A 67768-nucleotide genomic window follows, 5' to 3' on the forward strand; every position below is an offset into this window, starting at 1 on the left:
TGGGTATTGAATTCTTTGCACCTTCGCGGTAATGTTTTGGGCGTCCACGAGGTGTGCGGGAGCGCATCTCTTTACCTCTTCTCTTCCGGCTCTCGCGTCCGCCCACTTCGGACACAGTATCATCCACACAAAAGCATTGGTGCTCTAAAGCACTTCCGCCTGCTCTCCCCAAGTGTCGGCCACACACACAAATACACGCGTGCTCTCCTGGTACGCCTTCGTATTCATCTATGTAGAGCCTTTTTTGTGATGCAGTTTCTACTGCTCTGTTCGCTTCATCTTGAGGCTGTCCCACGCCGAGGCGAGGCACATTTCATACTTAGTAAAAGATAGCGCAACAAGCTTTCGTGCGATAGAAGCGAAAGACTCGCGAGGACTGGGGGACGGGTTACGTGAACGTGCCGTCCCCGTGGTGCCCTTGACAGTGTGCGCTGGCACAGTGTCCTTAGCTGGTGCGGACAGGCTTCTGAGGGTGCTGACAGCGGCTTCGCCATCTGATATGTTTGCATCGCTGGTGATCTCTTGCGTCGCGCTATATCCTCTTCTCTCTCGCTCACTCTTCGTTTCTGCGCTACCGCACATCCTCTTCGGCAGTTCTTTATCAAATCCTTTAGGAAACGGGGCCGTTGGCGTCATACCGTCGCCCCCTCCCCCCTTCTTTCTTCCCGTGCGCGGATCACTTCGCCTCATACACACTAGCAGTCCCATCGATTGTATGCCCGCCTTCTTTGTCGGCACCGCTTCGTATACCGCTTCTCTTCGGACCCAAACACCTTTTTCTTTGTTGTCGCTCTTTTCTATGACCCCTCTGACACGCTGATTGCGCTGCACTGCTGCTGCCGTGAAGGATCGCCTCTCCTCGGCCCTTTCATTTATTTTCCGTTTCCTCTCTCTTCGTGTTGAGAGGGAGAGAGAACACCATGTTGGATTTCACGCTGACGATCGACGCACGTCGCACCCGAGGCTCTTCACTTGCGGGAGGCACGCCCGCAGGCAATGGTGTGGTTGGCAACTGCGGCTCTACCCGCGGCTTCTACGCGATGGCGCCCAGTACTCATGCCTCTAAGGCTTCTTGTTCCGACTCCGCTACGCCCGCTACATCTTCACCCTCCTCGTTGACGCTGGAAGGCGGCGCAGCCTTCGCACGCTCAAGCTCGGCACAATACCCTCGCTGTGCGTTGCGATGTTTGACAGCCAGCAACCTCTTGGCTAGCACCGGGCAAGCTATGAAGACGGTGCCAATTGCTGGTCTCGCTTCCGGAGCGTCACCGTCGTTTTCTTTACGGGGCGTCGGTTGCATCCCTCGACTGACCAAGGCGGTGCCATCGCGAAGAACGCCGCCAGCGCGCGGCTCGTCCGCTTCCTCACTATCGCACGCTGCCATCACCTCAACTCGCCCACAACTGAACAACTACCTTTCCGGACAACCCACAGCGTCGCTCTGTAGCACCTTCACACACGGGCGCCTGTGGCGTGCTGTACGGTGTGCTTCAGCGCCCCATGAACGCACCGCGGCGGCTCTCTCCGCGTCCGGCGATCGGCCCTCAGCTTCTCGCTCCAGAGGCGGCCCAACGGCGGACAGAGGCAGGGAAGTGGCGGCCGCGTTTGCGGGGTGTGCCGCACGGGGGGAAGGGCCGCCGGAAGGAGCGCGCAGCCTCGCCCCGGCGGCGCCCTTCTGTGCCTCCGCGGCGACGACCAACGCCACCAACGCCGCCACCGCCCCTGTCACCTCTGTGCGCCCTGCTCTGCCCCTGCACCTTCCCTCGCACCGGGGCGAAGAGCTATACGAGCGCACCCAAGCGCACGCAACTGCCGATGTGGACAAGTCAGCAGCGACACACTCTCGCCTCACTACGTTCGCGCGACGATCTGCTAGTGCTGCTCAGAGGGCAGCACGACATTGCCCACCACCGGCGAGCATGAGGCGGTCCTCAACGATGATCCGACCCATGCTACTTACCAAAGACACCTCCCGCGCGCACCTCGGCGTTGCCTCTGGCATCGCATTGAGTGCTTGCGTTGCGGGCGCTACGAGGGCACGGGGCTCTTTTTCATTGCCTTCAAGCATGTCCCCTGATGGCCTCCTCGACGTCACTGGGGAAAGTAGCAGTGAGGCGGGTGCGAGTCCAGCGGTGGCCACCGCTTCGTCTCCTTATTATTCCCGACCTTCTCCACCCCAACCGCCACCGCGGCCAGCGCGGCATCGTCGCTCTCGCCGGACGTCCCTCATCTCCATGAATAGCAACTCGCCCACCTCCGTTTTGCGTCACGAGCAGGACTGCTCCCTGGATCAGGAGGCCGCCTCGGCACTGAACTTCTTCAGTGCCATGCCAGACCTGTCGGCTGCCGCGAAAGAGGTGGAGGAAGGGCCGTGCTCCAGCTCTCGTGACGAGGACCTCACAATGGGCGCTACCGCCTCTCTACTGGACGAGGCAGGGAACACCACATTTGCGGTGCAGTCCAGCAGCTCAGAAGCGGCCGCCACTGCGACGTGGGAGGCAAGACGGAGAGGCAGCGGTGGCAGTGCCGCAGGCTCACGCTCGCACGATCGTACACATTACGCGGTCCCATTGCTGAGCCAGCTCACTAACGAAGCTGCCGCCCGCGCAGCGGGCAGCTCCGGAGTGGTGCTGCGACTCAGGGAGCGCGGCAACGCGCATTTCCTGCGCGAAGAGTTCGAGCTCGCCATCGCGAACTATACAGAGGCAATACGGCTTGCCCCAGGCTACGAAGCGCTGTGGAGCAATCGGGCGTGTGCGTTCTTGCTTAGCTTTCGCTACCTTCCTGCGGTGGTAGACTGCCTTTACGTGCTCTATCTCAGACCCGGGCACGCCAAGGCGTGCTGGCGGGCCGCCAAGGCGTACGCGGCCTCGTACCGGATGCTGGAAGCAAAGAAGTATTATCAACTGGCCCAGCAGGCGTGCGACAGGCATTGCATGTGGCAAAGGCCCCCCTCGGTCGGTGACGAAACGGCCTTCCCAACCACGACGTGCGCTGGCAGAGACGGTGGCGAGGGCCCCAGCGCTTTCCTCGCGCGCAGCGCTGCGGACCGCACTGCTGACGGTGGTGCCGAGGTCTTCAGCCAGGACGGCAGCCGCGCTGGTAATGTGCAAAGAGACCGACAAGTTATGGCGTTCGAGGCGGCAGCACTGGAGGTGATGGAGATCTACTGGCAGCATCTGCGCCATGAACGATGGGCAGACGCGTTGGCCGCCATGGACAAGGTATTGAACTCTGTCAGCTACCAAGGCCCGACAGCCGTCTCCTGGCAGGCACTCCGGCTCGAGGCGCTGCTGCACCTCCGGCCAAAGGAGGCGCTGGCCGAGGCGGAGGCTCTGTACCGCGCCTACCCTGGTTCTCTGGAGCTCTACCCGGTTCTGGCCAAGGCCATCTTCTACGACATGCACGACGCCGCCGCCACCAGGCGGTGCCTCGCCCTTTTGGACGAGGCGGCAGAGAAGCGCCGCATGCAGAATCGCCTGCTAAAGGTGAACGTGCACTACTGTGCGATACAGCTGCGTGAACGGCTGCCCGATGACACCGGCGAAGCAGCAGCTCTACAGATGGAGGCGTGGGCCAAGCAGAACTACCTCCGGGAGGACAGCCGCACCGCGGAACTGCGCCACACCATCGAAAAGTTTGCGAGGCACCGCGATGCCGGAAATGCGGCGTATGAGGTCGGTGACTGGCAAGCCGCGGCTTCCGCCTACACGCGCTGCCTCGAGACAGACCGCCTGAACTCCGCACTGCTAGCGGCGGTGTACTGCAATCGTACAGCGGTGTACATGCAAGCTGGACGCTGGCTGGACGCTCTCAGCGACGCAGACCTTGCCGTGTCCCTCAGTCCGCAGTACGCTACAGCGTACGCCAGACGCGGGCGAGTGCGACTATACCTCCTGGCACAGGAGTATGGGGAGCAGCGCACCTTGCTCGGGAGTCGGCACACAGCGCAGTGGACGGCAGCCATGAAGCAACGGCTGCAAGGCTACGCCGACACCTCCGTCACCGACCTGATGCGCGCTGTCGAGTTGTCTCCAACGATGGAGCACAAGGCACAGCTGCAGCAGGCGCTGACTCAGCGCCAGGCTATTCAGGCCTCTCTGAAGTCCGCCAGCGAGATACCGAAGGCCTCCATGCCCTTTTCGAGCGCCACCTCTTCGAAAGAGAGAAGGCATCACGGCGAGGGCGGGCATCCGTCGTCTTCGTCCGCAGATGAGGGGCGTGCTGGGCCCGCCGCCATACACGAGGTCACGGAGCAGTTGAAGTTACTGGGGCTGAGCATCGTTGCGTCTTCGGCACCTGGAGAATTCGGACGGCTTCCCGAGCCGAAGTTGATAGCCAAAGCATACCGAGAGGCAGCGCTTCGCTGGCACCCGGACAAGTGGGTGACGGCCACCCCGAACGAGCGGCAGCAGGCGGAGCAGCATTTCAAGTCGATATGCGTAGCGTATCAAGCGTTGCGAGAGCGCAGCGGTGCGGTATTTTGAGAGGGGCCGCAGCGGAAGTGGCATGATTGCCTCAGCGCCCGCCGAGGATGCACGCCGCGGGCACACAGGCAGCCGTGCAGGGATAGAGAGAGACGCCACCATGCCTCTCAGGACTCTCGTCGGCTCGCCATCCTTCTCTCTCTCTTGCTCTCTTCTCAGGGCAGTTCTTGGGAGAAGAGTAAAGCGGCTGGCGCTCTGTGTGCGTGTATGTCGACCCCTTTTCGTCCTCTTGAGGGGCTCTCGTCTCTTTTACTGATCCGTTTTTTTTCCGTTTCGTTCGCTTGCTTCACTTTGCGCTGTGGCTGCTGTCGCCTCAGCGCTGCTTTTCCATGTATGCATGCGCCGTGATCTCTGCGCGCTGCAAGCGGCTCTTGTCTGCCATTTTTTGTCTTTGATTCAGGTATGGTCTCTACGCATCGACGTGACTGTCAGTTTCTTTTTCCGGCACAGTTCAACTCCTGAGCAGAATGACCAAACGCACAAGCGCTTCTGCGCCGTACAACACCTCCCCCCTCTCTTACCGCCGTGGCACCCCCCCCTCCCCAACACACACACAAACTTTCTCCTCCCATTCCTGTGTCTTGCGGAATTCTGCTTCACTTTTACTCGGTATGGGAGAGACCCCTGCTGTCTCAGTGGGATACGGCGGTTGTCTCTCTGCAGGTGTGTTCTCTTGCGAGTAGAATAGATGTGTTCGTCGCTCTTTCTATCCTCTGGACCTTCCCCCTCTTCCCCCTCCGATCCTTGGAGGCTTCGTGACCCGCTGGCTACCTTTTCGCTCTGATTCAGCGTTGAATGCAGGCGTGTGCGCCTGTGGGGGTGGCAGTACTTGTTTGTGTATAGATGGCATAGCAAGCGGTGTAGAACAAGAAACGTGCAGCGGCTACCTGCAGCCGTCCCCCTTCCTCCCTCCCCCTCACCGCGCCGTAATTCACTTTTGACTTGTGCTCGATATGTTCTCCCTCGTGTTTATGTCCTGATCGTCCTCTCTGATGTAGCGCTCTGTTCCATGCGGGGGGGGGGGATGGCGCAGGCCGTTGTTAGTGGGCCATGGCAGTATACTCCACATTTGTCAGTCCTGTGGCCAGCGGTGAAGAAGAGGACCATCTAACAAAAAAAGACGGAGTGAGGTGCAGAGAGGCGCGCGATTCACGCACCTTTCGGTGCACCACTTCCGTCTTGTGCTGCTGGTGACGCTGGTGGCAGTGCTGCTGCCTCTTTCCTCAGCTGCCCACGCGACGTCTTTTTCAAGGCGCCGTGGGCGATTCACACCCGCTCTTCCGTCTTCCCTGAAGCTTCTGCGATGAGGGGATTTCCCAACGGTCGCCATGAATGGACTGTGTGATTCAGCGCTGCTTCTTCTCCTGGTCCATCTTCGTCACCTTCTTTATGCCTCTTTGCCATGAGGAAAGCACTCGACTGCGATTGTTTTTCACCTGCACAGCAGCGCACGCATAGAGCAGCTTATCACAGGCCCTTCTTCTCTAGCCACGCGCCCCGGTCTATTTTTTTTTCCTTGTGAAGAGTTAGTGTTCATATAAATCGTGTAGGGCTCACTATGTCGACACACAGCAACACCTTTAGCACATACATTGATCACCTCATTCTCCTCTTGGCGGCACGCTTCCATGCGCCGCTCGACGTATCTGCCGAGAGCCTGCTTGCGAGCGGCGTGAACGCGTCAGAGCAGTGGCAAAGCTCATGGGAGCTGGTTGCTCGCACAGTCCAGCAAGCGCTTGGTTCTCCGCAGACGGAACAGGAGCGCCGCCTTCTGCGCCAGTTAGATGTGCACCTATTCTCGGCATCGGTGTGCAGGGAGAGGGCGCGCTACATGCAGTGGAAGCTGCAGGAGAACCAGCGTCGTTGCGGTGACAAGCAGCAGCTGTCTCTATCCCCTGCGGTGCCATCAGAAGGGCCAACAAACGTGATCGCCGATGCGGCTGTGAGTGACTCAGTTGGCGGCCAGCCCTATGATGTTACGCGCAGATCTCTTCACGATGAGGTTCGCTCTCTGTACGCGCTGGTGCGCCAGTCACTGCCCACAACTCTGGGGGACTCCGAGAGTGAGGAGGAGGGGGATGCCCAGACGACTTCGGCGCAGTCGGCAGCGCTGGGAACTGGGCCATCGCCATTTGCACGTGTGCGAGAGGTCTTCGTGCGCACCTCGGCAGAGCAGGAGCGCGATGAACAGGTCGCTCGTGCGCGGGATGAGTTCCTGAGTGAGGTGCAAGCGCTGCAGTCTGCGTACTACGATAAGTATCGCCGTTGGATGGATGTGCCGGCGAGCATCTTGGACCCTCCCCCCGCGGCAAGCAAGGAGGTTGTGAGCGCGACCGGCGCCCTCGCTGCGCCTGAGCGCACGGCACGGGCACGCGACGTAGACAGTGAGGGGGTCGCTTCACGGGAGGTCCTTGGGGCGGCAGCTTCACAGCCGCTTCGTCTCAGGGCACAGGCGAATCGCACCAACGGCAGCGCCGCCGCTGATGGCTCAGCGAGGTCGGAAGCCCTCGCCTCCTTGTTTCAGCAGGTACAGCTGCGGCGCCCTTTACGCCCTTCCGCCATGCCGGATGATGTGCTGGAGAAGATGTACCGCGCACGCGCCGACTCGGAGGGAGGGCCAGAGAGCCGAAGCCGCACTAGTGGCTGGCGCAGTTCGGCTCTTTCGGCCTCCACCTCCACGACCTCATCGCTCGCCCGCGCTCCTGCTGACACGATAGTGTCAGAGGCGGCGGCCGCAGCGCCGTCTCTATCACAGCCCTCCTCTTTACCGGCCGCTGCTCGTAAGGAGACGGCGCCGCCAGCAAGCCGCCGCGGCCGCTGGCAGATAGTCGAGTACGACGAGGACGATGATGATAGCACGTAAGGAGGGCGCCATTGACGAGCTGCTGGTTGGCCTTCAGCGTCGTTGTCTGGCCGACGTCGGTGCGTGCATCGCTGTGGGAAGCGTGTGAAGCGGTGCTTCGGTGGCTCCGAATAGATATACACCTATCGAGCGCCAGACGCGTGAGCTTCGTCATCTGCACCTGGCAGTTTCACGTGGGCGCGCGTCTTTGGTTTAGTCTACGAAGGTGCATGATGTCGGGGGTGGCTGCGGGCTTTCGCGGACGTGGGTGTGGTGTGCCCACGCATTTCTACTCCCCATGTCGGTGCACCCTCTCTCCCTTACGCACGTCGCTCAGATGATGCAGTGGGCGTGTCTTCCCATCTTCCCCCTGCGAGCCTTCATTGCTTTCCGCGTCTCTTTCCCTGTCGCCTGAGGATGCGTTTTTTTGTGTGTGTCTCCTTTGCAGTTGCCTTTTTCTCTCCTACAGGAGCATGCACCATAGGATACGCGGATGCGGCAGCGACGTGTAGGCTGTCGTCGGGTCCTTATTCTGCTTGTCTGGCTATGCGAGGGCATGTGCTGATGCATGAGATACCGACCTGATGTGTGCCTGGCGGTTGCAGAGAGTGAGCTCAGCCCCTCTCCTGAGCGGTACAGAAGAACATTGTAGAGGCGAAAAGGAGGGCAGGCACGGCCGTCTTTTTTTTGCTTGTCGCAGGCGAGGCGCGCCGTACCCGCGGCAGAGGTGCAAAGAGAAGAATATATATATTATATGTTATTTATGTAATGAGCTGTGGAATATGCATCCTCAAAGGCGCGCCCACATTGAAAGCGGCACGTGCTGATGAGTGTCTGACGAGCGGCCTAGGCATTTTCAACAGCGACCCATACACTAGAGAACGAGAAGAGCTCGATCGAAGGACGCCCTCGATAGCTCTCACATGCTCTCTTTGTTTCTTCTTTTCCACACCGCATGGGCAGCGTCTTTGTGCGTGTGCGCCTGGACATGACTCGCGGCGTAGCGCAGCCGTGTTGCTATCGACTATCCCACGCACCATGGAAGCACCTCGTGCGTGAGCACATCCGTGCGACGGCAGCGTGAGCGGACAGACGCACACGCACGCGCGCCCCATAAAAGCAAAACATTCAATCACTGATGAGCACTTGAAGACGAGTCAATGCGTTCGCCTTCTCTCTCCCACTTCTTTTTTCCTCTTGTAGCCTACGAATGCGTCTAGTCAACAGACGAACACACGCGCCTTCTCGCTCCCTCTCGCATACTCTATGTGCATCGGCTCCACAGCATGGGCACGACGACATGCACCCTTTCCTTTTTGTGTGCGTTGTCCACTTTCTCGCCTTCGATTGATTCTCGCCGCTTTGGCAAATAATAAGAGGACAGGAGAGGGGCTAGGGAGCGAAGACCGACAAAACTGCGAAGTTTTAACCGCTACCACATTGCTCATTTTTTTCCCCATCGAACTGAGACTCCCAAAGAGTAGGGAGTACGAGGGAACCGGGTGAGGTGTCAGATCGACTGCCCTTAGCTCCTCCCTCTTCTCTCTTGCCTGCCACTCCGCTTTCTCGCACGGGGCCGCCGCCCCTCCTCTTCCTGTCTATCCTCCCCCCCGGAGAAACCCGCACCCGCACGCTAACAGCATAAAGAAGCACATACATTCCCATAGAGAGAGTCGAGGCGGCGCACACCCATACACGCGCACACTGCCATACACAGCTGTATCCAAGGAATCTCTCATCTACGGCCGCCCCTTTTGCCCTCCCCCCGCCCCCACCTCGTACAGACTTTTATCTTTGGCCTCACTCGCGTTGGTGTAGTTCCTAACCAACTCAAATCATGAATCGCCCAGGCGTGCAGTACTGGGTGCCCTCTGGCTCAGTTCAGAGGCAGCCGCCCACACATTCTCCGCCAGTTTCACCGCCAGCATCGCGCACCTCCACGAGTGACTACTACGAGGTGTGCGGCGTTAGCCTCCCTCTTCTGAAGTCGACGTTGCCTCCAACGCCACTGCAGGCGCCGCCGCCGCCGCCTCCGCCATCGCCACTGCAGTTCACCTCGGGGGGCCGCGCCAGTGACGGCGGGGATGTGAGCGACTCCAAGGACAGCGTGCAGCGTCAGCGAGAACGGCAGCAACGAGCAGATGAAATCGCGCACCTCGAAGCTACTTTAGCACAGGAACGAGCCGACTGCGCGCAAATACTGGACAGTTTGCAAGCGTCGCTGCAGCGCGAGCGTTTGCTGCGCACCTCGGCGGAGCAGGGACGACAGTCTGCTCAGGACGAGGGCAAGCAGCTGCGCGCTGCAATTCGGGCATTCTTAGCGCATCCACCGAGCGATGACAACCCCGAATCCTGGCGAACAACGGCACCCATCTCACTTTACGAGGAGGCGCGGCGTCTGCTGATGCAGTGCAAGAAGACGTTTGCGGAGTTGAAGGCGCTTCAGAGTCGCGCTGCCGACCCCGCTGGCCTCGAGCTACTTTGCCGCTATGACATTCCTCTACTGGGCGAGATACCACCTGCGTGGCCTCCCGGGACGCCGAAATCCATCGATCACGAGGAACTGGGGCGCTCTCTTGCTGGTGGGAGTGTCAACCGTGGCGCTCGCCCCACTTCTTGCGCACCGGAGGAGGCAGCTGCTGGAACTGCGCAAGCTCCGGTGGAAGGGACACCGGCCGGGCTTGAGATATCCGCTCTAACTACTCTCTCGCGTGGGACACCGTGCAGCGCGAGTTCGGCAACACAGGAGCACAGTGTGCTTCCAATCGCTTGCAAGGCTCCACAGAGTTCGTGCGAGAAATGCGATCCGCACCCAGTCAATGCATCTTCGAACGACGCAGGCACGGCTGACGTCGGAGGAGAAATGCTCAGCACAGACGGTCGGCGGCGTCCACGGTCCCTACTCCTCAGCCCGCCGTCGCCGTCACCGCCGCCGAACACCGGCGACGCCGTGCAGGTGTGGAAGGGACCCATGCAGGAGCTCACCGAGCCGACGGCCCACGCCACTGCGATGGCGCGGCGCCTCGACGCAGGCGATTACGCGCGGCTCATTGAGTCAGAGGCGGAGGGCATGATTCGTGACGCAGATTGCCATCATCGGCATGTGGCAGAAGCGATAGCAGCGCTAGCGGCGAGCCGAGGACTTCGCACCGCATCTGAAGTGGCAGCGCTGTGCCGTCGCTGTGGGCTGCAGTACATCGACGCCGAGTTTCTACCCGTGTCGGAGACGCTCGGACTTGACAGTGGTGGCAGATGTCATGGGGAGGATCCGCGTCGCAGCACTTCCTTTGCTGTGCAATGGCGGCTCCGCGACGCCGTGGTGCCGCCTGACAGGAAATCGGAGCTGCTTACAAGCGTTGGCATTGACCCGAGGTCGCTGCGCTGTGGCCGACTGGGCGACGCTGGTGTCGTTGCCGCGTTGGCTGCACTCGCTGAGGCCGCAGGTGCCGTGGCGAGCATGTTTTCCAGCACGACAAGTGAGGACGAAGACAACGGCCTCTACACAGTCTGGCTGTGCGTTCGCGGCTGGTGGACGCGCGTCACCGTCGACGCGTATCTGCCATGCGTCCTCGAGCCAAACAGGCCTGTGATGCTGTACGGGTGCAGCAGCAACACCACCTACGACCTTTGGGGCCCGATTTGCGAGAAAGCGCTAGCCAAAGTTCTCTGTGGCTACCACTCACTCAGCAGCCTCACGGCGGATGCAGCGATCGGCTACTTTACAGGGGGGCCAGTCGAGTGCTGGGACTGGTGGCACCGGCGCAGCGGTGCGGCACTAGAAGAGATGAAGGCGACACTTGACTCAAGCACACGCGGCGTCGGAGTGGTGCTACTCTCCACCTTTGCAGCAGCGGCCTTGCGTGAGAGATCCCACAGGTCGCGGACCGCAGCTGGCGCGCATGCGATGTACCAGCGGCTCGGGCTTCGACCTGGCACGGCTTACCGCGTGCTGGCTGTGGCTGATAATGCAGAAGGTGAGCCGATGCTGCTCCTGCGAAACTGGACGCAGCAACACGAGCAGCAGTTAGACGGTCAGGAGTGTGACGTCTTTGATCTCGATTCTGCAGGCGGTGATGACGGTCGCAACGTGTCGCCGCGGCGTGAACGCAGCGACAGCAGTGTTGCCTCGAAGGGGCGGCTGGCGAAGCCGCCGCTGCAGTCAAGAACTGCTGCAAGCCACGATGACTCGTGCGTGTGGCTGAGCTATGCAAAGGAGGTGCTGCCCCACTTCGACGACTGCCATGTGTGCTTTGACTGCCGTCGGTACCACGACCTTCGTATTCCCATTGTATTCGCCGGCTCTCGGCCAGCAATTCCAGCGCAGGTGGTTCGTGTCCGCGTCCAGGAAGGCTCCGTGCGACTCACGCAGGGGGTAACTCGTCCCCCTACGCGACTATGGATCGGGTTACATCAGCCGGCCTCCTGCGCCGCCCCTGACGGCGCTCGCTCCGCTGCCTCTCTGTGGGGGCTGAAGGTGACCCTGGTGGGCCAAGAGGAGGCCCCGGTACCCTTTGGGAGAAGTGCCGGCCGCGTGCATCCAGCGCGCTGGTCGTACCTCTTGTCTGAGTCCTTCTTGGGCGAGCCGAAGGAGCTGCCAGCGGTGTGGATGTACTTGGAATTAGACGCGACCGCTGACAGTGTGCCTGACCTTGTCACCAATTTCAGCGATGAGAACGCTGCTGCAGGATGCACGACGATAGATTTCTTCGTTGTGCCCCAAATGGAACGAGTCGTCAGGACGGACCGGGCGTACGCCGACGAGGGTCAGGACGGACTCGGTTCTCTGGGATTCGGCGCGCCCTCTCGACAGGATCGTCGCGGTGGAGAAGAGCCTCAGCGCAGCTATCAAAGCGAGAACGCTGCGCCTTGTGCCGACCAGGGCGGATGCGCTAGTGATGTGGAGAGTGTGCCGTGGACCCAACGCGGCATTCACCATCCCGCTAGTGCGGCCGCGAACCTACCCGGTAGCACCACGACCGCCGTCGTGGCGGTTTTAGCAGAGCACAGGGACTCCGTCGTGGTGGATGTCGTGGACGCACCGGAGGAGCTACGCGCTGCCGTGTATCACAACGTGTTGGATCACATCGATTTTTCTGATTGCACACCAGCAGGGACATGTCAACTCAGCCACGCTTCCCAACAGTCGCAGTCGAGCGCAGCGCCGATACCGCGACAGACGCGCTGCCAGCTGAATGGCCGCTGTATGCCGACGTTTTCGTGGTGATGGTCGCACAGAGGCAGGACGGCTAGCTTTAGAGCGCGGCAGTCAAGAGCGCCTGGGAGCATGGGAGCTCCTCATGATCATCCGCCTTGTTTCCTGCCCCACTTTATGCGGCCCATCGGTGTCCACTGCGTCAGATGGTGCCCAATTTGCTACGTTCTGGGCTGCGTGCCGTTCCTTCCACCTTACCCCAGCCCCTTTACCCCCCCTCCCCCAAAAGAAAGATAGAACCGCACCGGCGGTGGTGTCAACGTCGGTGTCGGCGACGGCCAACGCGGAAGAACTCATGCAGAGTTTGTCCGTGTGCGGGACTGTGTCTGCCTCTGTTTCGAGGCGTGCTCTTATGCTATTCTCACCCGCGCTTCACGGCGCGCCTTTGCTCTGCTGCGTGTGTACCCCCTTCACTGCACCTCTCCCGGATGTTTCAACGCTATCTCTGTCGACCGTCTTCTTGCCCCCTCTCCTCATCGGTACTCATTACCGGAGACGACATTACTTCCATACGCTGCTCTCCCGCCACTCCACGATGGGTGCGTGCAGGCACACACGGTAGGGTGAGTGCTTGAATCATGGTGAACGAGCTCCTTGACCTCGGTGATTAAGATGGAGCGGCGCAACGCATCTCTCTTCGCAGCCCTGATCAGAGCATCGCGCAGCCTCTCCCTCGCCGCTGAAGCGGAATGGCTCATCGCACGTCTCAGCGAACGTTCTGTGCAGGTCGGGGCGCAGCACGGCACGTTTCAGCGGGGGCAAAGGTTCCTCACGCACACGGATGACATATTTGCGGGAGCGGAGGAGTGTATGTGTGTGGCTGACCAACTCTGTGGACGTCTTCCTCTCGACTATCAAATGACCTCACCCAAATTCACCTCATCGTGGGGCGAGTGCTCATCTCCTTACTCCCTCTGCTCTTTCGACGTGCATGGCGCTCTTCGTGTGCTCACTTGGGGCTGGGCACACAAACATGCACACACACAGATATATATATATATGTGCACATGGCTGTGTGTGTGTGTGAGGCGCTGTAGGCGGATGCGCATGCGCCGGTTCTCCCTTATCCCTCCTCCCCCCTTCCCCACGATTGCTGCGGTGCGCAATCGCGGCTCATTATGCGCGTTGTCTTCTTGGATCGCATATCTTCGCCCATTCGCACCTGCTCATGAAAAGGGGGGAGGGCCGTTCTCTTTCTATCTCTGTGTCTGTGCCTCAGCACGGCAAGCCTCAACGCATGGTGGAGGCGGTGTGTGTGTGTGTATGTGTGTGTGTGTGCACATTTCGCTCTCGTGCTGTCAATTCTCCAGCCAGCAGAGGGGTACGGAAATGAAAACAAAGGGAGGGGGAATGTGCTGAGGAGTTGCCGGTATGTGTGTGCATACGTTGCTGGGGGTGTCTGTATTTTATCGTGGCGGCTGTGCCGTCGACGCGGTGCTCGGACCTCACCCTTCCCGCACTCCGCTCTACTGTTGCCGTCCTCGGCATCGGCGCATTGGCGGGCTGTATGGGAATGGTTCTTGGCCCGTGGGCATCGTGCCGTCCGCTCCCTCGTTAGGGGGGTATCCCCTCGCTCCTCTTGCAAAGATGACAGCCGGAAAGCGGTGCTGCGTCGGTAAAAGGGAAGGGGATCTTCCTTGTCGGCGCAGAGGAGGACATGGAGTCGGATGCGTTTCGAAACTGACAAGGACAATCCGTTTGTGCAGAAGAACTTCGATGGCGCACGGGGCAGTGACGTTTCGTTGCCTCACATCGATGAGGAGGCGACGCGGAAACAATTGATAACAAAAAAGTCATGGAAGTGCTGCCATTCACCTGTAACGCAGCCGTGCGCCCTTCGCTGTGAGGGGGGATTTCAGTCCCCCTCACCACAACTCGCTCGAATCGTCGTGTGGCGCCGAACAGTGCCCGCAAAGGTCTTCTGTTCATTTGTTTGCCGCTTCCGCTTCTCGATGTTGCCTGCATCTCTTTTTTTTTCTCACTTGCACATGCCCACCCCCTTCCTCTTCCCTGCGTGACTTTCCCATGTGCTTTCTCACAGACACGGGGCGTGCAGTCGTCTTGATTTCCTTGAGAATCTTCGTGCCGGTATCGCATCACGGACGCCCCCACGAAGCTTTTCTGTTGGGGCCCCGCCACCCACCAACGCGCACGTTACCTTCGAGAGACATTCAAGCGAAGTTTGGGAACTTTGCGCAGCTGTCCCTTCGGTCGAACTCCTCCTCAGCTCCTTTCTTTGCCTTTTACGCAACTCATTTCTTCTCAACTCGCGTCTGTGCTCGTAAAGCCGGTGCGAGTGTTGGCGCAGGGGTGTGAGATCTCCATTCTCTAGTCGCGCGCCTCCGTAGAGGACACCCTTCCCTCCTCCCTCATTTTCTTCCCTAGATGCACTTATAGACAGATACACTAGACACGTACACACACACACACTTACACACATGCTTCTGGGGCTTGGTGAACCTGCTCACCAGTACGTACGTACACCACCCGCATAGTATCTTAACCACTCCCGTGACGGTCGCACATTGCGTGAGTACTTCTGTGCCTGTCCTCGCGACGCAGCAGCCCCGTCGCCGAATGGAACAGAACGAGCCGCGACCACTTCTGCGCTTTGCTCGCCAGTGGACCTTGACGTCTCGTTCCATTAGCAATGCCGGCGCGACTACGCTTGACTATCCCTCACGACACGCGGAGTCGCCCTCTCCACTTGGCCGATCTTGGGCACCGGTGACGCCATCCCCCAACAGGGCCCGGAGGCGGCCACCGATGAAGGAAGGCATCGGGTCAGGCTCAACGTCCTCCTTGCCACTCTCAGAGCTATCGGTGCTCACTTTGCAGGGCGCCGCGCGCCACGCCGATGCCTCGCTAAAGCCAACTTCGCGCCCAGCGTCGGCAGGCGCATCTGGAAAGAGTGTCGCAGAGGAAAGCGCACAGGCGGTGCTGTCGGCGAGTGATGCGGATCGTACGCTGTTCTGGCGCTGCCAAGCACAGCGTTTCGAGGCGGCGTGCACCGCGTTGGAGCAGGAACTCAGTGCCGTGTACCGCTTCCTCGCCAAGGATGCTGCCGGCATCCATCGCGCGCTGGCAGCCAGTAGCCACAGGTCTTTGGTGGCGGTCGGAAGCGCCTGTCCTACCTATGAGGCCGTGGTGCAGGAGCGCAACGTGGCGAGGCTGGAGGTGGCGCGAGAAAGGGAAAAGAATTACCTTCTGCGCCACCGCCTCAGGGAGGTGGAGGCGGAAGTGCAGCAGTTGCAGAAGGCGCATGACCATTACACGGGCAATCAGGTGGCGAGCGCTGCATTAAAGCGGGGGCCGCCACTCCGTAATTCTGCGCCCAGCTGGGCGGCAGACCCCTCCCGGTACCGGCGCTCTGAAAGTCGCCCGCGTTCAAGCTCTCGTTCGTCGGCGCAATTCAACCGCTACGCGCGGCGCTCCCCAGCGCACTCATCTCATCGCCGCACCACGCGACAGTCCACATTACCGTCTGCGCGGCGGGAGGAGTCATTGCGACCTGTGCCGGTGGCGCTCTCTCCGTTCTCTGCCCGATCGAGGGGCAAATACAGAGGGAGATGGGCGTCGCCAGCGTCAGTGTCGCCCTTGGCGCATTGCGGCACTGCCCCCCGGGCCCTCACTGCTTCCGCGGAGGCCTCGGCGCCTTGCGAAAGCCGTCGAGCTCATAGCGCGCACACGCCCCTCCAACCGAGCCGACAGGCTCCACATGACTACGAAGCGGAGGCGCGCGACCTGCTCACATCGCTTCTAGGTACACGCTCCTTCCCTTCGGGCCAGCTGCAGCGGGTCCTGTGTGGGAACGGCACTACTGGACTACATGGCCCAAGAACAGGGGACAAAGAAGGTCCTCATAGTCCGCACCGGCGCGTGCTTCAGAGTGGCCTCCTCAGCGCAGGTGCTGCCCTTGGCGAAGAAGGGGAAGGCGACCGTCGCTTGGCGCATGACAAGGCAAGGAGATCAGCAGATGCGCGTCTGGCCATTCGTGATGACCTCTTGCTTTGGCCCACCCCGTCTCAGCGAATGAGCGGTGCAGGTAACGATGCCTCTACAAGGGACCCCTCCATAGGCGCCACTCACTCGCGCTGTGAGATGCCGTTGGTGACGCGGGCAACACGAAGCTCCGTTAGTGCGGCTCGTGAAGCACTCGCTGTCAAGGGTACACCTAGCGGGCTTGCTGAAGAGGGGGAGTGGATCGTGTGGCGGCCGGATGCCTGTGAAGCTCGCCAGCGGCCTGCGGACGCCTAAGAAGCGGCGGCGTCCCTTTTTCCACCTTGCGTTGTCCCATGAATTTTTTTTAAACGGCTGGGTGGTCGACGAAGCGCCGGCGTTTGGGCCACATAAGAGCGGTGGCCAGATGACACGCTTTCATTGAGTGCGCGCTGCACCTGCGTCTGTACACGATGGCTTTGAACCGCAGCGGTGAAAAAAGGCGGGGGAGGGCGCGAAGTCGTGCCTCCGCCCCTGCCCAGTGACGAACAGCGAAAGCGGTGCGACCTCCGGTTGCAAAGGAACAGAAAACTCACTGGACAATAGAGGGACAGCGGGGGTGGCCTTGAGGACTACGGAAAGTCGGCATGCGTCACTGTTGTCACGCAGAGATGAGGCCGTGTGGGGTTTCCGCATCGCGCGCTTCGCGAAGACGCCTAAGTGCCATGTGAGCGCTGAAGGATTTAGGCAAGGCCGCACCAATAGTCATCTCTTTACAGGAAAAGTGGACGCCTGGTACGGACTGTCTGCGGTTGTCTGCCCCCGCCCCCTCCACTTCTGTTACAGTAGCCAAGCTTCTTTTCTGCGAGCTCGTGGCATCTCGCCTCACTCTTCTACCCACTGAGCAATGCTGTGCGTTACCTATTCCCCCTCCCCCATTCTCTCGGGCCCTGTGACCTGCAGGCTTCTCTTCTCAGTGCAGCAGGCGAGGTTTCTCACCGCGCCAAAAGTGGGAGTCTAAAGGATTCTGAAGTTGCCTCCTCTTTTAGAGAACTTACACAGGGGCGCAGACGCACGCACACATACACGCCTTTCACATTGCTCTCAGAAGAGAGTCCGAAAAGACGCTCGCGAAGGCCGGCGCCAACATGCCCTTAAGCTCGTCCGTCCTGGAAGTGCCCTTCATTGAAGTCATTTGTAGCTATCCCACACGCGAGCTGCTGTGCGCCGAGTGTCCTGCACTGCTGCTTCTCGTCTACGAGCACGTCGTGGCAGAGCTGCAGGCAGGGCGACGTGTAGCGGACAAGTTTCGTGGCACCTCGCGACAGGACCACCTGAGTGAATTGCTCGCCGTTCGATCGGTGTCGGAGCTCTTTGAGCGCCTTTACTCTCCGCCTCAGTCCTGCAGCTTCGATGACGACACCGCCAGCGGGCATTTCTGGAGGCAGGTGCGGGTGACCGTGGAGGCCGCATTGGCGCCGCCGCACGAAACCAAGGTGCGTGCCCTCCTGACGCAGGTACGCGGGCAGCCGCGCTTCTGTTTCGGCGGGCTGCACGACTCCCCGGCGCCTGGCGAGGGCTATCCTCTGCACCCCGTCTCGCTGGAGCGTGCCTTGGCAACTAGCAAGCGCTTCCTCCGCACTGCGACAACTTGCGCTCTAGACGGGTCGACGGATGTCTTGGCCGAGCGACAGCCGGAGCTGCGCGCGGTGCTGCAGCTTGCTCGCCTTGTTCCGCACACTCCGTTGGCGGCAACGGGCTCGAAGAAAGAGGTCACGCCAGAGGGGCTCAGCTTCTGCATGGTATCGCTGCAGCATCGATGGTGGGTGCTGGTAAACGCGGCGCTGGAGCGCGTTCTGCTGCTTGCGGGCGGTGCTGCGAATGGTGACCGTGACGCCAGCGGTGGCCGAACAGTCACGAAGCCGATTCTATGGCAGCTGCTGGCGGTGTTATCTGTGCTCGACACGACTCACTACATCTTCGCTTTCCCAGAGAGGCAGCAGGATCTCGCGGCTCACCATCTTCTCGCACGGCTATCAGAGGTCGGGCTGGTGTACCCGATTCTCAGCGATGATCGAAAGTGCTTTGTCTTGAGCCCTGACTTCCTGCACGCCATTCACTGGCACGCGAGTGCGCCGCTGTCCCTCACCTTTAACCACCATTTCCTGCGAAGTGGCAGCGACTGTCGTAGGATCGGCGTCGGCGACATACGCCGCGAGGACACTGACACCATCATCACCGAAACGAACTTTCGTCTCTACGCCTACACGAACGACCCCGACCTGCTCAACATTTTGAATCAGTTCGCGGTCCTCGAGGAGGTTGTTAATGGAAATCTCCACTGCTACCGCGTGACGCGTGACAGCTTCGCCGCCGCTGTGCGCAAGGGCATCACCGCCATGCAAGTGCTACGCTTTCTTTCGCTGCGAGCGCACCCCAGCATGCTACGCCGGTACGGGGAGCTGGAGGAGAATGACGGCATAGCCTCGCTGTCGTCCGCTCTCTGTGCCTCCTCATCTTTGTCCTTTTCAGCAGCGTCTCGTCGCACGGCCGCGTCTGGGACGTATGGCAGTGCCACATCCGTCGATGCTGTGACGACGCTGGTCGTTCCGCAGTCCTTCTGCGACCAAATGCAGATGTGGGAGAGCGAGTGTCGCCGCATTGTGTTTGAGCACCACGTTTTCCTGCTACGTAACATGTCCACAGATCAGCAAAAGGCAGTGACAGCGTATCTGACCGATGCCGGGGAGGCCGAGGGCATTCTGTATGTGGAGCGCGGTTACATGGTAATTCGAGAGGAAGTTTTCGAGCGACTGATCGCACCACTTCTGGAGTGAGCAGCGTGACAGAGGTTGAGATAGGGGTAGACGCCTTCGCTGCACCTTGCATGAGCGCGGTTATTGTTGATTCTGTCGTAGTAGCCGATGCAGAGGTCGGAGGTGTCCTCCGCTCCTCTTTCTCACACGCACCGCTCAGTTTAGACGGGCGAAGGATAGATGCATGCGCGTGCGCGCGCAGAAGGAGGAGTGCTCGAAGGGCGTTGCGGCTCTCTTCTCCAGTCCCCGCAAACGGGCCCTTCTATGCCGAAGTTTCGGCAGTTGCTCCGAAGACCCACTGCACTGATTTGATGCGCCTCCGATTCACCTTCTGCAGAACACTTTATGTGGGCATCGTTCGTATGGTGCAGAGTAGCGGTGCACGAGGCACTGCCTGTAGGTTGTGTGTATGCGTGGACATCTTGGCCACCACCTCTTCTGATGGCGGCTAATTTTACTGACAGCACATTTCTCGTTCCGCCTCTCTTTTTTCGGCCTCCCCCCACCCCCACCCCCCACACAAACACCTCACATGTGGGAATGCACGTGCACCGGTGCGCGTACGCCCACTGTCGTATGCGTTTCACACATGTTTGCAGAGGTGGGAAACACAGCAGCAGGTCGACGTTGGTGCCATCGGCTTTGCCGTGATACGGCCATCAGTAGCACACAGACATATAACAGGGAGGGTGCCTGCGACGTGCGTACACTGAAGCTCTTGTGCTACAGGCGAGGCCTTTGTGCCCCCACAGCATGCATTGGCCCGCTTTTCATCTAAAACGAAGAGCACGCACACACGCGCGCGCAGGCGGAGCGCCATTCTGCCCACCTCCCTCGCGATTGGTTCATTTCAGCACTAGCCGGCGGGTCTCCGCACTGTATTCGTGACAGGTGGAGCGCGCCAACAGCGGCGCGTGCTTCCGCACGTAACTTTTCTGCACTCGTCTCCGTGTAGCGTCTGTAATTTACCTCATCTCTCCGTTTCCACCCGCTGCTATCCTGGTTGCATAGTGCCTGTGTGACTGCCGGAGCAAGCTTGTCGGTTTTCGGCAGGATGATGCGACGAGGAGTCCCCAAGTGGTTTACGCAAGGCAGAACGCGTGAACGATTTCACCGGTACTGGCCGTGGGCTCTTAGCTCGATCTGCGCTGGCCTATACTTCTATAACGGCGAGCCTTTCGAGGATGCCGCAGGGGCCATCGTGACAAAGATTCGGCGGCCACTGCTTAAGACGATGGAGTGGGTGGAGTTGCACGATGTGGATCCGGAGACGATGTCGTTGGAGTTGCCCCCCGACATGCTCTTTGGTCCGCTTGAGTTCCCGAAGCAGATGCGATTCCTTCTAGCAGCTCTCAGGGCCGACAACGAGCTTGCCGATGGGTATCTCGCGCGTGTGATCATCGATCACATGGACTTGTCCTTGGACCCGCCAATCCTCCCGGAGGAGGACTTCCTGGCCGCAGGCGGCAAGGAGCTGCTCGATTTTAGCCTGGAAGATTTCACCGGCACTGCAAGCCGCACCAAGCGCAAGCACATCTTCTTCCAGCCCGATCAGTTCCTGCAGTTTATCAACATCATCGCCGCCTATCCGTCACTGACAGAGTACTTTGTGAGGGAGAAGGACGGCGTGGAGCTGGTCTTACAGGCTTACCGTCATAGCAAGAATCCCTATGCCCGCGTGATGGCGATGCGGTCGCTCACCTTGTTCTCCTTCACCCAAGCGGAGGACGGCGGGGTGGAGCGGCGCATCTTGCAGAGCAATGGTGTGAAGACCATCGTGGACGCGTACAAGCAGTGCAGCGGTGACCCGACGGACACGCGCTTCCCCACGCTGCTTCTCTCCTCCATTCTGCGGCACTACCCAAAGGAGGGCGGCAAGGAGTTCATCGACGCGGGCGGTGTCGATGCGGTTGTGAGCAATCTCAATATCGCTCGCTACAAAGGAATTCCGCAGCACATACGTGTGCTGCGCGACGCCCAGAACCTCCCCACAGAGTCAGCTGGCCAGGAATCCGTGAACTCAAGACTGGAGGAGGCAGGCTTCCTTGGCGTCGCAATGGGGCTACTGGACACCTTTCCAGAGTTCTACGAGGCGACGAGTGACCTTTTAAAGCTGGTCATGGACGTCGTGCCGGCGCACGCGAGTCCGCTAGATCTGCTCGAGTACCGTGCAATGCCGATTCTTTCGAAGTACTACGTGAAGTGGCGGGACGACCAGAGCTTCCAGACAGATGGGACTCGAACGCTTGTGGCGAAGCTGTTTGAGCTGATGCTAAACGACAAGACATGCCAGCGGTGCTACGATCCATCTGTCGCGTCTTATGAGCTGCTCGAGTGCCTCAAGACCGCCAAATCGGCCGTCAGGGACGAAAGAGAGAAGCGTGTGTAGCTGTCTTCAGAGTGTTGGCAGCAGCCGACGACCGCGGTCGCGTAGCGCGTGACCTCCAGACTAGGCACCCGGCTACGTTGGCCGCCGTGTGCGTGTGTGTGTGTTTGTGTGGATGGGTACGCGTGTCTTCAGAGGTCAATGGAAGAGTGACGGTAGCCTCGCGCACGCATACACACACGCTTGCCTCCGCTTAACAGTTATCCGACCTTCTTCATAGCCCCCCCTCCTACCCTCCTACCCTTCTTCTCTCTCGCCTCCTTCCCCCTCCTTCACATCACACAGACGGGTGCGCACGTTTATTGATTGATACGTGTGCGCGAGCGGCGGGGGCTGAGGGATGGAGTTTACCCCCTCCTGCACTCCTCAGTGTCCTTCTGTAGAGCTGCAGAGGGCGGCGCGCCACGCAGGAGTGGTGAAAGAGTTTCCAAGACGATCCTGTAAGCGCCGCATCGTCGTTGTCGGCTAGATCTTCGAACTTGACGAGAGCTCCGGGGGCCTTCTCCACCAGGTTAAGAGGGACACTTATGCACCGAGTATAGCGGCCCGAGATGGCTAACTTCTCTTTCTCTATGCGACAGCGTCGACGGAGTCGTTCGGGTGGTGAGAGGGGAGCTGGTGTAGGCGGCCGGCATGCACTCGCCTGGTAAGTATTTGTGCGTGTGCACGCCTGTCGGCTTGTGTTTGCCTGTGCGTATCTGCGCGCCCATGTTTTCAACCCGCCTTCCTCTTCTCGTTCCCTCTTTGTTCTTTTCTCTACTCGGTCGACTGAGACGGCGGCCCTTCCCTCTCCCTCCCCTCCACGAGTGGTCGTGCATCGACTGTATGGCCGTGTTTCCCACCGTGCGAGTGAGTTTGTGCTGGCTGGACTTGCACGTCTTGTGGTGTCCGCACTGTGTAGCCGATTTAGACTGACGGAGTGTTGCTTCATCAACCCGACACGCTCACTATTCGTCCGTGTTGCTCCTTCGTTTCACGTGCGATCCACCGCGCTGCTGGAAGCGTCGATCTATATATATATATATGCAGTTAAGAGGAACGAGACGCACGCGCTCCGTACTTTGCGCGATACAACGCCTGCCGCGCACATAAGTGTGTGCGTGTATACACGTATGCTGCAAGTTTGCCCGACTGCTATACTCTCTTTCTCTGTACCACAGTACACTCTACAGCATAGACGCATTTTCCCCGAAGCAGTGCTTGATCAATCATGTCGAAAGATGACGCGTGCATTGCGTATGCCAAGCAGCACAACATTCACCACTTGTTTGAACTCATGGCGACCAAGGTGCTGCTGAACCGTCCAGAGAACCCCTTCGCATACCTGCGTACCCTCCTTCAGGACGTGGAGGAGTCTGAGAAGAATAAGGCTTCGTACGATCCTACCCAAGTCCACTTCAACAACGACGCCGGGGCCCCAGCACCGGCCGCAGGAAGTAGCAGCAGTGGTCACGTGGCGGCCCCGACAGCGGTAGCAACTTCCGCGAAGAAGAAGAAAAGCGTGACTTTAGCCACCTTCGGTCTTGACCAGGCCGGCAAGACGTGCGCCCTCTCCATCCTCGAGAACGGCGAGGCAGACAAGAAGTACACCCCGACCGTGGGCTTTGCTCCGATCAAGTTTTCACTGGACGACTACAACTTATGCATCTTCGACCTCGGCGGGGGTGCCAACTTCCGAGGAATTTGGGTGCACTACTACCACGACTGCTACGGTATCGTGTATGTCATTGACTCGGCGGCTAATGATGAGCGGGTGGCCGAGTCGCTCAAAGTGCTGCGTGAGACGCTCCAGCACCGGTACGTGAAAGGGAAGCCGCTCCTCGTGCTGGCAAACAAGAAGGACTTGCCGGAGAGCCGCGGAGTTGAGGTGGTACCTTCTGGCTTTTTCGAGGAGGCGATGGGTGAACTCGGCGCGCCGCACCGCGTGCTGGCGACGTGCTCCATAGAAGATGATCCAACCTTGGTGGAAGGCATTGAGTGGTTGCTGGAGGTGGTGTCGAAAGATTATGACGCGCTGGCCGATCGCGTGGCGAGTGACAGCAAAGAGGTGGAGGAAGAGAAAGCGCGCCAACGGGCCGCCCGGCTAACAGCCATGCGCGGCGAAGACAAGTGACGGTGCGCTAAGGTGGGGGAGAGCGACTGGGATTTTTTGTTGTTGACCTGATGCCCATTACGCATTACGGTTGCCCGTGAAACGTGCATGGCTTCACGGCAGAAGTAACGGGGGAAGTGCGCCTACCGTGTCCATGCGTGTGTGTGTGTGTGTTTGCGTTTGTCTGTGGCGTGTATCTTCGCACAAGTCTCTGATTTACAGTCAACGATGAGTTGGAGTGCGAGCGTCATGCCGATCTACTCGCTCTTATGCCCCTCGCCCTCCTCTCTCTCTTCCTTCCAGCGCTGCACGAAAAAAGGACGCGGGTGCCTCGTCGTCTCTTTTTTTTTCAAATCTTCGTTTATCCCTTGGCTCCCATGTCGTACGCCAATGACATTGCTGGGTGAGCCATGGCCGCTTCTTGGGAGCCGCTCTCACGCATCGCCACGGCGCCTGTTTCTTTTTACCTTGTCGCGATGGTGTCGTCCTGTCTGAGCTCAGGTATGGCTCCAGGTGCTTTGGCGACTCAAGAGCGGTGGCGAGTGCATAGTTGATGGGAGTGTGTGTGTGTGGGGTCCTCCTGCCTCAAAGGCTACGGTGTTCGCATTTTCCCTTCTCTGTTTTTTTTGTTTCTGGCAAGCTTAGATGCATCTCGTACGCTTTCCTCTGCGCACTGACGCAATGTGGGCTGCACAACAAGTTCATACGCGAGTGAAGCAGAGGCGAGGGCCACAGTATCTCAAGCGTAGAGTTAGACGGCTACCGGGGAGTGGAGGAGGCCGACAGCATTTCATTGCTTAATGCGGCGCCACACAAACATATATATATATATGTTTGTGTGTGTGTGTGTGTGGTGGAGGGGTGCGTTTATGCCTTTCTCATGTAACTGCTGTCTCTCTGTTCAGTTTTTCTCGTGCAACTGTGATAGCGTTGCTCCTTTCATGCCGTCTGTAAGGCAAGGAGGAGCGCAAGACGGGTCGCTTTCTTGCTGCAGCACGTGAGAAGTGTCAACTGACTCGAATGCCACGCCGTCTCCACCTCAGCCGAGATCCTCGCACGCCGTGCTGCCGTGTCTTTCTCGCCCTCTCTTGCTTTCCTCCTTCTCTTTCCATTCCTCACATGTCTCGTGTCCTCGTCCTGACGGCTTTCTCGCACCAGCAGCATGCAGAACCGCTGGATCGGCATCACGACGTTCGAACCCATTACGCCTATACATAAGACCTCTCCTCCCCCTCCCCCTCTCCAGGTGCGTTGGCGTGTGTGCATAGACGTGCAGGAGGCACCTTCTTGCACAGCAGCACGCACGCAAGCGCCTGAAGATTCCCTGACGCTGCCGATACGCATAATAGAACAGCGCGTCTTTCAAGTTGCACCCGGTAGATATCGCCTTCAACTGTCTGTGCCGGTGACTGGAAGCGCGCATCCGTGCTGAGCATAAGGCGGAGGCGCGCTCGGACGAGGGACAGCGGATCATCTCTCTGCACCTCTCTATCCGCAAGAGAATCGAAACTGCGAGGCGCCAGAGAAGGTTTGTACAATCCAACACACAGAGGCACACACACACACAGCCAGAGAGACAAGACTACGGCAGCATCCACGACGCGAGATAACAGCGCGCATCGTAAGCGTTCTCGCCACGTGGGAGCTCGGGCAAGGCCAGGAGAGACCATCCCTTCATCTTCGCATTGCTGAACTGGCACGCCGCTCTGCATCGCCGCTTTTCTCGCGCACCTTTGTGCGCATGCGTGTGTCTTCTTGTACTATTGATTGATGTGCTGCGAATCCTCGCGACGTCTCCCTTACTGCTGCGCTATCCTCTCTGCAGCTCTATCCACAACCCTACTCGCAGCCTTCACCGTCGTCGTTGCCTCTCTTTTCTTACTTCTGTCTCTCTCTCTCGTGTCAATAGCTGCTCGAGAGGGGGGAAACTTCGCCCCCTATACACCAACGCACGTTTAGGCAACTCGATTCCTCTTCTCATCACACAGAAGTCAGTACTCTTTGTGGGCCTCGTGACCCACTGTCCTGCACCTGTCGCTTTCCCTTCCGTTCTTCACCTTACAGATATTTTCTCGCTCTGCGCTTCGGACGGCACCCGTTTTTTTTTTCACGCCTATAACGATAGTCGGCTTGCAGTTAGGCATATGTATGCTGTGTCACTGGCACAGAAAACGAACTGCGCCGCCGCACCCTTCTGTCCTTGGGGCCGTTGCAGCACGTTGTCGTCAAGGACAGCCAGTGTCAGGTGCCTACGCACGTCTTGCCTCTGGCGACTCGATTGACACAGTGTTGGAGATTCGTGTGTGTGTCTTTCTTTCCCCCTTTTTTCATGTCCAGTCTCTGTTCACCAGCACCGTCTCATTGTCTCTCGTCCCAACAAAACGGCGAGCTCAACACACGCACGCAACTGTTTCTGTTTCGCCCCGCTCTGCTACCGTATTGGAAGGGGGACGACACCGAGGCAAAGGCGCGTACAGGCCCGCTTCTACCGTGGCTACCTTGCACTTTTTTTCTTGTTCTCCATTCGTTTTGCTCCCTCGTCCCTTTTAGTGGCCTCCTCTCCTCCCCCCTTCTTCCCCTCCGACCTTTTCTCCAGCGAAGCACTTCCCATCGTCCTCTCGCCACCGTCGCCGCCTTTGGCTCACCTCCTTCGTCTCCCCCTCCCCACCCTCCCTTTTCAACGTACGGTCTATTTCCGCATGACACACTCTGCTATCGTGGCACGCTCCCTCTCGGTCCGTCACTCACGTCTCTTTCCGTCCCTCCTCTCCCCCCTTCTTCTGTAGGCTGTTTTGTTTGCTGCTGTTGTGAGACATGCCAACTTCATCGCAGGTTTATGATCCGGCTTCTGCTCCTGCGCACCGTTCCAGTGCCGCGAAGCTGGGGCCGCCACCACGCGCCTCCAGCACTGCACCCCCGCTCCCAAAGCGCTTTCCGGGTCATGTGCATCATCACCTGCCCAATGGCACAGCATCTCGGCGCAGCACAGGAATGCATCACGTGAAGCCGATGCGACGCGACTCTTCCATCGGCGCAACGAGCACGAATCCCCGCCTACGTTGTGGTAGCGTCATCGACGCTGCGGCGCAACGGAGCTCTTTGGGCCCACGCGCTTCGATCGACTTTGCCTCTGACGAGGGCCAAGACGCCATATGCCGACTGCGCCGCCTCTTTTTACCAGTAGTGATGCGAGTCGTCCTGCGGTGCAGGCGGTGCATGCGCTGGAAGAATGGGCGGCCGCCTCGCCGGTACACTCCTGAATCGGTGGTGGCCGCCATCATGAGCAGCAAGTCGCAGCTTGCTGAATGTCCGCAACGAATGCTCGAGAGCCTGGCAGAGGGCGCTATGTTTAGGTCATTCGCGCCCAAGGAGATCGTTGTGTACGCCAACGAGCCCCACGTGTCTTGTGGCATTGTGGTGCTGCTGTACGGCGAGTTGGAAGAGCGGCGTCAGGAGCCCGGTGGTCGGAAGTCGCGAACAGTCAGTGGCGGTGCCTCGCGTGCGATTTGCACGCAAGCACGTAGACTTCACAAGGCGATGAGCGTCCTCTGTCTGATGTCTGTCATGTGCGAGGATCGCGCCACGTCGTTCCTCGCGACCCGAGATGACGAGGAGGCGGACGTCGCCATCATTCCTTCGCGCTGGTTCTGGGAGATAACCTATCGCATGACACACACATCGCTTCATGTAGCCGACGCGATAGGACGCAACCTCCGCGACGTTGTTCTGCCGCATCGCCGCGACATGTTGTTGGCTGATTACTTCCCCACATCCGCGGTGCTTCTCCGCTCGTGGATGTGGTCACTGTTGACGCCGAGCGACCGCGTCAAGTTGAGCCGCGCCATGGAAGTGCGCGTTCTCTCCGTCGGCGATGTGCTGTTTGAGGAGGGTGACTACTGCCCGTATATCTACGTCGTGCGCCGTGGTGCCCTTATTGCGATCGTGAAGGGCGAGGCGCTGGCGGTCGTTGAAGCCGGGGCGGCTGTGGGTGAAGAGAGCGTCCTCTTTCACGACAGGCGCAACTGCAGCTTGTTGGCGGCCACCGTTTGTGAGCTTTACGCACTGCATGTGCGCCACCTGCTGCATCGCTTCCTCAAGTACCCTGAGCGTGCTCAGCGCATCATTGCCGCGGCGATGGAGCGGCAGGCACGGTGGATGGAGGAGGGCCGAACACGCGACGTTTTTGGGCTGGTGTCCATTTTGAGCGGTGTACCATGCCTCGGGCATACGACGGACGCGATGCGGGAGGAGATCGCACGGTGCGCCACTGTGCTGCACCTCCCGCAAGGCCACACGCTGACTTCCACTTGCACACCCTGCACTTTCTTTTGTGTGATCGGCCGTGGCTCGGTGACGCTGAAGAGCGCGATCAAGACTGCCACCGTTGCTGAGTTGTCATCTTCTTCGAACGGCACCGCTCGCGGAGTCGAATCGCCGGTGGCTGGGCGATGGGACTCATTAGGGAAGCAGACTCCGTCCCTGCCGTCAGAGGTGCGGCGAGAGGCGCGCAGCGCCGGTGACTTCTTTGGCGAGCTGTGCTTGAAGCCGCACCTGTGGCCCTATGCAGTCGTGTGTGACTCCACGGTGAGCGTCTGGAAGTTTGAGCGGGAGGCGGTACTAAGGGTGCTGGAGAAGTATCGCGCCGATGCGCAGGCGATAGAGGTGTGCCGGCAAGGTATTAGCCTCTACCGCGCCCAACGGGGAGAAAGCAGCATTGTGGAGTGCTTCGACGCTCCTGTCACCCCAAACGCATCGGCAAACGGTTGGCATTCGCGCGCTAGCAGTCAACGAAGTCGTGCGCAGTCGACCGACTTGACGATGACGCCTTCTAAAGCACGTAGCAACAGCGCTTGCAGCCACACCAGCAGACGCCCTTCTCTGTCGCAGCAGTTAGTGGCTGAGAGATATTTGCGAGGCGCAGCGACGGAAGGTCTCAGCCCGCCTGGAGGCAGAGGTGTGGGTGTAGACTGGACGCCGGAGCAGTGGACGACGTACGCCATCACACGGCTGCAGGAGGGGCTGTGTGGTGAGAAGGAAAAGGGGTACACCCCCGCTCCCACACGCGACCTCCGTGAGGTCGACAAGGAGGTGGAAAAGACCCTGAATGAAAAAGTACTTCGGCTGGTTGCCGTGCAGCTCGAGACACCCGCGAGCCCGGCTGACTGCGACATCAGCGGAGACGCTGGCGAGCTGCAGACAATCATTGTAGAGCAACTCTTCCTCATTGAAACAGAGAAGCAGCCGAGGTTCTTGCGGCAGGTGAAGGACAGCAACGTCCGTCTCGTTACAGACGACGACGGCACACAGGCCACGGGACCACAGGACGACAGTGTGGGCGAGGCAAGCATCATGGACACCATGCACAATGCCGAGGCACCGGTGGCGGTCAGCGAGGTGATGCAGCTAGAGGAGATCGGCGTTTCGCCGCTGGCAGGCAGCGAGTTCATGTTGAAACGTGCAAAGCCGTCGTCGTCGGTGCGCGATTCCGCGGAAGCGGCGAACATTCTCAACGTGCACCATGTGGATGATGTACTCGATGGAGAGGCCACCGCCGGCGCTCCGACGGGGTGGCCTGTGCTGAGCGCATCACTCGGTCGCACTCGTCGTTCCACCAGCCTTGGCGCGACTGGTGAGGCGAGCGGTGCTTTCGCTGCCTCGTTGAACCCGCGCGCCTCCCTTAGTCGCAGCCACTTTGTGCGCCCACCGTCTGGGATGCCACCCTCGCCGCGCTGCGGCAGCGGGCGCGATGATTTTCTGTCATCGACGGCTCTCGGTGCCACGCGCCCAATGAGCTCTAGCGAGTCTCGCGTGATGCCACCTGTGCGTGCGCGCCCCACCAGCGTGGACTTCAACCAGTTCAGCAACAAACTGGGCGTCGACCGCCATGCCTCGCTGCTGGATCGCTACGTGAAGATTGAGGATCAAAACTATTTTGACGACTACGTCAAAGTGCTTCCGCTTCAGCGGGACGAGATGTGGGCACCGGATGAGGCGACGGCGGACAGCGAAATGGGCGCCGACTCTATGGTGCTTCTGCTTCTCCACGTGCTCAAGTGCGACCACTTGTCACCTGACGTGATGCAGCGGTGCAGGCGGCCCATTGTGAAGGCGACATTGGGGCAGCGCGCCCTTGTGAGGACCTCGGTCATGGAGAACTGCACGTCACCGTGCTGGGCCATCGAGCACTCGTCGTTCATTAGTTTTGTACGGCGTGGGAATGAGATCATCTTCTCTGTCTGCGACGCGGATGATGAGAGCCGTATCGTGTACCAGACGTCCTTGTCGACGGCGAGTATACACGAAAACGGTGGGGTAGGTCAGCGTGCCATGACGCTGAGAGAGCTTTCCGTGACGGGTTTCCCCATTAGCGCAGATCTGGACTCTGACCTGAATAGCAGCGAGGCTGGTGGGAGGGGCGAGAAGGGCGCGATGAAGCCGCACATGACCGTCACCATGCTGGCTGTGACCGCTTCCAAGTACAAGGTGCTGCGGCAGTACTTCGAAACGAGAGAGAAGTCGCCTGCAGGCTCTTCCGGCCTGTCGGAGAGTGCGACGCTGTTCCTGCAGGTGATGTCCGTGGAGGGCCTCAGGCACCGCATCGAGGCCGGCATCACGGTGTCCCTCTACAACGGCGGCACAACGAGGACATTGCTGGAAACCGACCGTGTGAGGCCGAAGACACGAAGCCCCGCCTGGCCAGGGGAAAAAAGCTTTGCCATAATCTCCAGTGACGGTGGCGTCCTGACCTTTGACCTGTGCCACAAAGATTCCGTCATCGCTTCTGCTGAGGCAACGGTAGACGAGCTTATCTTTGGTGGCATTGGACTAAGGCGTTTGCCGCTTCTACAGGCGCAGACGGGCAGACTGGTGATTGGCAGCCTTGTGGTGAGTGTCCTGGGCGCGAGAATGAAGGATGGCTTTGAGAATCGCAGCCGCGACTGGGTCACGCACCTCGCTGTGGAGGAGCTTTCGCTCGCGAGGGAGGGCTTCTCCATCACCCCTGATCCGTTCATCGTGCTCCGTGACGGCACCGGGGCAGAGAAGATGCGCACACCGCTCGTCTTCAGCGCCTTTGAGGCATCGTGGACAATGTCCGAGGCCAGCTGCTTGTTGCGGTGCCCGCGTCTGTGCGGCAGCACAGTGTCCTACCAGTTGGAGGTGTGCGACAGCGACGAGAAGGAGGTGGTTGGTTGCGCGACCATCACGCTCAGCGATCGCGGCCTCGGGCCGGGCCATCGGCACAGTATCTCCCTCAGCCCACCTGGACGCGGTGTAGTGCGCCTGCGCAGCCTTTGTCTTCCTGTTTTTGAGCTACCCGCGCGCGGTGCTGCCTATAAGGCCTCCATGACCGTCGCTGCTCTAGGTCCGCCGTCCTCCTCTCATCCGCCGCTCTCCGAGCATGCAACGCTCCTCCTGCTGCACGTGAGCGGGTGCACCGAACTGCCCGGCGGTGCGACAGCGGAGCTTCAAACAGATGCGATTGGCACGTTTTCTGTTGACTCCGTGCCGTACCTGCGCACTTCTCTACAGGAAGCGACCACAAAGCCGAGGTGGCCCTTCTCCAAGGCGAGCGTGCTGCTGCGGATCCCGTCACCGCACGAAGGCGGCAACAAGGCTGCTGTGCAGGTCGACCATCAGCAGCCAGAGCGCCCTCACCAGTGTCTCTTCGCGGTCTACGACGGGGTCGTGGATAACATCAGTCTCATCGGCCAAGTCGCCGTCCCGCTTCCCCAACTGCTCAACACCGCTCTCCACAGGTACCCTCTTTTTCCGCGGTGCAAGCATTTATACGGGAGCGCTAAAGGCACGCAGCCGTCCCTCAACGCAACGACGCGTGCACGCGTGGCGGCCGACAGAACGGTGGGCTACATACAGGTCTTTACGCTGCTTGGCTCACTCGACCGCCCGGCACGCACGACAGCAGAGCAAGGGGCGGATGTGCCGCTGACGTCGATGTCCGTCGGAGCTGATACGCCGTCAGCGCACCTACCATACTGTAATCCAGAGGGCACCGACGGCGCGGCTCTGGACGCCGACGTGAGCGCCTCCCGGAAGTCCTCTGCCCTCGCACCAACGGTGGTGCTTAGTGTCAGTAGCATCTGCGACATCCTGCCGAGCGCCTCCGACAAGTATGTTCGTCTCGTCGTACGCCACGGCCCCCACGTTCTCCTGTCGGTGGAGCGGGAGATAGGGTCACTGAGCCATGCCGAGTGGGGCCCAACCGACGCGTGCGCTGCGGTGCCCTGCGGGGAGATTCCGAGGGATGGAGCACTCGTGGTGGAGCTGACGGCAGTGAATGTGGTGGAGGGGGGCGTCGAGGCAGAGGGCATCTCCCCCACGGCTGCTGCCTCAGGAGCGGAGGTTTCCGCGAATGGTGATGCTCGACGTCGCAGCGTCAGGACCGGAAGCGACTCTGCCGCTGCGTTTTCACTCGGCCATGCTGCCTTGCCTGTATCAAGGCTGTTGGCCGTTGAGGCGGGTGAGGTGCAAGTGGTGACACTGACGCTGAGCGATGCTCGGCGCACCGCGTCTCTTCCAGAGACGGTGGGGTGCCGCTCTACAGTCTTGTCAGCGATGCCTGCTACAAGGGAAGCGCAGGAGGCGTTGCCGGCCGTCTCTTTCTCCATCTTCGGCAACCGAAGCTAGCCCGGCTGAGCATACGAGGACTGTGGGGACGCGAGGCGGAGGGAGACGGGCGCGCTTGTATCGCTATCGCTGGCACACCAACTGCAAGTGGATGTTTTCCCTGCGGTTCCCTATCGCAGGCGGCGGGAGTGGGTGGAACCTACGCCATATGATGTTGCCGTTGATGTGGGGGCGGGGGCGTTGCTGTGCTCTTGTGGAGCCCTCATGAAACTGCGGCTGCGCCAAGCACTGCGTGCGGGGAAGAGGGCCCTTTCACTCTCCGTACCGTCTTGCGCACCTTTTCTCGGTGGGTGTGAGAGTGGGTATTGGTGCGTTTTTTCTTCTCTGTTTTGGTCTGTGGGCGCATTGTGTCGTAGTGATGGATGCTGTCCTTCCTCTGCGCGTGTGTGCTCTCGGTGGCGGTCGCGCACTTTTTTCTCGGTTCTCTGCGCGCAGAATGCGACGTCACAGTTTTCTTCGTCTCGGCCACGTTTCGCTACTCTGACTCCACCATAGAGGCATACGCTCGCCTTGAAGCCGTTCCATTTTTCTTTCGTATGTCTTTGACCTTTTGAAGGCTGCTGGGCGCCTCCGCGCAGCGTGGGGCGTTTCATCTCGCTCCCTCCCTCCCCCCTCCCACTCTCATGCTCTCTCTGAAATGCGCGTATCGCAGGCGCTTGCATTGCGCGCACTGTGCACAATTCTGGCTAAGAGGGAGTCGCAATTTCGAATCGGAGACACACACACACACACCCTCCCCCTTACCCTCGAAGGAAAAAGGCAGGGGCAGAGAAGCGATATACTCTACGTTGCACAACGTCGTCATGGGGCGTGACTTCGCATTTATCGAACGAGTGCAAAGCGGAGAGGGGTGAGTGCCGAAGGAACTCGCATGAGGAACAGTGGCGATTCACTTCACGTCAACATGGCCCCATGCCTGCCGCCGCTGGCACTAGAAAGAAGCCTACTATATTTCTCCGGGTGCTGCCACCTTTCCGGTTAGGAGGCAAGGGGAGGGTGTACCACGTCGCCCTTTGCTCTCAAACTTCGTGGGGCCACTTGTGCGCTGGGCTTTCCCTGCACAGGCTGCGGGGGCTGCGCGCGGGATCATGTGAGCCTTTAGACATCGCTACCTATCGTCACCGTCTCGCCTTTCGCTTGACTGTTCTCTCTCTCTCACACACCCACACCTTTCTCTGTCGCGGTTTCGTCTTCTTGTGACATGCGAACAAACATATGCTGCATTTCATACCCAACGCACGCGCTCGCGCTGTTCTGCTGCAGCTCATTCTCGTTCAACTCGCTCTTGTATCTTAGGTTCATTGACTCGTCTCGCATCTTCTCCGTGTTACGCCCCTCTTTATTTTCTGCTGTACGTCTCTACACACTCTCGCGCAGCTCTCTTTCTCTTTCTCTCTCTCTCTTCCTTCTTGCCGCTGAATTTTTTTTCCCGTTTACCCGCTCAGTACGATCGATTTCTAGCGAAGCGTCTCGCAGGTAGTGCCTGCGTGCATGCGTGCAGCTGTGTGTCGGCGCTTCTGGATGTGTGCGTGTACGCACTGAACAGGATCCCTTGTAGCCACTCTCGTCGAACGCATACGGCTCTTCTTGCCGACATACACTCATACGTGCACTGGAGCGTTTCTCCCTCACCCCCAAAACAAACACGAAGAAAAAAACGGGAAGTCGAACACACCCACATAAATAACAACAAAGAAAATATTCTGCAAAGACCCGCTGCATCAATTTTTCCTCTATTTTTTTGCGCGGTGCTCCCCTCTTCCTCGGCGCCATTGTGCCTATCTGTGTTCGTGTGCGTGTGTGCGTGCTATTATCTCGCCCCCCTTCCCCCCTACTTTGTACGTGCAGTGCTGCGTCGGGGGCGCTGTGGGCCACGACTTTTTTTTCCGTCTCCCTTTGCCGCTCTTTAGTTTTTCTCGTTTCTCATTCTCTGCTTCTCAGGCTACCGCTCTTCACGATTGCCATTGCTTACCGCCATCGACGGCTCCTCTGGAAGGCTCTCAAAGCTTGAAGCGGAGGGAACACGCCCGATTTCCTTGAGGCGCCTCGGCATACGCGCACACCCAAGTTGGCGCCAGGTGGTGTTCCGCGACACGGAGGTTTTGCTTGCGTCACCTCATCTGGGGTGAGTTTGGCCACATTCCCCGAGTGTACACTAGCGATCAAGAAACGGAGAAAAACAAACAAGGAGGAGGCGTAAACGAGAACGCACGAAACAAAAGGGTTACAGCTCTCATAGTGGGCCATATTTTTCCCGCGCAGAACAAGGGATACTCAGCGCGTGGCGGACGTCTTCCTCGGCAATTACCCTCGACAGACAGAACAGAAGCGCCTGGGGGTCAGACGCAGGAAAGAGAAGAACGAAACCGCCACCAAGGAAGCCCTCCCCGCCTTCTCACGAAGTCGATCGTCTCGCCGTGAATTCTGTGGCCGTACTCACCTACTGAGCGAGGTTAGAGCGAGCGAGACTGTCGCTGTCGTCCTCGTTTTTCTTTTTTCCTCTTTCCCCTTTCCTCCGTGCCTCTCTGTTTTTTTTCGCTTCAACGTGCTCAGCATCGTCGCCCCGTTACTGCTGGTCGTGTTGGGTGTTGCCCTCGCCTGACATTACCTCACCGCCTCGCTTCTCCCACCACTCCCACCGGATCACTTTCCTTTTTCTTTTGCGCTTTTTCTTTTTTCTTTTTTTTCGCTTCGCCCCTCGGCCCCAGCCCTCCCTACCTCAACATCATTCCTCTCCTGGCTAACGAGCCGTTTGTTGCAGTGCCTCCCCAGGTTGCCAATCGCTCTGTGAATTGATATATACGATTCTTCCCTGTGTTGTACCCCTCTCATCTGCGCGCGTGCAAAACGCCTCTGACCGCCGCGTGAAGGCGCACATCTTTTCTTCTCTTCTCTCTGCCTCTCTAGCTCCCTCTCGCTGTCCAGCCATTCAACGCGCTGCTGCGTGGGCATACGCGTATACCGGTCTTCCGTGTTTGGTCTGCCAGCGCGCACTTCTGTACCCGCCCCCCCCCCAAGCTCGTGTTTCGGGTACGTATTGTTTTTTTCTCGCCTCATCCTTTGCGTGCTTCGATTCCATTTTCTTGCCTTACGCTTTCGCCTCTCTTTCCCGACTCCCTTCGCTCTTGGTCGTTTCTGATATTTCTTTTTAAGCCATCGAAGCCGTCGAACCCCACGCTCGATCAACTCCCCTTCCCGCCTCCTCCTCCTTTTTGACGGCCCTCATTCCCTTTCCTCCTCGGCGCTTCCCTCTCTTACTCTTTTCTTTTTTCTCCTGCCTTTTCCCTTTCTCGCGCTGCGTTGGGTGCGCGAGAGCTCAATTTGTTTGCTTCCTGGGCTTGCTTCGCATTTCTTTTTTTTTTTTCATCTACAGAGATCGTAGTCGAACGAGAGAGGCGCCTTTGGCCTTCTTCCCCTCTCCGCCTCTCCGTCCTCCTCTTCTTGTTGTTGTTTCATCTTGCGTATGTGCCTGATGCCTTTAAGCTACGGCCAGTCTGAATCCTCTTCCTGCGCTCTTCCTTGTTCTTCTCACGCTCTTTCTCCTCTCGTTGGCGCCAGTCTTCCATTCCTTCTTCACTGCGCATTTTCCTTCTGATCTCACCCGTCGTGTTGCTCCCTTTTCATTTTTTTTGCCTTTCTCTCATCAGTTTTTATTTATTTTCCCTCGCTGTGAACATTTTTGTCTTCTCCTTCGCCGCTTCTTTAATATCGTACATCTTTTCTCACTCTTCCTCTCCTTCTCGTGTGCGCGTGTAGGTGTGCGTGTGTGTGTGTGTGTGTGCTCGTCTGTGTGTCCTACTGTCTGTCATCCTCTCCTCTCTCGCTCTCTTCTGTTGAAAGGCTACCGGCGAGACATCGTAACGTGGCCGCACCAGCCACACACACACATACACATACACATACACATCCACACACTCCTAATCACAAAAGGGAAACAGCGCTTTGGCAATACGAACGGCAACAAAGCAAGAGAGACAAAAAAGGAAGTCGGTGCGTCGCCATTCGAGGGCACGGGTCCTGCTGATAGTTGCCGCTCCGTTTTGTCTCTCTCTTCCTCAGCCTCACTTTTTTTTCGTTTCGATACCTTTTTGACTTCACACAGGGGCTATTACGTTTCCTGCTGGTAGCGCTCGTCGATCGATCTTCGGCTCTTTTTCTCGCCTCCGATTTCGTTGCTGCTCTTGGCAAACCCTCTCTCGTCGTTACGGTACTCTTCTTTCGTCATTTTTTTTTGGTGGTGTGGAGGGAACGGCGTTGCGCTCCTCCTTGGCGCAGCGACCTCCCACCCCCTCCCTCCCCTCTCCACACGCACACAGCAGAGGTGTGGAATCGGAAAGAGGAAGACCGCAAGGGGCTCTAGGCCGACGGCTCGCGCGAAAATCAACCTCTAGGGTTCTTCCTCCCTCCCACACACACACACACTCACACACACAGTCTGGACATACCTTTTGGAAGAAAAAAAGAAATCAGGAGGCGTCCCTGCCACCGCTACCCTCTGTCGATCTCTCTCGACAAGAGACAGAAGAGCGATCTGAACGGCCGACTTTGTGTGAAACTTTCTTCTTGAGGGCAACGACCGCGCATCGTTACGTTGTTTCGCTGACCTGCCACCGTTCACCATATACGGGGACTACAAGATGATATACACAATGTACGGCTCGGCGGCTAACGGCAGCGACAACAGCCACATGTATCAAGCGTATGCGCCGTCGAACACATACGGCCAAGGGCTGGGGGCCAGTAGTATGATGTATGACTATGCCAGCACGGGTGGCCACTGCCGTGGCCACCCATACGGCTATCACGCAGACCCCTCCGTGGGCGCCACCTACGAGTATAATGCTGCAGCCAACATGAACATGCCTATCAGTGGCAGCGTTTACCGTGGAAACGGGACCCGCGGTGTTTGTACGAATGCGCGTGACCGAGGAGGCGAAGCAGTCGGCCCGCGCAAACAACAAGGGTACGATCAGCAGGCTACAACCGACTACGAGGTACACGACAACCAGCTCAAGGCGCCTGTGGTGGTGACGCCGTCGACGGTGGTTCCAACTGTAGGCAGCACGCGTCTGTTCAGCAAGCCACCAAAGCCCATTGCCTACGGCTCGCGCTGCGTCGTGCGCATTTGCGACGCATTCCAGGAGGGCCGGTGCGCTGCTAGTGACCGCTGCCACGATGTGCACGTAAGACCTGAATACCTGGCGGAAACGCGGATGGAGATGAGCTCGTGGCTGCTCGATAGGGAGTGTGAGTTCCGCCAGACAATGAAGACAGACGCGGAAAAGACGTTTAGCATATTCGTGGCGGAGCTTAAGGAAGTGGTGGAGGTGCCCATCAGCTCTCTGGTCTTCACCAAGGGCCTTTACGTCGACCCGGCGACGCGTGCAAAGCGCGCCCGTGGCGCCGGCAACCACGCGCACGCGCACGCCATGATGCAGGTGCCGACAAGCTGCGGCCTCTACTCGACTGACCCAATGCAGTGCAAGTGGGAACGGTGGTGTAATCAGGTGCACATTGATCACCGGTGGATGCAGGCAAAGAAGGCGGAGTTCGATCAGTGGTTCATCGAGCTTCAAAACCGCTACCTCTCCCTCGCACCCGATGATACCTTCACGGTGCACGACCCGCAGCTCAAGAGCAGCATCTCCTTGCCGAAGTTCAGCATTGCAGGATTCTCTCGAGGCCTTTTCCAGGGCTCGATTAAGAAGCTGGCAAGTGTGTGCCTGCTGTTCCAACGCGGCAAGTGCACGGCCGGCTCGTGCTGCAATCAGATCCACGTTTTCCCGCAGTACCTCAGCCTTGCGCGCGAGTACGCCGCGCTGGAGCAGTCCCCTGACGCGCCCGCTGAGGAGAAGCGGCGGCTTTGGCATGAGATGGAGCTGCTGCGCGGCCCTTTGATGGAAAAAGAGCTGCAGGAGCAGCAGCAGGCCGCCGCGGTGCAGGCGGTGTCGCGCCCTTATGTGGTGAGTTTGACGAACGAGGAAAACCACAGCGACGCCATAGATGTGAAGGCAGCCGCAGATGACGACTCGGGCTCTAGCGGTGCCCTCTTCGAGCATGTGCAGGTGGACGAAGACGTCGAACCCACCAGTCGCCTCGTCAGCGCCAACACGTCTCTTACACGCCGCCTCAACACGAGCGCGCCGGACATGAGCCTGTTCGGCGCGCGCCACATGAACAGCGATGGCAGCTATAGCTTCAACCCCTATGGCAGCGTCACTTCCTTGCCAGAGGGATCGACATCGTACAGCAGGCTCCCCGGCAGTCGTGGCGGCGGACAGCCGATGGAAGGCAGCTATGCCATGCAGTACACGCCGGGGAACGTGCAGCTCCTCTCGACAGGCACGAAAGGAATGCGCCGACTGGTGGCTCTTGTTTCGCCGGAATCGGCCAACAGTACAGTCGAGGCTGTCCGCAACGGCGATGACATGGGTATTAGCGGCAACACGGGGGATGGCGGCTTTTCCACCAGTGCGCACGACAGGGCGGCGCAGCTGATGCCGACGTACCGCAGCAGCAGCGGCTACCGTGCCGTCGCACACCCGTTGGGCGATGAGGGAGGGCGCTACGATGGTATCGCGCCGGGCGAGCATAGCTGCTCGCTTCATCCTCTCGACTTTGACGCCAGTCTGCACTTCTCACCGACCGCGCTGCCTGGCTTTGACGCGTCCACCACAAGCACGTTCCGCAATGGCTCTATGCGTGACGAGGACCCCGCCATGCAGGCGCATCTCCGCCTAGCCGCCTCCAATTCGAGCAATCCGTATCCCGGCACTTCGACCACGTCGCAGCAGAACCTTCTCTCTACCCCGATGCAGCGAGGAATGACTAGTACTGCTTCCACGGTCGCGAAGGTTCGCCTTGCCCCAAGCGCGTTGCCCTCGCGAGCATACATCCACCGGGCCGCATCCCCGCAACCGGACTCGTGCACGACAAATCCCACCATGGGCGGTTCTGTCTCTTCTATACCGACGATGCGGCCCGTCTCCATGGGCGAGCAACCTAATGGCAACCGCTAAGGTGCCTTGGTGACCATACGCTTTCACGTAAGAATGCGGTGGATGTAAATATATATATATATATACGTGTGTGTGTGTGTGGAAAGGAAGCCTGCGACGCCCTGAAGGGGACGCGCGCCACGTGGCGACCGACGCCACGCGATCGGCTCTGGAGAGGGTCCCTTGGGGGCGCGCGGCGGGTAGAGTGCCGGAGGCGAAGGGCGGGCTCAGATGACGAGGTGCGCGGCATTGCTGTAGCGCGTGACGAATGCTGCTTCGCGCTGGGCAATCAGAGCCCTGTAGCCGGGCTGGGTGGTTGTGCACTTCCCTCTCGCATGGCAGAGGAGAAGCCCACTGGCACGACGACTTTTCATCATGACGAGTTGAGGGGCAGTGTCGCCTCTTCGGGCAGTACTTTGCAGCGGAAGCATAGCTGCTTGTTCTGCGCCTGCCCGTAGCCCGAGGTAGTGAACCTCACTGTGCAGTGCGGATGCGATCGCATCGCCGTGGCACGGCTGCATACGCGAAGCATAATCACTGGCAACGGTATGTGGGGTGGAAAAAGAACGAGAACAGTTTTTTTCTTTTACTGCTACGGTGGGTGCCCCTCTTTCCTGGTCCTTCTTTGGTATTGGGCATTCGAACACATGCGCTAACCTCAACGGCTCGGTGTTTTGTGTGTCGCTTGTCAGTTTCGATGAACTGCTTCTTGTCGGTGGAGTCTCTTTCATGTGAGTGGGTGTGTCATCGTTTACTCAGTGGCGGTCATCTCTCTTGTTTTTCTTGTTTTGCTCTCATTTATGCGCGGCGTGGCCGGACGGAAGGGGGGAGAGAGAAGACAGGCTCCCCACGGGACCTTTTTCTCGCTGCCTTCCCTCCCCCTCCCCCCAAACGTTTCCACGCGTAGACCCCTTTTGCCTTGCCCGAAGTCGCCCCTTATCGCATATGTTTTGTGTGTGTGTATTTTTGCCCATGTATTCTTCTCACCTGAGACCCTCGTGGTTTATTTGGTCTGGCGCTTTTTGCACTCCTTATGTACACCCTCTTTCATCATTTCTCTCCTCCTTTCCGGGTGATGCTGGCGCTCCTGCTAGCTGCTCAGCACGAGCGAGTGTATGTGTGCCACGAGAAAGGGTAAGGGGGGCACTCAGCAGAACGGATCGAGTCGCCGAAAGAGGGAGGCGATGATGATGGCCCCAGCACAAGTTGATCAGGTGAGCTGCTGAGGGGAGCAGAGATGGGGTACTTGCTTCTTGGGCTCATGTAGCGCATGCGCCTCGGCCCCACCCCACCGCCTCTGCCCTAGCGCAGGACCCTGAGCGCGGCCCACATGGTTGGATGCATGCGGGACTGCTCGGGGTCGCATGGCGCTGATCGCGGTGCACGCATAGCTGTTTTGTTCTCCTCTGGATCCAACGGATGCGCTTCTGATCATGTTGTCGCTGCTGGGTCTTCGAATACTGCGTGGTTTTGTGGACCTTCACGTGGAGCGTTGAGTGAGGCACTTCTAGTGGTGAAACGCAGGCATACGATCCACCCAGACACAAAAGAGGATGAGAACACAATGATTGGGTATTTTTACGACTCACATCGGCGTAACAGACGGGACAGGAATCACGTTTCCTTCCTCTCTTTTTGTTTTTGATTTAGGCCATTTCTTTCTTGCTGCTCGCTCTCTCTTGAGAGGCATGAGTGCTCTGTTGCTTGCTGCGCTTGAATCTTCGACACGGCGGGGGAGGAGGAGGAGTGATGGAGTCTCCTTTTACAGCACTTCTACCCTCACCTTTTTTTTCGGGATCTCCTTGTTTCTTTTGCATCACCTCTCCTTCCATCACACATCTGCACATCTTACATACATATACACATGCATACTGCCATTACACCGCCTCAAGGCGGATGCCTCCCTTCGGCCAAGTGAGTACAGCTTTGCTGTTGTTTTATTCGACGCGTGTATGAAAGGCGGCGGTGCATCGCTTCTGCATTTCCTTTGCGCTCTTTTCTTTTTGAAAAACATTCGCCTTTTTTTGCTTGGTCTTCAAGTTGCTTCGCAACTTTTCCATTTTTCTTTTAGCTTTCGTTGTGTCTCCTCCTTTGCTGGTGCATGGCGGGGATGTATACATATTCGTGCGATGATGTTGCTATACACACATATATATATATATGTGATGAGCTGGTGCTGGTGTCCTCTCTTGTACGCAGTCATGGGTGCATGCCAGAGGTTGCGGAGTAGTGAAGACGTGAGGGGGTGGCTGCGGTCCTCCCTCTCAGTCATTTCGTAGATCTTCTGCTTCCCCCCTTTGTTACCCGGCTGTGTCTGTTGGTTGTTGGTGAGTGTGTGGGTGACGTGCAGGGTTGCTTCCCTTTCTATTGTGCGTGTTTTTTTCCCCTCTCTCTTTCTCTCTTTGTTACTTCATCGTGAAGCGGATGTCTTTCTTCAATGGCTTATTCTTTGCCCTCTCCCCCCTTCCTTCCACCTTCTGGAGATATGATGCGCATGGGTGACCTTCTCCGATTCTATTTGAATAAAAAAATACCTCTGCCATTCCTTTTTCCATGTTCGTGTGCCTTGAGAGTCCTCTTCATACTTGCCTATGTGACCCCCTTTCCTTTCTTTTCTCCTCTTCATTCATCCCTCCCTTTTTCTCCTGCCTGGGCCAGTGTCGGTGCCTGTATACGCGTTGGTGTCTGTGTGCGCGCCTTCCATTGTCATCGCCTTCTTTTTACAGCCCCCCTCTTGCTGATCAGGTATTGCGCCTCGGTTTGCCACGCAGACAGCGTGGCCACCTCGATATATTATTCTCATTCCTTCCCCGCGCGCTTCTGCGCTCCCTCACGACGGCGGAAACCTTTGGTGGATGCTGTGCGATGCCCTGCTCCCCTCTCCACCCCCCTCGTCCCTCCTCTCTGTGCCTGTGCGTCTGTGGAAGGGACACCGTGGAGCCCGTGCCCTTGCTCATTGCCGCGCTGCGTCTGGCGGTGACGGGTCCGGTGAAGACGGCGTAGGGTGGTCAGAGCGCCTTCGCGGCTACCGACGGTGGCGGCCAGGTCGCGGACGGCGCTGCGTCGCAGCGCGGCTCGAAAGCATCGCGCCCGGCTGTCGCGCCGCCAGCTGACGGGGAGCGCCTGCGACGCCCTGAAGGGGACGCGCGCCACGTGGCGACCGACGCCACGCGATCGGCTCTGGAGAGGGTCCCTTGGGGGCGCGCGGCGGGTAGAGTGCCGGAGGCGAAGGGCGGGCTCAGATGACGAGGTGCGCGGCATTGCTGTAGCGCGTGACGAATGCTGCTTCGCGCTGGGCAATCAGAGCCCTGTAGCCGGGCTGGGTGGTTGTGCACTTTCCTCTCGCATGGCAGAGAAGGAGCGCGATGAGAAGGCATTAGGGGCCCCTCTGCGGGGCTTTGCATGTGTGAGCTTACCGTGTCTGCTCGTTGTCGACTCTCCTTCTTGCTTGCCTGCTCACTCGTGCGCTGTCTCGTGCGTGTTCGTAAGTGATGAAGCTTTGCCCGTCTCACTTTTCTTCGCTCATTTTTTTGTGTTGATGAAAAAGAGCACTTGGCAGAAGAGACGAGACGACGCCGAATGCCGTGTGTGCAAGGAAAAGTAATGGCTGCCCGCTCCAGATGACGACACGGCACAGTGGGCGCTCCCTTCCTCTCTCTGTTCTCTATGCTTCTGTAAAATCTTTCGCGCGCTTGATAAGAGTACGTGCTGGTCGTCTCTTTACCTATTTGCTTCGGTTGCGAGTCCATATTGTGCGTGTGGGTAATGAGCTCGAAATGAATCCTCGACATTGTGCGTACCTGCGGAGCCGAATTTGGGGGTGGCGCAGGTGGGTCAATGTGAAGTTCAACAGCGTAGAGGTGTTCGCCATCCTGCTCTCTGTTACTCAGCCACGAAGATGTGCATCTGTGGCTCGTACAGCCTGCCTTGAAGGGCACACCGTCCTCCTTCAGGCGCCTTTAGGGTTGCTGTCGCTGCTGTTTGTCCGCGAGGGCCTCGGCAGAGCTGTAAACAGGGAAGTTACAAGGGTGGAGTCAGCATGCCAGGGGATGGGCTGGTAGGAATCGATGTTACCATGCCTCCTGCATTGTTTCTCCTCTCTCTTTTTCTTTGACTTGCCCATCTTGCCGGAGTGGCATTGCCCTCTCTCGCCCTTTTCACATTCCGTTATCGCGCCTCCTCCATCTCTACCTTCAACCTCCCCCTCCCCCTTTTCTACTCTGTCACGCTCACACAAACAGTTCGCGGTGCTTATGATCAGAACGTGCATGACGCTGACGGTGGCGAGGACTTGCATGTGTCTCACTACCCATTCTGTCTGTGACGGAGGGTGGCCCCACCTCTAGCAGTTCTCGAACTCGTGCCTCCTCTTCTCCTTGCTCATTTCTTTCTCCTTCTCGTGTGATCGTAGAGAGGTCGCTCTCCTGCGTTGCCTGTTTGGGGCTGGGAAGGTGCCATGCCGACTGCAGGAGTCGATGCAGACGGCAGGGAGGTAAGGGTGCATCTCCCACCTGGAGTCTATCGTGCCGCTTACTCGGCGACACCGTCAGAGGCGGGCACCGCCGGGCCTCAGACTTTCACTGGGGCGATGCCACCGAACGGGCCTGTGCCGACCGTCGTGGACACGCGGCGTCGCTTTCATCAGCTCAGAGACCTCCGGCGTGAACTCAGTGGCCGCCCCCAACCAAGCACGGAGGCCGCCGCCGCCGCAGCAGCAGCAGCAGCCGCAGGGGAACCGGCAGTAGGCGCTTCGTCTGCGCCCCCATCTCCCCAGACGAAAGAGGCCTTCCTTCAATCGTCGTCTCTAACGCGCATCCCATTGGCTGTCTCGTTGGGACTTCCGCTTGATAGACTCGCGGCGGATGACCCTGCCACGCCTTGTGTCTTGCGGACCGCCGCGGCGGAGCGTGCGCTACGCCTGCAGCAGGCTGAGAACGACGAGCTGAAGCGGGTGATTGTGACGCAGCGACAGGAGGCGGCACGAATGCAGTGTCTGATTGACCGCCTGTCTTCCGAGCTCAGTGAAGCGAATCAGACGGTTCTGCGGCAGACGGCCACCATGAAGTCGTTGGCGGCCGAAATGGAGAGGCTTGACGCGTATCACTTGATTAAAGAAAAGCGTAGCAGCCAAACACCCCCCTCGGCGACGGCGACCGCAACCGCACCCTCGGATGCGTCGTCCTCGCCCTCCTTGTTGACCCATCAGCGGCAAACCATGGAGCTCGCGCTTCAGATCGAGCAGCTGACAAGAGAGAAGGCAGAGCTGCAGCGGCGAGTGAGTCAGCTTACATCACGCCAAGGTGACAAAACGGGCAAGACGCCTATAATAGAAGCCATCGACAAGGACGATGATTCATCAGGCGAGGTGACGAGGGCTGACAGCTGGGTGCCATCTGCACGCACTGAATTGCAGAGGCTGGTGCAGGCGCTTGCTGCCCAATTTCGGGCTGGCGCGTCGCCGCCTGCGAGTGTTGGTCCCAGCTTCGCCCCTCTCTATGAGGTGGAGTTGAGCTGCCTGACATGCTTCGTCCCGCTCAGCACACCACCCAACGCCGTTGTGGCGGTGTCGGCTCCGGCGAAGGCCGGCTCTATTGTCTGCGCCTACGGCCCATACAATATGCAAGAGATCCTTTTACGCGCTCAGTGCCTTGAAGAGAAGTTGGGCTCGGGGATGCGATGCCGTCGCGTGGATGAGAAAGTACCTGTAGAGGGCCCCACATGTTGCGTGTTTTACGCGATGCGGGACACATGCGGTGCTGTGAGGCTCTGCTTGTACGAAAGCGTGACCGATGCCAAGACGAAAGGAGGTAGAGCATGCAGCGGGGAGGTACCGGTGCTTGCTGCTGCGACGGCAACGGTTGCCGTGCAAACCTTGATCGCCTCCGCCCTCGCCAGCAGACGCGAGCTGGAGCTGATGCCAGCCACCCTCAGTGCGCATACGGTCCATCTCGCCACTGAAAAAGGCACGCTGCACGGCGCAGTCACTTTCCGTGTGCGCGTGACAGAAATGCATGGCCGACGCTACTGCGACTGCGGGGGCGCCACAAGTCGCATCCACAGTGATGCGGAATATCGTCGACGCACATCACCGTTCTCCTCAGCTCTACGTGCAGGGTCTGGTGCTACTAGAGTTGGCGAGAGAAGTTTGACCCCGCTCGGATGTGTTGATGCTGGCCGAGCGGGAGGCGAGAGCGTCGCCGAACAATCGCGTCGTGGGCTTATGCTATCCCCCTCTCGCTACGACGATGCCACACCCATCGCAGAGCAGCACTTCTGTTTGACCTTGCCGCTCGTATCCTTGACGACCCCGTCCGCTACCCGTCACGACCCCGTCTCGCACGATTCCTTGGGAAACCTGATGGACGTACCGCAGCAGGTTGAGCGGGAAACGCTGTTGCTGACGGCACTTTCCACTCAAGTGGAGGAGGCCAAGAAGACAGGCGCTAACGCAGCGGCAACGCGATGTAGTAGTGCATCCAGCAAGAGCGCGACGTCTTCCAGAGACAAGGCGTCACGTGACAAAAATGACTTCACGTCAGCGGTGCCGAAAGCAACTCCACTGGAATCCTCGGGTGACACAGTACTCCCTCAGTCACTGCGCGCCGGCGCCTCATCACTTCCCCCTTCACCGGTAGCTGCTCTCCCTGCTTCCGGCGCGCCCAGTCATTTTTCGCCACCGCCACCGCCTATCGCCCCTGTACCTGCTCCACCACTTTCGCTGATGCCCACCGCAGCGCCCTCTGTTCCAGACGCAGTTACAATCCGCATACATATCAAAGAGGTGCGCTATACGCGCGAGGACTGCGGCGAAGACGTTGTGGAAGATCTGCTTGAGCATCGCTGTCTGCGAGTGGTCGTCCGCATTGATGGCGAGCTTGTCTTTGCCGCGCCTACGCGACCTAACGAGTCGCATGCGGTATGGAGTGCTGAGGAGGGCACGTTCACGATCACGCTCACGACTGGGCAGGAGGTGCGCTTCGAAATCGGTGACGACGACGCGGCGCGCTGCGAAGGTGTTCTGCTGGCGTCGGAGATTCTAAATTCCAGTGGGGAGAGGGATGTGACCCTAGTGTCGGTTGGTGGCGGTAGACCGTGTGGACGAGTCTCAGTGGCCTTGGAAGGACCGGCGTAGGTGTGACACACGGCGCTTGCCGAGATTTGTGCATCGATCAGGCACCTTTTGGGGCGATCGTTGGCGTGCAACCACATGAACAGAGGAAAGTCTTGCGAGCTAAGCAACGTGGTTGTGCCGCGAGGTGGCGTTTTTTTTTGCTGTTGCTGCGCTCCCCTCCTCCTCTCTTCCTCGACCAATGCACAGTCGCATGGCTGTGGTGCTGGCGGTCTCGCTCAATGCGAGGACGGGCATGTGAGTCGCGCGTCCCCAGAGGAGCGGCAGAGGAGGGACAGAGGCGTGCCATAGATCTGATAAGCCCACGTGGCAGCTCGAGGCGCTTCACGACAGCGGCGGAACAGCGATAGAGACTGAACTGCGATCACAATAGTGAGAACAAGACGCCAAAAAATAAACACACACGCAGAGAGCGAGAGAGAGAGAGTCAGAGACGCGCCTGAGTGACTTTTAGCACACTTCACCAGTTGACGATACGTGGTGTGCGTGCTTGTACGCGTGTGTGGCGTTGGTTGCGCTTTGTGAGGCGGCTCTAGCCCCTCCCCGTCTCTAGCATGTGCACCCACGCTTTGAACTGCACCGAATGAGAAGAGTACGTTGAGCTGCAAGAGAGCACAACGTGCACCTGCGGCATGACGTCCTGCGCCCGGTGGGGCACCTTCATGTTCCACAGCATCTTTCTCCACAATCCCCCTTCTCTCCGCTCCGTTCTTGCGTACCTCACGCTCTCTGGCGTCCGCCTCCACGGTGACACTGGGGAGGGACGAGGAAGCTCGTACAGGAGCACCTAATTACTGCGGCCCTTGCCGCTTTTCTTTCCTCGCCTAGAGCCAGTCGGCTAGCTCTTTTTTTTCTTTCACCTTTGAAGCGGGAAGGGTGCGGCGCTCGCAAGCCCTTTCTCCTTTCCTCCTTTTGGCTACTCCGTCTTGTCCTCCTCGCCTCGTCGTGTCTCGTCACAGACACGCTATCAATTCTGCCCCTGGCCAGTAGCGGTGGGTACAAGGGGACGGCCGGTGAAGCGTGCCGAAAAGGCTGTCCTTGGGGAGCTCACGGGCTGCTCTCGAGACGCCGCTCGCTCTTCCGGAGCAGACGAGAAGGCGCTGCGGCTCTGTTATCCTTTGGTATTTGTTTCTATTGTGAGAAGAAAAAAGGTGAAACGGCGCTCTTCGATTTCCGTGGCGCAACCGTGCATTTCCGCGGTGTCACACGCTCCGCTGGTCGACGTCGCTCCTCCCCTTTTTTCCTCTCTTTCCTCTCCGTCCACTTCCCTTTAGTGCGCCTCGTGGCGTGTGTGTGTGTGTGTGTGTGTGTGTAGGTTTTTGCCAAGAAGAGGAGGGGAAACGGCTGCTCCAGTTTTATCGCCTCTGCGCTGTCTTCCCACCTTCTCCGGTGGCGTTTGCTCGACCTTCTATCCATCGTTCTTGTCACCGCACCGACGTCGCCATCATCTTTCTCTACAAGTCCTGCCCTTTCTTCCTTTGTAGCGGAAAGCGTGTGGTTCCCTCTCTTAGCCTTTTCTCTCGCCGTTCTTCTTCGGCCCTCTCGCCGCTTGTCCGCCTCCACCTTCTCTATTTTCGAGCGCGCCCTCCATGCGCCGGCGCCCTCAGCCTTTTTTCTGCCTTCCGCTTTTCTGTTTCTGTGCATTTCTTAAGGGTTGCTGTCGAATTTTTTTGTGATTTGCCTTTTTTTTCTCGCACGTCGTCTCTCCATACACGTTTTTACTCCTCGTTGCCCTCCACAGCAGCGACCGTACAACAGACACACGTGCGGTGTCGTGCGTTGGACGAACGACAATTTCGGGGAAGCGCAGCGACAGGATACGACAGTGCATTCGCCGAGCGCCGGTTCTTTTACTCCCCTCAGTTTTTTTTGTTTTCATTCGCAGAAGCACGTGCATTTGGAGAAGGGGTCGCCAAGGAAGTATATGACACGTCGTGGCGACGAGGAGAGGGACGCTGCCGTGCCGTTTGCTCGCCTGGTTTGGTGTATCGCTTGCTTGTCGCTTGTGTATCCTCCTGTGGGCTTCCCTCAAGCTCCGCGTCGATCTTAGCCAGCATACGTTCGACCTTCTCTTCGTCTGGCTTCGATTACTTGCAGCACCACCATACACTGTGGTGCTTCGCATGTTGCATTGCTACAGCACAGTAAGAGGAATAACAATACCGCTGCCAACGTCAGCGGACACCGGCCGGCCCGCGCGCGCGCTATTTTTTTTTTCCTTCAAGCACCCAACGGCGCACCTGTACAGATCAATGTCACGCCTAAAAATCAACCTCGACGCCATCGAGCGCGATGGGGGCAGCGCCACAGAGGGCTTCTGTGCCGACGGCGTCCGCATCGGCTCGCTCCTCGTGTCGTCTGAGGGGGTGCGCGATAGTCAAGGCAACTCGTACGTGCTCTCTCTGGGTGACCTTGAAGTGATTCCGGACGCGGAGGGCGGTTTTCTAGGGAAGGGCAGCAGCGGAGCTGTTCGCCGCGCAATCCACCGGCGCAGCAAGACGATCGTTGCACTGAAGGAAATCAAAGTGACGGGGCACGCACACATAAGCGAAATTCGACGAGAGTTGGAGACGCTGCACGCTGGTGACTCCGCGACGCCGTACTTGGTCACGTTCTACGGTGCGTTCGCGCACGAGGGGTCGATCTATATCGCGATGGAGGCTATGGACGGATCTCTGCACGAGCTACACAAGCCTGTTCCACCGCACGTCTTGGCGTGCGTCACGCGTCTGATGCTGAAGGGGCTCACGTACCTGCATCGTACCCGCCACCTCATTCATCGCGACCTGAAGCCGAGCAACGTCCTCTACAACAGCCGGACCGGCGACATCAAGATATCTGACTTTGGCGTGAGCTCTAACCTGGAGTGTACCAAGGCGGACGCCCATAGTTTTGTGGGCACGGTGACGTACATGAGTCCTGAGCGGCTACGCGGCGAGCATTACTCATACGGGGCCGATATTTGGTCTCTTGGACTCGTTGTCGCTGAGCTGGCCGTGGGAGTGCGCCCGTACGCGGGCTTGCGCGGCGGCAGTAGCGAGGCACGCTTCTGGGCGCTGTTGCAGCACCTCAACAGTGACGGCGCAGCTCTTGAGTTGCCGCCGGAGATGGACTCTGACTTGGCCGACTTCATCCGTTTGTGCGTCGCGAAGTCCCCCGAGAGACGGCCCACATGCACAGAGTTACTGCGTCACAGATTCATTCTGAAGCACGCAGCGGCGGCGGGCGAAGCAGTGACGGAGCAAGGCCAGACCACCACTTCGACCGCTTTCACCGACGAAGGGCCTTGCGTGTCCCTCAACCGCCCCTCGCCTGCTGCAGGCTCAGCAGCACCCGTCGCGAGCGATACTGTAGCACTGAAGGCAGCTTCATTGTCCCCTTCAGCGTCATCTCTCTTTGAGCGACACGACGGCGCAACGGATGAGGATATCGCAGATCACGAAGTCGTTGCGCGGTGGATGGACACAGTGATGCAGCAGGAGTCGTTGCGCAGGGAAAAGGGGGACCACCGTGAAGATTCTCACGGAATGCAACTTTCTGCCTCGTCAAGGCCAGCCGCCACAGATTCGGGTGGAGGAAGCAAGGCAAAGGGCATTCCTGCGCTCACAGTAGAGGGTAGAGAGACAGCGCTGCCTAGAGCGTCCCGGCGCGAGAGCAGTCGAGACCGGCACTCAAGTGGTAGCCGAAGTGCATCCACGGCACAGGACTGCACCACTAGCAGACATGTTCATGCGTGCGGAGACCTGCTGCGGACTACCACAATGGAACCCTCAGTCAACCTCGACGACGAGCTCAACAAACTCCTTTTCTGATGTATTTCACTGTTCATATGGGGAGCTTGGTCAGATCTTAACTCGCCGTCACAAGCACGAGTAGGCAGCGGAAAAAAATACTCGACTCGTTCGACAGAAGGAAGGTGCGGTCCATGAGTTCATGGTCAGATGCACACACAAGCACACACACACACACGAACACACAGCGCGTGCCAGACTGCGTATGGAAGTGCTTGAGGCATACAGGTGACTGTGAGTATGCGTGAGAAAGAGGGAGACCAAGAGCGGCTCTGTGAAGCAACTTGAGGACAGGAGGAAGCGCGCGTGTGCGCTTACAAATCACAGCTCAATGGAACACGCATGTAAAGTGTGCTGGCTGGTTCAGTGCTTTTGACTTTCCCTTCTCCCTCATGTGTGTTGTCTGATGTCGTTCGGTTATTATGGTTGGACCTTGGCGCCCTTTGAGTGTCGAAGGCCGCAGAAAAAGAAATGCATGGCGACGAGTCTGGTCATCCTTTTTTGTGTGTCGTTGTAGGACGCGCATTTTTTTTTGCATGCTCGTGCTCTTGAGGGAAGATGCCGTCTTTACCGCTCGATAGCTCGAGCGCACTCATGCTTGCTTCTTGCAGCTTTGTCCTCTCTCTCTATCTTTGTTTCCGCCTCTTCGCCGCACCTGCGCTTTTTTTTCCTGTCGGCGTGCCGTCGCGTGTGTCTGTTGCGTGACCGTGTCTCAGGCGCGCCATCGATGACCCCGCTCTCTCGGGTGGCTCTCGACTGAAGGAGAAGGAACGTACGCGAACGAGTAGACTCAGCCGCGTCACGACGACACAGCAGACCGTGACTTCGCCACGACTACCTCTGCCGCCTCCTCTTTCTCTGTGTGCGTGCGTGTGTGTGTGTGTGCCCCCCTCCCTCCCTCCCCTCTTGCGGCGGAGGCGTACAAAAGAAGGCGAGGCGCCATTCACAACAGAGGCGAAGCAAACGACCCGGAAGATGGAAGGAAATGAGCAACGACGCCAATAGAGCAGAAGGAAAAGAAACGTTGTTGCGGTGATTTTGCCGTGCTTCTCTGTCTTCGTCTTCCTGCGCCGTCTTCTCCGCGCCTTCTGCTCTCCCTTTCGCCGATCAACGTAGTTGTGATGCCTTTGTATATCTTCAGACGAGGCGGCTCCGCTCGCGCCCGCTCAGACCCCACGAACGACAACAAAAAATAACTCCCTTTCCACTTTACTTGACTCGTTGTTGGTGCCTTTTAGTTCGTACGGAAGGTGCCACGTCCGACTTGATCACTGCCGCGTCTATCGTCTCGGCTCCTCCCTCTCTCCCTCTCTTTTTCTTTTTATCGTCTCCTGTTCGCTCCTGCCGGTCTTCCCCGTTTCAAGTCTTACTTTGTGCGACTCGTCTCCATTCTCCGCTGGAATGTCTGTCCACCTCTCTCTGTCTTTTTGGGGTTTTCCTCTTTTTTCTTCTTCTCGAAGCCGCTCAACAATCTTGGTGCATGGGTATATCGGTGTGTGAACGCATGGCAAGCAGGATTCTACCTCTCCTGAGGCGGAATGCGACGTGGCGTGCGCAATGATAGGAAAGATCGCTCGCGTTGTAAGTGTTGAGACGCATCTCGCGCTGTGCGCCATTCAGCTTGCCTTTTCGTTTCCGTTTATTCTCCCCAGCTTCTTTTCTTCCTTCGCCTCTTTGATTCTGCAGGCATCTCCGCGTGTTTCCTTTTGCCGCGTGCGCCTCCCCCTCCCCTTCCCCCCCGCGTTCTCTTACTCGACCTTTTTTTTGTTACAGAGGTGGTGCGCTGTAGTTGTTGGTGTTGGTGCCGCTGTTTGCGAAATACTCCTTCACGACTTGAACGACCAAATGGAAAGAAACGCCGCTCGTCAACATCAATTTTCTCCCCTTTTCCCTCTACTCTTAAACGCGTCGCCGTTACAGCTAATCTTCACAGGCGAGGCTGCTCACGAGGCTTTCTTGATCTCTCCGGGGGTGTTTGTAATGGCGCGATTGCAGTGGCGTTTCCTGTCTAAGATTTCGTTTTCGCTCTTGTTGGCATCTTCTCCCGATCGCCTCTCCTCTTTTTTTGTTCCGAACGCCGGGTGCTCGCCCCTCTCTTTCCCTCTTTTTTTCTTCATTATTATCACTGATCCCGTCCCCCTCTCTTTCTCTCCCTTCTCGGGATCACTTCACAGTGTCGTTCGCTCCGCCGCTCGACTAAAGACACAGACACACACGCACTTTCACTCGCACGCAAAGCCCCGCAGAGGGGCCCCTAATGCCTTCTCATCGCGCTCCTTCTCTGCCATGCGAGAGGAAAGTGCACAACCACCCAGCCCGGCTACAGGGCTCTGATTGCCCAGCGCGAAGCAGCATTCGTCACGCGCTACAGCAATGCCGCGCACCTCGTCATCTGAGCCCGCCCTTCGCCTCCGGCACTCTACCCGCCGCGCGCCCCCAAGGGACCCTCTCCAGAGCCGATCGCGTGGCGTCGGTCGCCACGTGGCGCGCGTCCCCTTCAGGGCGTCGCAGGCGCTCCCCGTCAGCTGGCGGCGCGACAGCCGGGCGCGATGCTTTCGAGCCGCGCTGCGACGCAGCGCCGTCCGCGACCTGGCCGCCACCGTCGGTAGCCGCGAAGGCGCTCTGACCACCCTACGCCGTCTTCACCGGACCCGTCACCGCCAGACGCAGCGCGGCAATGAGCAAGGGCACGGGCTCCACGGTGTCCCTTCCACAGACGCACAGAGACGCAGTGATGCTTGCAGGAAGCAGCTTAGCAGAAGCCGTGTGCGGCTCTTCTCTATTGGACATAGGGTTCGCCACGCGTTTTCAAACAGAAATATCTATACACACACATATATATATATGTATATATTTACGTTGTTCTTTTTTTCTTCTTCGGAGTTCTGACATAGAGTGTGTTTTTTGTAGATGCTGACGCGCACAGGAAAAATACCGAGCTATAAACAGGAATTCATGAAGATGTCCTCCCCCTCCCACTTCCCCGGAGTGTTCAACTCTTCTCCTGAGAGTGTCCAGGTGGACTCACGCGGCGCTTGATGCTGCCCATGGCGCCTGTGTCTAGACATCATTGATCCGCTCTCTCCGCCTTTCACGCAATCTTTTCAATCAAGCAACATCCGCGCCCCCTTTAACCAAAGTAATGGTGGGACGCACGCCTGAGTGCTCGTAACCTCTTTCCCCACAGGCGTCACACACATGGACAACGAAGCTTTTCGCAGGGCGCAACAGGCATCTCGGGCCGCGTTCCTTCGAAAGGAGGCGGCTCAGCGGCAGAAGGCAGCGAATACCGTTGTCGAACAGAAACTGAGGGACATTGAGAAGGGCATCGTTCCAGCATCCGTGGTCGAGGCGGACTTCTTGCTGCACCGCTCTGCTGAAGTAAACACAGCGAGCGAGCTGTTCAATGTCGCCCGCCGGCGACAGGCACTCGTTGACGAAGACGAAGCTTTGGATCGATGGGGCGAGTTGGCAGATGAGCTTCAGCGCCCTTTGTATTCAGCGACATCCTGTACGGATGCGTTTCGGGGCGTGAAAGAGGCGAGCCATCAAGATGCACATGTGGCGTGTGCGCCAGCCTCTGCGGCAGCGGAGGACGCGGCATCACAGTCCCTCTCCTCTGCAGGCTATGTGGCGATGAATGAGGCAGAAGTGGCGGCGCGAGTGGCGAAGCGCGATTATATGCCGGAGAAAACATTCGCCGAGCTCCAAGAAGAGCGCGCGGCAGCATTGCAGAGTCAGAGGGAGCGACTACAGCAGCAACGCAGAAGTTTGCCGATTCACCTGGTGAGGGAGCCGTTGCTGCAGCTCATTCGTGACAACCGCGTGGTTATCATCGTGGGCGAGACCGGATCTGGTAAGACGACGCAGCTGCTCCAGTATCTCTACGAGGAAGGCGTTCACCTGGGCCCGAAAACACGAGAGCGACTGGTCGCCACCCGCGCAGGGGCTGCTGCTGCTGCTCCTTTCAAGGCAAAAACCGAGCCTCCCGGCGATGACGGTGGCGTGACTGTGGAAGAGGAGGAGGAGCTGCGACTCATCTGCACGCAACCTCGCCGAATCGCTGCCATTAGTGTTGCAGAGCGTGTCTCCCAAGAAGTCGGGTGCCCATGCGGCAGCATTGTTGGATACAAAGTGCGCTTTGATGACAAGACAGGCCCCCTTACCCGCATACTCTACGTGACGGATGGCATGATGCTAAAGGAGTTCACGGATGACCCCGATCTGTCCTCAGTCGGGGCCATCATGGTCGATGAGGCCCATGAGCGGTCTCTCAGCACCGATATCCTGCTCGGCCTCCTGCGCGACGTGATTCGCCGCAACCCGAATCTGAAAGTTATTGTCGCCAGCGCCACCATCAATGCCGCAAAGTTTAGCGCCTTCTTCGATAAGGCGCCGGTGTTCACAGTGAGCGGCCGCACCTACCCAGTGGACCTCTTCTACGCGGAGGAGCCAGTGGTCGACTACGTGACGGAGTCGGCCCAGACGGTGCTCGGCCTCCACCTATCCAAGCCGCTGCCTGGCGACATTTTGGTATTCTTGCCAGGCCAAGACGCCATTGAGACATGTGCCGAGACCCTTCAATCCTACGTGGACGAGGCCAAGGGTCAGCTACGGCCGCTTGTCATTCTCCCGATTTACTCGTCGATGCCGCCAAAGGAGCAGGCACGCATCTACGAGCACGCGCTGCCGGGCACGCGTAAGGTGGTCATCGCGACAAACATTGCAGAAACGTCCATCACCATTGACGGTGTCGTCTACGTGGTGGACTGCGGACTCTGCAAGCAGGATTACTATAACCCGCAAGCGATGGTGGAAGAGCTGCGGGTGGTGCCTACGTCTCAGGCAAGTGCAACGCAGCGCGCCGGGCGAGCCGGGCGGACGCGGCCAGGTGAGTGCTATCGCCTCTTCACAGCCTACACGTTCCACAACGAGCTGCCGCCAGAGACGATACCGGAGATCTTGCGGTGCTCGATGAGTGCGATGGTGCTGCAGCTAAAGGCCCTCGGCATACACAACTTACTCCAGTTTGACTTCCTGGATGCGCCGTCGACCGCGTCGCTGGAGCGCGCCTTAGACCACCTTTTCCTCCTTGGCGCTATGAAGGCGGACGGCCGGCTGACGGTCACGGGGCGGCGCATGGCCGAGTTTCCGCTGGAGCCATCACTGAGCAAGTGCTTGATTCGGGCGTGCGCACTCGGTTGCGGGCGGCACATGGCCATGGCAGCCGCCATGATCACGCTTGACTCCATCTTCATTAATACCCGTGATGTCAAGGAGCGGCAGCATATCAAGAGCGCCAAGGAACACCTCTTCGGCTTCGGCAACGGCGATGTGACGGGCTACATCAGGCTCATGGAGGAGTGGCTGCGGGCGGGACCACGCGCCGGCGAATTTTGCCGCTCCAACTGCATCAACGCACGATCGATGCTGCGCGCACGAGATGTACTGGACCAGATTTTGAGAACGTACGACCGAATCGGCCTCGATGTGGAGCGGGTGCCACTGAAGAGCAGTAGTGCCGATAAGGACCTCGACCTCGACCTCGACGACGCGCTCGATACGGCGCTGAACGCAGCGGTGCAACTGATCGACGTGGAGGCGATTACGAAGGCACTTCTGTCGGGGTTCTTCTTTAATGTGGCAAGACTAGAGGCGGACAAGTGCTCGTACACGATCGTTCGCCCCATGGAAACGGGCGTGCCAGCGGCGGCGAGGCGTCACGAGAGCACGACCGCGGCAGATGCCTCTATCGCAGAGATCCACCCTACCAGTTTTCTGTTTGGTGCTGGACGCAAGTCTACCGCGAACCGCATCACATCGAGCACCACCGGAGCGGAGGCGGGTGTCCCCCCTGTACTGCGAGAGAGGCCTGGTCTCGTTGTGTTTTTGCAGCTGCGCCGCACAACAAAGCGGTTCATGACGCACGTGACCGCCATCGCGTCTGCGGAGTGGGTGCTGCAGAGCGCCCCCGTGAACTACTTCCAGCCCGAAGAGCTCGAGACAGGCCTGCGCAAACGTCAGCGAGGGTGACGCTCCGCTGCACGTCATCTCGCAACAAAAGTAAAAGAGCAAGGGGCAATGGAAGGGCGCAGAGAGTGCCGCGCAGTATGAAGACGGAGAGAGCTGAAGACAGCAACGCTGCCCTCACTGCATGCATTGGAGACTGCGCGTCACGGAGAACGCCGCAGCTACCCTTTTTCCCGTACCTTCCAAGACCGCCGCAGTCGTTTTTTCGCCCCCCCTCCTCTTCCTCCCCTCGCCGGCTCCTCGTTCCCTGAATCGTCCTGTATACTATAATGAAAGAAAGAGGAACCAGCTAGAGAGCACAACAGCATGCGGCAGCAGCCATCACCCCTTTCCCGAGCAACAAAGCGCGTCGAGGGGGCTGATGTTTCTTTTTGGGAATAAGCAGGCTCTCTTCGCGTTAGACTCAGAGCATGGGTCGCGAATCGGCGGTCCGATTTGTGTGCTCGCTCACGACTTGTCGGCTACCATCCTGCCTCTTTCTTTCTCTTTCTCTCTCACGACCCCTCCGCTTTTTTTCCGCTTCACCTCCGCGACCATCTTTCAGTCGTCCAACGCCTTCCCGACCCCCATCGGTTTTCGGGCGGGTCGGTGCACGTGCGTCTCCGTCGTTCTGTTTTTTTCCCCCGCTAACCCCTCTTCTCCGCTCTCGCTCATATGTGATGACTTTCTCTTCCTCTTTTCCCTCAAGGCTACGCTCTTTGCATGTGCCGCGAGCTCTGGGTCGAGCATGCTGCGGCGCACGTTAGGTCGGCGCATGATGCAGCTGCATGCGCAGCCCACCCCAAACCCCCTGTGCCGCTCTTTTTCCATCCCAGCAGACGGCTTCGAGAGCTTTGTGCCGGAAGGGCAGTCGTGCGAGGTGGCGCACCGTGGCCTTGCTTGGGTGCACCCGCTTTCCCAAGGACTGTTTGAGCAGTACCCGCAGGAGGTGATGAGCGTCTTCGTTGCGCCTCGACAGGTGTCCATCTCGCTCTACCCAAATGTGGATTGGTCGACAGTTGAGTGGAGCATCAGCAGCTTCCTCGGACACTACCTCGTCTTTCACAATGCGTGCATCTCTCCAGCGAAAGAGTACACCTTCATCGCGGACGACCTAGAGATGAAGGACGGTGACTCTGAGGTACTGCAATGCATCAAGGAACTGCTGCGAGAACAGGTGCGCCCGATGGTGCAGCGCGACGGCGGCGACGTGAAACTGCTGCATTTCAACGAGAAGACTGGGGTCGTGTCACTGGCGATGCTCGGTGCCTGCAGAACGTGTCCATCCTCACACTTGACCTTGAAGGATGGCATCGAGCGCGTCATGAAGCACTTTCTGCCGGAGGTAACGGAGGTGGTCGAGGCCAGGGATCACCAGTTCTATGCGGACTACGGGCTACTTTTCGATTCCGAGAAGGCGTTATACAAGGAGGCTGCACGGCTAGATCGGGAGCGTCAAGCGCACATGCGTCACAAACTGACACCCACGATCCTCTCTTACGACTCTCTCAACGAGCCGGATGGCGATTGAGTGCTGCAGAGGTGCGCGTGTGCACGCTCGTGCGTGGGTGTAGGTGCTTGTGCAGGAAGAGCGTCTTCACCTGGCGTGACTGAGGACTCGTCCCGCGCGTAAGCTTTTTTTTTCGTCGACCCGCTCTCTTTTTCTCACTCCTCTTTTTCGCTTGAGCGCCTCAGCGAAAAGGGGTGGAGCGCTGCTGTCTCGGCTCTTCCTGGTGTAAAGGTGAAAGGGGAGAGGAGGGGGAGGACGACGCATCTGCCACTGACTTTTCCACCTCGTGCTTCACGTTTTTTTGCGCACCATCGAATCGGACCGTCAAGTGAACCGTGAAGCCCAAAAGAGAACCGCAGAAGAGTCAAGAGCGCACCTTCCCAGCTCATAACGGTACAAATTTCTCTCGCTCTGTCTCTCTCTCTTGGTGCGTGCGATTTTTGGAAGGGCGTTGTCGCACCATCAAGGTACACATAGAGAGGCGCACGCACGTTGAGGTCACGTCGACGGAGATGCAACCTTGCCTTGCAGTTTGTTGATGTCGCTCCTCACTTCTTCGTTTGGAATGGTGATGACTGCGCGTACCTCCCCCACTTCCCGCTGCCCCGCTGCCACCGCCGCTTCAGCGCGGGCATGATCCTCGAGTCCGTAAGGCTCTTTTGAGCCCTCTTCACTCTATTGTCGCGTATGCGTATTACTGCGGCCCCATATAGCTCGCTATAACAGCTTCTCTCTCTCTTGCTCTCTCTGTGCGGTCCGGTGGAGTCTTCCTTCAAAGCAGCAACAACGAAGGCGTACGAGCAGCTTGAGGGGCGCTCAGGTTTCCGTTTCTTCACGGTTCATGGGCCGTCTCTTTACCTGCACTCTTGACATTCCCTTCATCGCTCGCACACGTGTCGCCCATTGACCTCCGCCTTCTTTCTTTTTGTTTTCGGCGCCTTCCAAGCAGAGCTACGTGTGCAGTGTGGGTGCGTGCTTGCCACTCGCAGTTTCTCTAGGTTCACTAGGTAAGTGTAGGTCCTCGACCTTTCTCGCTGTCTCGCTCTTGGGTAGACTACCTGCATCCTCCGGGGCCGCTCCTCAATCCTATCGTCGTCGGCGACTCTTTACTCCATTCCAGCGATCCGAAGGAGCAGCTGCCCTTACCATGACGCTACGCACCCGATTCGAGAGCTCCGATGACATTGGTGTCTTCTCTCGCCTCACCAATGCGTACTGCCTCGTGGCTGCGGGCGCGTCGCAGAACTTCTACTCCGCATTTGAACAGGAGCTGGCCAACCACATCCCTGTCATCTATACCTCCATCGGCGATGCCCGCGTGATTGGCCGCCTCACTATCGGTAACCGACACGGGCTCATCGTGCCCTCCATTGCGACAGACCAAGAGCTGCAGCACCTCCGCAACTCGCTACCTGACTCGGTGAAGGTGCAGCGCGTGGAAGAGCGGCTCTCCGCACTCGGCAATTGTGTGGTTTGTAACGACCACGTGGCGCTTATCCACACCGATCTGAGCCGTGAAACGGAGGAAGTCATCCGCGACACACTGCGGGTGCAGACGTTTCGGACCTCCATCGCCGAGAACGCACTAGTCGGCAGCTACGCCGTAGCTACAAATAAGGGATGCATGGTGCACCCCAAGACTCCGGCGCAGGACATGGACGAAATTTCCTCTCTGTTGCAGGTTCCCGTGGTGGCGGGTACCATCAACCGCGGCAATGCCGCCATTGGCTCTGGGCTTGTAGTAAACGATTGGGCAGCCTTTTGCGGTCTCAACACAACGGCAACAGAAATTACGGTCGTGGAGCGCATCTTTCAGTTGCGCCGCGAGGCCATGGGTAGTGACGAAGGCAACCTCCTTCAGAGTGTTCGCGAGACCCTGGTGGATGAACTGGCGTAAACAAAAGAGAAAGGAACAATCGCGAGGGACGGTGAAGGTGCGCGAGGCGAAAACATCACGCGCCGCGAGTGCACGGGAAACCGCTGTGCATCCCACATACGATTCAGTGGAGGTGGTGGTTTTGACGAAGCGAAACCTGTAGCATCGTCTGCTGGCCATTCCGCTCCGATGCTGGCGCCGTCTCGCCTTCTTCCGCTCACACACGCATCCGTGTCTTTTGCAGGTTGTGCTTCGCTCCTTCTCGACGCACTCCTGTAGTGTAGGGACGTTTTTGTGCGTGTGTGCTTGTGCTTGTATCCCCTGCGCCGCGATGCTGTTTGTTCCAGTCTCGCACCCTCTCCATTGTGCTCGTGTGCCTGAGGAGGGCGTAGAGCCTTACTTCCCCTCTTCACGGCGCCCCACTCAAGCGGTCGCTCTCGCTCGCTTCCTTCAGGTTTCGATCAGGAAGCACCCCGTCATCTTTGGGGACTACGGCTCGCCCGCGTGTGCTCTTCTGATGTGAGGTGCGATCCAAGAAGGCATCTGGGGCAGGGAGGGGCTGTGTGGTGCCCCCGCTGGTGGTCTTTGCGCCGGTTTCTTTTTTGTTTGATCCTTTGCCGCTGCGCCTCCCCAGACGCCGCGAGCTTTCCGGCTCGATGGACGCCACCGCCGGCCGCTACCATGCTCACACTTCATCCGGAAACCCTTCCGAAAGGGACGCCTTCGCCGGCCGCGTTGGTGACGGCTCCCTCCCCCTTTTTTCTGCGGGTGGGGGAGGAGAGTGCGCACGTCGCGCCTGTGGGCGTAGCTGGTAACGCCTCGAACACCACCCTAACCCCACTTTGGGAGTGACGTTCGAGAAGAAGCATTCCTTTACTACGCCGGCGCGCGCACAAGCCGAGCCAGTTTGGTATTGTTTTTCTTTTCCCTTCTTTGATTTGTGTCTCCTCGCGAGTCCCATTAAGTAAAAATAACGCCTCGCTAACTCACCTAACAGCTCACCCCTGCCCTACCCTCTCTGGAGGAAACGAAAGAGGAGCGATTCTGTGCGCATATGCGCGATCCATTTTTGTTCGTGAAGCGGTCGTCTCCGTGCCTCACGCGGGCACCTTTACTTTTTCACGCCCTGTGGCACGCACCCCGCGTGGTGCGTACGGGCTGTGGTGCACCCAACACCTCAGATCCCTCTCCCTTCTTCGTGTCGAAGACGTCAGGCCCTCTGCACAGGCACGTGCCCAAACATCGGCATCCGTCGAGGGCGGGGAAGGGCGGCGTGGTGCTCTGCACCCCCACCTCTCTTGCGCTCTGGTGTCCGTCGGTGCCCCTGTGGATGTGGCAATCATGACAGAGTACCGCACCGTATCTCCCGAAAACGCGGGGCGACCTTTCCGCATCGTGAGATTCTCGGCCAATGGGAAGGCGAGGAGGATATTCTCGATGTGGCGGGAGCGAGCTCTCGAGGAATGAAGGTACAAACCTCTCGGAATAGACAGGGTAACGAAGCGCTGGATTGTACAGACAAGCTAAGCTGTAGAGTTCGTGGTGACGCCGCTGGCGATGCGCAAGCGGAGGAGGGGGGTGCCTCTGGTTTCCGTGTCAAGACATACACACTCTGTGTAGTCTGATGCGTCTGTGGGCCCATCATCTGGCCTAGACATGCACATTTGTCTTTAGTGGGCCACCGCTGTGGCACGCATGAACGATGCGGAAGTACGCGCGCGGTGGTGCCCTCGTCGCGTTCTTGGGCCTAACGGTCTTCCTACCCTTCCCCATTGCCTCGTGCGGCTCCGCACCTTACCTACGCCATTTTTTTTTTGCACTGCCCTCTTCGCCCTTTCTCTCCTCCTCTTCGTTTTCTCGCCGGTCGCACATGAAACGCTATCCTCCTGCGATGCAACCTCAGTTACAACGCGACCCCAAAACCCACTTCCAACACCAGAAGCTCCCGCCGCCTTCCCATACGTAGACGGCAGCCGGCGCGCTCAACCCAAGAATCTTCTCCCGGCTTTGTTGTAGGAATTCCCCGTATACGAATCAGTACCTCCTCTACATGATCCTCAACAACAAGGACGGCGCTACGGTTGTCAAGGACATACGGCAATAGCCAGGGTAGCGATTCACGGGCTCTAAGCAGCGATCGCGCTACTATCTCAAGCCCCATAGGGCTTTGAGGCAAGCGCCTTCAGATAGATCCCCCCTCTTCGCCTCTTTTTACACACCGCCCCGCTCTGACGGCGGTGCGTGTGCGCTGCTGCTGTTGCTGCCCTACTACACAAAAAGACGACTCGAGGGTTTTGTACGCGTTTCTTTCCTCCTTCTTCCTCGCCACCCGCTCGCCTGCGCCCGACGTTTTGTCATCTGTTTCGCCACCACATTGCTGATTCAATCTTTCCTCCTCCCCCCTTCGGCCTTCGCTTCTTCGTGTCGTTTCTCCTCTGTGTCATTCCTTTTGTGTGTGTGTGTGTGGCTGTTGGTACTTTCTCACCGTCGTTTCGTCGCTCTCTCCCCCTCTTCTCATTCCATCGGCCTTGCTCGCCGCTCCGCCAGGCGCTCGTACCCCCCCTTCGCCCTCCTCTCTCTCTCTTTCTCATTCCCTCTCTCTACCACAGCGCACGCGTCCGTCGGATCGACCATTCACTCGTCATCACCACATCCCCTCTCCTCTTCTGGATACCGTGACGGTACCGCCGCTACAGTTTATTATTATATATATATACATTACCTGAAGCACTCTCCGACTTGACTGGGCGTCTGTTCCTCCCCATCACTGAGGGAAAGATTTTTTTTCGCGGTCTGTTTGGCCAGTCTTCTCGTTAGTGATTTTCTGTCCCTCTGTGTGTGTGTTTTTGTGCGTACTGCGGCTGACGGCATCTCTTGACGGGCACCTCGCCGTCGCCTCTCTCTTCCCCCTCTCCCCATCATCTCCCCGCTCCTCTCATCGCTGTTGCTCTCTCTCCCCCCTCACCTTTCAATATTTGGGTACGCTGGCCGAAGAGAGGCACCGTAATTCCTGAAGAGAGCGTCAGCGCTCCCGTGTATGTGCATCGGCCTATCAGCGCGAGCAAGGTTGGATGCTGGCCGAACGGCTTGTTTGGAGGGCAACACGGAAGGGAGCAAAAGAAATAAACTCATAAACACGTGATAGCATTATAAGGAAGTGGAATTCAACGAAGGCAGAAGCACGACTGAAAGGCATAGATTTGCTGGGCTTTGAGTCGCTCCTCGTGCACCCTCTCGCTCTCCTTCCTGGGGTGGGGGTGCGTTACGGCGCGCGTGCCTGTTCACCTAGGTTTGTTTGTCTGTGTGTGAATGTGTTTTCCCTCTTTCGCCCCCCCCCTGTCTCCCCTCCCCGTTCCTCTCTATCTCTCTCCTGACCATTTTTCTTACCTTTTCTTATTAGATATCAGACGCTGCGCTGTTGCTGTGTGTGCACCGGAGTCAGCGGCTCATCTCTTGCGCTGTACTGACCCACACCAGCGCTGGCGTGCTCCTTCTCAAGACGCCGCTGCTCCCTCTCTGATCTCCCCCTAATTTGACTCTGTCCCTCTTTGTGACACATTGCATGTGCACCGAACTGTACTTGATCGCTTAGTGCCTTTTTCGCCATCTCTGCTCTTCACCGAAGGCGGAGCCTTTTGTCTGCACGGCTGTCGCTCTCTCTGCATTGCTTTGCGTGCTATTTCTGTTGCTCGGCTCCATCACATCTTTGGTGGTGTACAGCGCTTTCACTGGCGCGGCGAACGTTTTGCTTCGCGTCCACGCGTGTAGCTCACTGCTCGTAGCGGCGTGTCCCGGCGACCACGCACACGCTTTTCTTTACCCGCCCCACACATGAAATCGGAAGCAGTGCACGTAATGGCGAATGATCAACGAAGCAGTGCGGCTGTCGCCAAGATGGGCCAGCGCTTCGGTCCCTACCAGGTAGGAGAGACCATCGGTCGCGGCACTTTCGCCAAAGTAAAGATCGGCTACCATGAGACGACCAAGGTCCGCGTAGCGCTCAAGATTATCTCACGGAAGGTGATGGACAGCGACGCGCGTTCGTCGCTCAAGATCAAACGTGAAATCAAGATCATGCGGGTGCTGCGCCACCCACATATCACCCGCCTTTACGATGTCGTCAAGACTAAGCACGACATTGTGCTGGTCATGGAGTACGTTTCCGGCGGAGAGCTGTTTGACTACATTAGCCGGAGGGGTCGACTAGAGGAGCCCACAGCGCGCGCCCTCTTTCAGCAGCTAACTGCCGCTGTCGCTTACTGTCATCGCTATCGGGTGACGCACCGCGACATCAAGCCAGAGAACATTATGATGGAGCACGGCTCCCACAGCGTCAAGCTGAGCGACTTCGGGTTATCTTCCATCACGCATGACGGGCGTTTCTTTGAGACGAGCTGCGGCACCCCCAACTACGCGTCTCCAGAAGTGGTAAGTGGACGGCTCTACGGCGGCCCAGAAGCGGATGTGTGGAGCTGCGGCGTTGTGCTCTACGCGATGCTCTGTGGTACTCTGCCTTTTGACGACAGCAACATCTCTCTCTTGTTCAAGAAAATCCAGAGCGCCGATTACACCATTCCTAGTCACGTCTCCCTGCACGCACAGGATTTGCTGCGCCGCGTACTGGTGGTAAATCCGCTAGAGCGGGCTACCATGGAACAGGTGATGCAGCACCCCTGGCTGCGGCCTCACTTTCCTCGCTACTTACTCTCCTTACACTACGCCGCCATCGTGGAGACAACGCGCTTTGCGAGCACCTACTACCTCACCGAGGAGATGCTGGATGAGGAGGTCGTGGGCGTCGTCGCCTCCCGCTTCCACGTCTCCCCGCAGGAAGTGGCATCGATCATAATGGCGGAGGAGGAGCGCATCCCGTCGATGCGGGCCGTCATCACCGACGAGGACAACCCGAACTCGACGGCGCGCCGATATCCCGCCGCCAACTACTTCGAGATGTACTCAAACGTCTTGGACTCGAAGCTGTGGCCCACGCCGGTGGAGATCGCCGCTGCCGAGGTGGCCCTGCGTGACGAGGCTCATGACATCTACATCTCGTATGTCATTCTCATGCAGAAGAAGCAGAATAAGTTGACCCCGCAAGAGCACGCAGCGAACGCATCGTTTGGAGAGAGTGCCAGCTCCTTCCTCCAGTCGCAGGCACAGCAAGGCTACGGCTCCTTGAACGCGAATTCGCTGCACCAGCTTTCTGGCAGCTCCAGCCTCAAGGACTCCGCCTCGAGATCGCGCGCGCACGCGACGCCGTTGTCTGTATCGAAGAAGCCAAAACACCTAAACGGCAAGGCGCTTCAGCACATATCGCCTCCACTGCAGACCACCATGAACTCTACCGTGCCCGCGATCCCTCCAGGCGACCCGTGGCAGTCGGGCTACAACGCTGTCACGGCGCCGTTTCTCCCCCTTCACGCCAGTGGCGCCACCCATACCGTGTTAGGACGCATCCTACACGTACAGGAGCTCCCCGTGCAGCTGCTCATGTCGCGAAGAATCACGGCGCACCCGATGGGGAGAGAGGCATCGAGCACGCTTCTACAGTCCCCGGTGAGTCGAAACCCCCCTTCCGCTTTCGACAACGTGAGCGACGTCGGTGCCACGTCAAACTCGCTGCTATCCACTCCGCAGGGCAACTTGCTGCAGCCGCAGCGCTCCCCTTCGAGGACGAGCCCGGCGGCACCAGCACTGCTGTGCCCGCACTCAAAGCTGGAGCTAGGTCGTAGCTGCTCGCGTTCGTCGACTCAGAGCGACACTCCAGTAAGGAGCGGCTGCGCCGACGCGCGGCACCACCTGCCCGCCAGAGGTGGTGAGACTGCGCTAGACACGCTTTACCATGCAAAGACAGTTACACGCTTTGGCAACGACTTTATTCGCAATGGCGTTGCGTTTCTGAGCTCCACGAGCCACGAGACATTAACAGAGGTGTACGAGGCCATGAAGGAGGAGGGGCTGCTCTGGAAGGTCATCTACGACTACTACTTCTCCGTCGTGCGCTACCCGAACATCAAGCTTCAAGTGAAAGTGTACAAGACCAAGTCAGATGAGCATCTGGTTGACGTGAAGGTGTCCGCACAGAGCGGGATGGCTGCCTACGATGTGGCGCTGTCGTTACTCGAGCGTCTGCGCGCCCGTGCTGTTCACAAGCGCAACGCCTACATTCGTAAAAAGAGTGCCACCGTCAAGAGCCTGATGCCAAGCGCCTCTTCACTGCCTCAATAATGCCACCCCCGTCTCCTTTGCTATCTGAAAAGGTCCGCAGTGCAGTGCAGCCCTTTCTCGAGGGAAATGAGGGAAAGGGAAGACGCCAAAGAAGAGAGCGACTAAGAATAATTCCACTTGGCGACGCTGAGGCGGTGTGGTCTGGCTCATCTTGGATGATGCCCATGTGTCGCCTCAAGTGTCACAGTGACCAGGGGACTGCGAACGACGACTGTCGCTCCTGCTTGATGCAAAGATGTTATTCCCTTCACTGTCGAGGTGGAGGGCGCTGAAGCAATTTCAAAAGCACACACACACTGAGAGGAATAACGAAGAAAAAAGAGGGGACCGCCTTTTTGTTTTGTTCGTATGAAGACGACGCCGCTGTTTGTGCCGGTGTCTGTCGTGGGCGGACGCCGTGAAGGTATGAGGCGGGGACCGGCTCCCCTTACCTTACACGAAGGCGCCCGAAGAAGCCGTGACCAAACAGCTTTCACCGGTACTTCCTTTCCAGCAAGTGAACAGACACAGATGTGGAATACACAATATCTCTCATCTATGGCAGTGACGTTCGTTGCTGCATTACAACGAAGATGCCCGAACGCCTTACCCGCCAAAGTCGTCGCGCGCTCTCTCTTCTCTCCTCTCTCTTCATCTGCTGCTGTCCCGTTTGTTTGCTCTTTTTTCTGAGGATTCGTTGCGTCTCTGTGAACTGTTATATGAATGCCAGGACCCTCGCGCTGCTTTTCGCTCGAAATGAAGGGCTCCTTGTGTCTTCGTGGCTGATACATCTTCACGAATGTAATGATGACACCGTGTCTGTGTATGTGTATGTGTGCTTCTGCGTTTGTGTGTGTGTGCCGACGACTGAGCTGCGCCGGGTTTATAATGCAGTGCGCGCGGGGCGGGAGCGCACGGCAACACGATCGTTCACGACAGCGATGTTGAATTGCGCCCTTTTAGGCGTGTGACGTGGCATCGTCTGCTGGCATCTCTCTCTATCTATATCTATGTATAGATAGGTATAGATAGGTCTGTGTGTGTCTGTGTGTATGTGTGTCTGCGTGGCTCGAAGGCCCGTGGTATCGCTCGAAACGGCACCAAAGCTGTCCCCTTGCGGAGAAGTGAGCCGCTCAAAACGAAAGCCAAAAAGGAAAAAAACGAACGCCGTTGACGATGTGCCCCGCAAAGTGCTCGTTTTCGAGTAGGCGCCTGCGTGTGCACCCCACACCTACCGGCAAGGGGGAGGGGGTTGGAGGACACATCTGACGAAAAAAGAGCTCACTAACAGCTCTGCACGCATGGCCGTGACGTGGTGTCGATGGTCGCACGATATCACCTGACTCCTTTCTGAGCGCTCCTGCACGGCGCCGCCACAACCCTCTCGTCGACCCGTCGGCATGTCTCAGGCTTCTTTTCTACATCTATACCTCATCCTCCCCTCTCCGTCGCTCTCGCCGCCAGTCCCCATACGTTCGTCTTTGTGGCAACGCGCAATCGTCTGTGATAGCCCAAGCCCACCTCTTCTTTGGGCGAGAGAGACAATAGGGAGGGATCATGCCAGGGGAACAAAAAGAATTTAGCGAATTGAGGCGCTGGGGATGCAGTCGTGTTGTACACTACCACCGCTTCCGACGGTGGCTTGCCGTGGAGTTAAGACTGCCTCTTCCATCACCGATCCTCTCGCCTCGGCGATGCCAATGCAGAGAAGATTTGTGTGTTCTCTAGGCGCTTCGCATTCATTTCTTCAGCCATGCGCGACCACTTACTGCCCCTACCCCCTCCCTTCCACAGACGCACACACATCCGGCGAGAAGAAGCGAGCACA

At 58.4% G+C, this 67768-nt stretch overlaps 15 protein-coding genes across 15 annotated transcripts; all 15 read left to right on the forward strand.

Moving 5' to 3' along the window:
- Positions 1 to 920: 920 nt before the first annotated feature.
- Positions 921 to 4487, forward strand: LSCM1_00078 (uncharacterized protein; the record flags this gene model as incomplete). Its single annotated transcript, XM_067317737.1, has 1 exon — positions 921 to 4487. One exon carries the CDS (start codon positions 921 to 923, stop codon positions 4485 to 4487), a length of 3567 nt encoding a protein of 1188 aa, XP_067173842.1.
- Positions 4488 to 6045: 1558 nt separating this feature from the next.
- On the forward strand, positions 6046 to 7350 carry LSCM1_00079 (uncharacterized protein; the record flags this gene model as incomplete). Its single annotated transcript, XM_067317738.1, has 1 exon — positions 6046 to 7350. One exon carries the CDS (start codon positions 6046 to 6048, stop codon positions 7348 to 7350), a length of 1305 nt encoding a protein of 434 aa, XP_067173843.1.
- Positions 7351 to 9166: 1816 nt separating this feature from the next.
- Positions 9167 to 12553, forward strand: LSCM1_00080 (uncharacterized protein; the record flags this gene model as incomplete). Its single annotated transcript, XM_067317739.1, has 1 exon — positions 9167 to 12553. One exon carries the CDS (start codon positions 9167 to 9169, stop codon positions 12551 to 12553), a length of 3387 nt encoding a protein of 1128 aa, XP_067173844.1.
- Positions 12554 to 15118: 2565 nt separating this feature from the next.
- LSCM1_00081 (uncharacterized protein) lies at positions 15119 to 16798 on the forward strand (the record flags this gene model as incomplete). The annotated part of the gene is made up of 1 exon (XM_067317740.1): positions 15119 to 16798. One exon carries the CDS (start codon positions 15119 to 15121, stop codon positions 16796 to 16798), a length of 1680 nt encoding a protein of 559 aa, XP_067173845.1.
- Positions 16799 to 17628: 830 nt separating this feature from the next.
- LSCM1_00082 (uncharacterized protein) lies at positions 17629 to 19317 on the forward strand (the record flags this gene model as incomplete). The annotated part of the gene is made up of 1 exon (XM_067317741.1): positions 17629 to 19317. The coding sequence occupies one exon, from the start codon at positions 17629 to 17631 to the stop codon at positions 19315 to 19317; it is 1689 nt and encodes a 562-aa protein (XP_067173846.1).
- A 1033-nt stretch (positions 19318 to 20350) lies between these two features.
- LSCM1_00083 (uncharacterized protein) lies at positions 20351 to 21685 on the forward strand (the record flags this gene model as incomplete). Its single annotated transcript, XM_067317742.1, has 1 exon — positions 20351 to 21685. The coding sequence occupies one exon, from the start codon at positions 20351 to 20353 to the stop codon at positions 21683 to 21685; it is 1335 nt and encodes a 444-aa protein (XP_067173847.1).
- Positions 21686 to 22892: 1207 nt separating this feature from the next.
- LSCM1_00084 (uncharacterized protein) lies at positions 22893 to 23795 on the forward strand (the record flags this gene model as incomplete). Its single annotated transcript, XM_067317743.1, has 1 exon — positions 22893 to 23795. The coding sequence occupies one exon, from the start codon at positions 22893 to 22895 to the stop codon at positions 23793 to 23795; it is 903 nt and encodes a 300-aa protein (XP_067173848.1).
- Positions 23796 to 26588: 2793 nt separating this feature from the next.
- LSCM1_00085 (uncharacterized protein) lies at positions 26589 to 32420 on the forward strand (the record flags this gene model as incomplete). Its single annotated transcript, XM_067317744.1, has 1 exon — positions 26589 to 32420. One exon carries the CDS (start codon positions 26589 to 26591, stop codon positions 32418 to 32420), a length of 5832 nt encoding a protein of 1943 aa, XP_067173849.1.
- Positions 32421 to 37057: 4637 nt separating this feature from the next.
- Positions 37058 to 39439, forward strand: LSCM1_00086 (uncharacterized protein; the record flags this gene model as incomplete). Its single annotated transcript, XM_067317745.1, has 1 exon — positions 37058 to 39439. The coding sequence occupies one exon, from the start codon at positions 37058 to 37060 to the stop codon at positions 39437 to 39439; it is 2382 nt and encodes a 793-aa protein (XP_067173850.1).
- A 4435-nt stretch (positions 39440 to 43874) lies between these two features.
- On the forward strand, positions 43875 to 46550 carry LSCM1_00087 (uncharacterized protein; the record flags this gene model as incomplete). Its single annotated transcript, XM_067317746.1, has 1 exon — positions 43875 to 46550. One exon carries the CDS (start codon positions 43875 to 43877, stop codon positions 46548 to 46550), a length of 2676 nt encoding a protein of 891 aa, XP_067173851.1.
- Positions 46551 to 48799: 2249 nt separating this feature from the next.
- Positions 48800 to 50359, forward strand: LSCM1_00088 (uncharacterized protein; the record flags this gene model as incomplete). Its single annotated transcript, XM_067317747.1, has 1 exon — positions 48800 to 50359. One exon carries the CDS (start codon positions 48800 to 48802, stop codon positions 50357 to 50359), a length of 1560 nt encoding a protein of 519 aa, XP_067173852.1.
- Positions 50360 to 53536: 3177 nt separating this feature from the next.
- On the forward strand, positions 53537 to 56371 carry LSCM1_00089 (uncharacterized protein; the record flags this gene model as incomplete). The annotated part of the gene is made up of 1 exon (XM_067317748.1): positions 53537 to 56371. The coding sequence occupies one exon, from the start codon at positions 53537 to 53539 to the stop codon at positions 56369 to 56371; it is 2835 nt and encodes a 944-aa protein (XP_067173853.1).
- A 358-nt stretch (positions 56372 to 56729) lies between these two features.
- Positions 56730 to 57878, forward strand: LSCM1_00090 (uncharacterized protein; the record flags this gene model as incomplete). The annotated part of the gene is made up of 1 exon (XM_067317749.1): positions 56730 to 57878. One exon carries the CDS (start codon positions 56730 to 56732, stop codon positions 57876 to 57878), a length of 1149 nt encoding a protein of 382 aa, XP_067173854.1.
- Positions 57879 to 59004: 1126 nt separating this feature from the next.
- LSCM1_00091 (uncharacterized protein) lies at positions 59005 to 59754 on the forward strand (the record flags this gene model as incomplete). The annotated part of the gene is made up of 1 exon (XM_067317750.1): positions 59005 to 59754. One exon carries the CDS (start codon positions 59005 to 59007, stop codon positions 59752 to 59754), a length of 750 nt encoding a protein of 249 aa, XP_067173855.1.
- Positions 59755 to 63588: 3834 nt separating this feature from the next.
- LSCM1_00092 (uncharacterized protein) lies at positions 63589 to 65961 on the forward strand (the record flags this gene model as incomplete). The annotated part of the gene is made up of 1 exon (XM_067317751.1): positions 63589 to 65961. One exon carries the CDS (start codon positions 63589 to 63591, stop codon positions 65959 to 65961), a length of 2373 nt encoding a protein of 790 aa, XP_067173856.1.
- Between the last annotated feature and the right edge of the window lie 1807 nt (positions 65962 to 67768).

The sequence above is a fragment of the Leishmania martiniquensis genome, chromosome 36 (genome assembly GCF_017916325.1).
Source record: "Leishmania martiniquensis isolate LSCM1 chromosome 36, whole genome shotgun sequence".
NCBI classification, from domain to species: Eukaryota; Euglenozoa; class Kinetoplastea; order Trypanosomatida; family Trypanosomatidae; genus Leishmania; species Leishmania martiniquensis.